The sequence below is a fragment of the Peromyscus eremicus genome, chromosome 5, assembly GCF_949786415.1.
Source record: "Peromyscus eremicus chromosome 5, PerEre_H2_v1, whole genome shotgun sequence".
Classification (NCBI taxonomy): domain Eukaryota; kingdom Metazoa; phylum Chordata; class Mammalia; order Rodentia; family Cricetidae; genus Peromyscus; species Peromyscus eremicus.
The window spans coordinates 7,369,055-7,440,464 of NC_081420.1; the positions used below are offsets into that span (position 1 = coordinate 7,369,055).

Consider the following 71,410-nt stretch of genomic DNA (forward strand, 5'->3'; position numbering starts at 1 on the left):
CTGGCAGATCAAGGACAGGAAGGGTCGTAGAGCAGAAAGAGGTTCCAGTCTGTGGCACGTGAAGAATGGGATGGGGTGGGAAGAAGCCTGCTCAAGGACTCTGCACAAGGACTCAGGCAAGCAGTGTGGTCGCAGCAGAGTGAGGGCAGAGGAGAGGGGTGCCTAGGACTGTGGGACATGCAGGCGACACCAGATCATGCAGCCAGTGGTGTCTGGATTGGCTTCCAAGACTAAAAGGAGGTCGTTCAAAGGTGAGTACAGAGAACTAGGGTTTCCGGTTCCCAAAGATGGGGGATTTTTCTTGCAGTCCGTGATATTTGTCCACCAGGGGGAGCACCTGGGATACAGGGCTGGGCCCTACCTTCCTGCCCGCCAATTCTCATTCCTAAACCGAGGCTTCTCCCAGCCTCTTTCAGCCCCAAAGACAGGACCAGAAGAGACAAGTCCGGGCAGGGGATTGGAGGTAGGGGACGGGGAAATGACAATTCTTCCTGTAACTGCTAACAAAGCCCACAGTGTGTCTGGCTGCCTGGGCTGAGTGATTTCAGACGCCTCCATTAGCAAATACTGTTAATAGTGCTGTCTTCCTGTCCTCTTGGGAGAGCAATTATAAAGCCTCCTGAATGCTGGAAATCCCTGGTCACCTTCCATCAGTTCATCCCATCCTGGGTTTAAGACCTGCCGATATATTCTGACTGTCTTCCCTGAGCTCTGCATTCTTATTTTGAAGACTGGCTGTGTGATTTTTTTGTTTCTTAACTTGCTTAATCCAATGGTTGATAATATAATTTGGACAGTGTTGAGACCTGCTAAGGTCTACACTGGTCACTTCTCTGCATAAATTCTCTTTGATCCTATACTGAACAGTTGTTGCCAGTTCCGTATACCTGGGGACACTGCGAAGACAGAGATACTGGGAAAATCTCAGCAGGGACAAAAAGCTTTGGTGTTTTTTTTGTCTTAGTCAATGTTCTATTGCTGTAAAGAGAGACCATGACCATGGCAACTTTTATAAAAGAAAGCATTTAACTGGGGCTTCCTTACTGTCAGATGTTTAGTTCATTATCATCACGGAGAGAAGCATGGCAGCACGCAGGCAGACATGGTGCTGGAGAGGTAGCTGAGAGTTCTACATCCAGATCCACAGGCAGCAGGAAGAGAAAGAGACACCGGACCTGGCTTGAGCATTTGAGACCCCAAAGGCTACTCCCCCCACCCTGTGACACACTTCCTCCAACAAGGCCACACCACCTAAGAGTGCCACTCCCTGATGAGCAAGGATTCAAATATATGAGCCTATGGGTCATTGCTATACAAACCACCGCAGTATTGGTTATTAATTTTGCTCCAAGGACTCCAGGAGGGCCTTGGAACCTTAAACAGCCTCCACTCAGTTTTATTTTTTCATTTTTTTTCTGCGCACCTGTGTGTGTGTGTGTGTGTGTGTGTGTGTGTGTGTGTGTGTGTGTGTGCATTTTGCTGGTGGCTATGTCAGAGGAGCAGCAGGTGGCAGTTGACTTCAGGAGATTAGCCCACCAGGACGCAAGGCACTGATGGGTGAATCCCATAGGCAGGGCCCCAAGGGCTCGGGCTCCAGAATGTCTCTCGCTAACTACTGCTGTGCCTCGTTTGCTGCTGCTGTTTTTCTCTGGCACCGTGAGAATGGGGGTGGGATTCCCCCCTGCCTTTAATGCAGTGTGATCATCTCTTGGAAATATCCCATTCTACTGGGCATTTTTACCTGTGGATTATTATGAAGATGAGTTCCTCTTAAGCTGTACTGTTTAATTGAAGCAATGATTTTATACAATAATAGTGTTAGCTTAAATAGAATTTTGATGATTAAGGATTTCTTTAAGATTTATTTATTTATTATGTATATAGTGTTCTGTGTTCTGTCTGCATGTGTCCTTGCAGGTCAGAAGAGGGCACCAGATCTCATTACGAATGGTTGTGAGCCACCATGTAGTTGCTGGGAATTGAACTCAGGACCTCCAGAAGAGCAGTCAGTGCTCTTAACCACTGAGCCATCTCTCCAGCCTGATTAAGGATTTCTAACAAATATAGTAAGGGATTATGATAGAGGTTAGTTTAGTGGAAAAATTAATACAGGTAAAGGTAGAATATAGTGTTGTCTCTGCCTCTGATAAAGCAGAGGTTCCAAAGGATAAAAAAATAAAACAAGGAAATATCACACAGCTACGACTTAAGGGTTTCTCTTGAGGAGCCATATAGATTGTGGCTTGGGTAATGACTGAGGAAAACAATTGAGTCCCAGAAGCTAAGATAGCTCAAGTTCTTTCTGATATTGGAAGCTGTGTTCACAGGTTTCAGTGTGCATCATAGCCAAAACGAAGCTTTAAATAATGACTTAAGGTTAGGCTAAGATGTCTTTGTTAATGGCTTTGAGGAAGAAAAATTTGAGGAACAATTTAAAGTTTAGAAAGGCACACTTTTAATAGTTGAGTGAGGGACATAAACAATGGCAGCCTGGCTTTTGCTGGCTGACGTACCTTTCTTGCTAGAATGGGTTGGTGATCAAGGGTGATGATTAATTCCTTATGTGCATTTCTGCCCTCAGCTTCCTGAGGACATAAAAAACTGTTGATGAATGAGTATGCACCCTGAGGATTTAAAGTAGAGCTGACTGATTCTTTTATATATATAAAAGTTTAGATTTGTGATTCTTTTAAGATTTTTTTATTATAAGATTACTTTTTGAGATAAATAATAAAATGATTGATCTTTTCTTTGTAATTACAAAATACAGCCTGCCAGTAAAAGAATTGGCCGAGAAAAATACCTTGATTGTTTACACTTTGTTAATCTATAACAGATTGCTTGGACATGAATGTATGTGGGTTCTTGGGGATAATTTGTTTTTCACCTGTAATACATAAAATGTATTATCATGTAAGGGATATGGAAAACATGATGTTTTTCATCTGTATTCATTGTAATCATTCACTTGAAAAATAGAATGTAACCACACTGTGATTTTTAACTGCTTGAAAGATTTTGATGGGATATGTAAGTTGTAAGGAAAAAAATTAAGAATGTATAGAATGAGTACATCTGGATAGAGGTAAGAATAGAAATAAAGATGCAAGAGAGATCAAAGAAGGATCCTGAAGGGGTGTGTGTGTGTGTGTGTGCGTGTGTGTGTGTGTGTGCGTGTGTAAACACATGTCGGTCATAGCTCTTGTGTGGAGGCCAGAAGGCAGCCTCAGGTGCAGGCTTTGCTTTTCACCTTGTTTGAGCCCGACTGTCTTTTGTTGTTGTTCACAGCTGTGCAGCACACCAGGCTAGCTGACTGCCATGTTCGCAGCTGTGTGGCACACCAGGCTAGTTGGCTGCCATGTTTGCAGCTGTGTGGCACATGTGTGGCACACCAGGCTAGCTGACTGCCATGTTTGCAGCTGTGTGGCACATGTGTGGCACACCAGGCTAGCTGACTGCCATGTTTGCAGCTGTGTGGCACATGTGTGGCACACCAGGCTAGCTGACTGCCATGTTTGCAGCTGTGTGGCACATGTGTGGCACACCAGGCTAGCTGACTGCCATGTGTGCAGATGTGTGGCACATGTGTGGCACACCAGGCTAGCTGGCTGCCATGTTTGCAGGTGTGTGGCACACCAGGCCAGCTGACTGCCATGTGTGCAGCTGTGTGGCACATGTGTGGCACACCAGGCTAGCTGGCTGCCATGTGTGCAGGTGTGTGGCACATGTGTGGCACACCAGGCTAGCTGGCTGCCATGTTTCGGTGCTTCCTTCTTGTGGAGACATGCTGCAGGTCACACCATCATGCCCCTGATGTGAGTTCTGGAGATTCGAACTCAGGTCTTTGTGCTTAGAGGGCAGGTTCTTCCCCCACTGAACTGTCCCCCCACCTGCCACCCAGCGTTTTATTTGTATGAAGGACCATGTGACAATCCCTGGCAGTGAGACCTCCTTCCAGTGCAGCCACCCAGGATTTTTTATAGGTCTTGAAAAGAACTAAGTCCCTTCCTCCCCGTCCTGTGTCTGTGCTGACCACATGTGGGGTGCTGAGTACCCCCCATCCTTACTTGTTTAAGTCACTTCCTCCCTGTTCTGTGTCTGTGCTGACCTGTGGGGTCTTGAGTAGCCCCGCCCCCATCCTTACTTGTCTCCTGTCTAGTGCTCTGATGCTCTCCAGAGCTCCATGAGCTGTCTTCACTTGTGTAGGGTGGACATGTCACTTAAGAGCAGGGACTTTCTACCCTCAAGGTAGCTACATCATCTAGGACTTACTAGGCCAGATTAAGTATTTGCTAAGAAAAATGAGTTAATGCACATAGACACATTCATGTGTTTCTTCTATTAAATTCTTGTCTAGCAGATCCTGCCTGTCCCTAGGATCTTAGATCTGGGTGAGAAAGGCCAGGTTGATGGGGGCGGGGAGTCTTCCTCAGCCCAGCAGGTCCCTGGAATCCCAGTGAGGTGGTGCAGAGTGAGGCATGAGGGTGCAGGGCAGGGAGGCCCTCTTAAGGCAGTGCCAATTCCTCTACACCCTCAATCCCAGTTACCCTTGCTGACAAGCCTTGATGAGGTGCCAATGGAATCCCACTTGTCAGTTCATGCCGTCCAGTCTGTTTCACAGCACAGTCACGTATGTTCGCCCTGGTTGTGTGTCTTTTCTCTGCCTGTTCCCAGCTGCACCACACCTAGAACCACCGATCTAATTCAGAGAGAAGAGCACCCCCAGCCCAGGCCTAGGCACCCCCAGCCCAGCCCTTGCACCCCAGTCCAGACCTTGGACTTTGTAAAGGAAAGAGACTAAACTCCATGAGACACTTGAACTAGATAGTGATGCTGCCTGTGGTGGTTTGAAAGACAATGGCCCCCAAAGGGGAGGGGCACTGTTAAAAGGTGCAGCCTTGTTGGAGGAAGTGTGTCACTGTGGGGGTGGGCTTTGAGGTTTCTTTTGTTCAGACTTCCCTCAGTGTGACAGCCAGTCGACTTCCTGTTGCCTGCAAGATGTAGCACTCTCAGCTATTTCTTCAGCACCACGTCTGCCTGCTGCCACCATGATGATAATAGATTGGACCTCTGAAACTGTAAGTAAGCCACCCCAGTTAAATGTTTTCCTTATAAGAGTTGTCATGGTCATAGTGTCTCTTTACAGCAATAAAAACCCTAAGACACCGCTGTTGCTGGACTGAGTAGGCAGGAGACTTCAGCTTGATATCATGCTCAAACCTTATTTTCCAATTATTCTTGATGAACACACAGTACCAAACACAGACCAAAGCAGACAAGGAATCCTAACTGCCTTGTGGAGGAGGACTCCTACACCCAGGGACCTCCTAAAAGCCAAGCTGACAATCAAGATTAATCATTACAGCCCCTCTTCCCACAAAATGAAACGCAACCCCTCCCCCTGCCTCCTAATCCATGTCTCCTCCTGGCAACAATCCAATTCTTGGGTCCCCTTATGGCTAGGCATTGCATTCCATTCTCCTCTCAACCCACTTTCTTTTCAAGATTTATTTTTTTATATATACAAGTGCTCTATCTGCATGTATACCTGCACACCAGAAGAGGGCATCAAATCCCACTATTGATGGTTGTAATCCACCATGTGGTTGTTGGGAATTGAACTCAGGACCTCTGGAAGAGCAGGCAGTGCTCTTAACCACTAACCCAACTATCCAGCCCCTCAACCTACTTTCTTATTTATTTATTTTTTATTTTTGGTTTTTCAAGACAGGGTTTCTCTGTGTAGCTTTGCGCCTTTCCTGGAACTCACTTGGTAGTCCAGGCTGGCCTCGAACTCACAGAGATCCACCTGCCTCTGCCTCCCGAGTGCTGGGATTAAAGGCGTGCGCCACCACCGCCCGGCTCAACCTACTTTCTTAAATGGCTTTTTTTTTTTCTCCACACATCAACAGCCCACATCAAGGCCTCAGGCCAAATCCAACTTTTCCTTTCCTTTGAACACCTTAACAGCATCAGTCATGGTTTCTCCTCTAAATTTCCCCAAAGCATTTTCAAACATAAATCTCTAGCTCAGAGAGATGGCTCACGGGTTAAGAGGACTCATCGCTCTTGTAGAGGACTTCAGTTCCATTCCCAGCAGTGTCCAGAGGAGGCTCCCAACTGCCTATACCTCTAGCTCCAGGGGATCCAACACTCTCTTCTGGCTTCCACGGGGCCTGCACTCAAGTGAGCTTTCTCTCATACAGACATACACAAACACATGTCATTAAAAACAACCCCTCTAGCCCGGGTTTTTCTGGCCTTTAGATTCTAGCAGCCAATACTCTACTTGATGTGTTCCAGTGACGCTTCAAATCGGAGAAACCAGAACTCTCAAGTCCCTCCTGCCCACACGACCTGGTCTTCCTTGGGTTCCCATCTCAGGAAGTGACAGCATGGCCCACTTGGATGCTTATGTCAGAAATTTAGACCCGATCTGTGGTTCTCCTCTTCCATCGCCCCCACACCAGTCAATATACTAATAAACCCCATTGGCTCTATTTCTGTAATGTGTCCACTGAACTCTGGGCCACATGAACCCAGGCTCTGTCCCTCTCAGTGGGGCCACTGCCAGTGTGCAGCAGGCTCAGAATCGTTCCCTCCTCATTTTCTGCTACAGAAAAGGCAAGAAATGGTTCAAAGCTCCTGGGGTCATATTAGGACACAGACACAACTGGCTTGGAGGGATCTGGGGAAATGAATTGACCTAATGTGAATCCCTAAATGCTCCCCACAAACACCCCAGGATGGCTGCAAACACTCTGCATCTCAATGCACACGCCTTGGTCAGGAAACTGCTAGATCAGGACAACTGAGGTGGTTCTCCCCGTGCTGGTACAGCTCCAACTGGTCACCTTCAGTGGCCATTGGTGGGTGACTCTTCATGTCCCCTCCATCCCAGACTTGAAACTGAAGCATAGAATCATTACTTCATTGTTCTATGAGAAAGTCACTCTTAACTCTTAGGGACCTGTGAGCAGGACATCGCCCTGCTGCGTATGGACTCCTCATGCTGGTGTTCTGATTTGTGAAAGCTTCCGTGGCATCACTAGGCAGAGCAGTGGGACTTTAAACCTCATGTAACTTCTTGGATCACAGGAGGCAGGAAGCTGGAGGGCAGGGCTTGCACTTGGGAAACACAAGAGGCCACTTGCTCTTGCCTCCCCCACTATGGCCCAGGGCTCTTGTTTCCTCTTCAGCATTTTTCCACATCCCACTGTAACTGAGCACCCTGAATTCAGGGCAGAGCTCCAGCTCAGAGAGGCATAGATTTTTCTGGGGTCTGAATTTTAAAGATCTTTTGGGGGCAGGGTGGAGAGATGGCTCAGTAGTTAAGAACATTTGTTGCTTTGACAGAGGACCTGAGTTCTATTCCCAGCATTACACAGTGGCTCATAACCGTCTGTAACTCCAGCTCCAGGGACTCCAAAGCTTTCTTCTGACTTCTGTGGGCACCAGGCATGCATGTGGTACACATACATACATACATATGGGCAAAACACTTATGTACATAGAATAAAATAAAATATTTTCTAAAAGGAGAGCCTTTGGAAACTGTAAATCATCCTCCTCCCATGTCATAATTGATGACATTGAACAGGATGGGATACTGACCTATGACCTCTGGGTGGGTGTGGTTGGAGGGACGAGGTCTCTTGAATGCCCACCAATCTTGATATCTAGGCCGGAAAGTCAAAGCCATCTTCTCCATCCTTTCTTGTTCAGCTCCCCTGCACCGTGTGCCCAGTGACAAGAACTGCGCCTGCGGTGGGGCCAGTGAAAGAACAGCAGCCACTAAATAAAGAAGGAGAGATGCTATAACAAGTCGCCCCAGGTATAAAGCAGGACAGAAAAACAGAAAATGAAAGGAGGAGGGGGAGGTTCTCGCCACGGAGTCTAGTAGACGCCTCTTTGCTAGCTTAAAGTTAAGAATTTCAGCATAATTAACACTAATTGCTGTGAAGCCCGTCGACACAGGGACAGTACCATTTTTACAGAGTGATGTCAAATAAGAATTCTACAATTTCTACAATCACAAGGGACCCCACTGAAGGCTGGGGAGTGACCTTTGAGTTTGACCTGTTCCTTCTCCAGCTGTCCATTTGCAAAGGCCTTCCAAGACCCTCACAAACAAAACTATGAACTCTGCTCACAGTCAAACCACATCTGCACTCCCCTTCAAGCGGCTCTACTAATCCTCCCTTCAGTCCTGTGACCTGTGGTTTTTACCTTATCAGCAAACTATGAAATAGCAGTGATTGGTCAGCAAAGGAGGCTGACACATGAGGTCGACCAGGGATGAGGGTTATTATGATGCTAGGCTCTCAAGACCATTGCTGGGCCTCGAGGAGAAAGAAGCAAAACAACATTCAGAGATCTCAAAACATGATGGGGCCTCGAAGGAAACAGAGACTTCCCTTTAAGTGAAGGGGAGCTTCATTAAAAATGAGGGAGGATGAAAGAGAGGAGATAGGAGAGAGAGAGAAATGTGAAGAAGAAAGAGAGGCGAGAGAGAAGAGAGAGAGGAAAGAGAGAGAGAGAAGAGAAGGGAGAGGAAGAAATGAGAGAAAGAGAGATAAAAGGAAGGGGGTTGTTGTTGTTGGTGGTGGTGGTGGTGGTGGTGGTGGAGGTGGTGGTGTGTGTATGTGTGTGTGTGTGTGTGATGGGAAGGATGGCTGGGAGAGGCCAGAGAAGCCCCTTCAGTCTTCATTTCTGGCACCAAATCCCTGAGCAGTCTCCCCAAGGATTCCCTGACCACTCTTCTAAACTGAAGGAAGGGCTAACTTACAGTCTTTTAGGGGTGGGAGGATGTTTCACAGCATCCAATTTAGTGCAACATAGTGTATGTGACAGGCAGCATGGAAGAGCCAGTGCTGAGGGAGATCAGGGGCTAGGCCGTGATTCAGGGGATGGAATCAGACAGAGCCTCAGGGAGCTGTGGCCTGATCCAGGCTATGGGATCAGGCTTCAAGGTGCAGGCCCATAATCTAACACCTATCCAATGCACCTCAGGGATCAACTGTGACTTCATTGACTGAAAAATAAAAACTAAGTTCTTTAGAAGCTATTTAAACAATGTAAATTCCAATGTCACTAAAACCATGTATGGCTATTATTAGGACACTTATGCTCTCTAGGCACACCCATGTTCACATTTCTGTCTGTAATATTCCTTCCTTTTGTGCCCCCCTCTCCCTTACAGCACACATGTTTAAATCTGTTCAAAGCTTTTCTTAGGAAAAAGAAAGATTTATTTTATTTATATATGTGTGTGGGTGTGCACTTGTCTGTATGTGTGAATGCCGATAGAGGCCAGGAGGGGACAACAGACCCCTTGGAGTGGAGTTACAGGCATTTGTGAGCTGGGTGCTGGGATCCAAATTTTGGTCCTCTGACACAGCAGTATGCACTCCTAACTCTTAAGCCATCTCTCCAGACCCCAAAATATTTACTTCCTACTGCAGCTTGGCAGTGGTGGCACAGGACTTTAATCCCAGCACTTGGGAAGCAGAGGCAGGTGGATCTCTGAGTTCAAGTCCAGCCTAGTCTACAGGGTGGGTTCCAGGAGAGCCAGGGCTATGAAGAGAAACCTTGTCTCTAAAAAACCAAAAAAACAAAAGCAAAAACAAAAATTCCTACTCTGCTTTAGCTTCCTACTGACTTGTCTTGAAATTCATTCTTGTGGTGAAGTTAAAAAAAATCCTGGCACTGCAGAACTATAGTAATAAAAACTTCAAGTATTGGCATAAAAACAGACAGGTAGATCAATGGAATTGAAATAAAGACCCAGATGTAAATCCACACACCTATGGACACCAGATTTTTTACAAAGAAGCCAAAATTATACAATGGGGAAAAAAAAGCATCTTCAACAATGGTGCTGGTCTAACTAGATGTCAGAAAGAAGCCAAACATCTGAAACATGGCATTTCAGATGTTTAATAACCTGAGGCTATTCATGACAGCAAGACACATCTGCTCCTGGCAGCACCAATTTACCACCATAAAAGGATAATGGGCATCAAAGAACCTTCATATGGAGTTTGCTTTCATTGTGGTAAAGGTAGCCAGTTGGGCAAGAAACTATTCTTGCCTGGAATGCTGACAGTATATCATCCAAACTGGACATGCAGGATGCAAAGTAAAATGAACTACTGAACTTTGCCAAGACTAGGCAGGACAGTCCTTCAAAATTCCTGTTTTATAGAAGAGTCTGCCAGATGTTCTAAGCCTATAGGCTGAAGATGGATGCCCAATGTTGCAAAGAAATCTTGGATGACTGTCCAAGATTGTTGATTTTATAGTTTTTGAAGTTGCTTGCATTGCATTTCCTATTTACTCAGGTAATATTATATCCTTCTGGGGTCTTTGATGGAGTTGAAGACTAGATAGTTATAGTTTTCCTTAGTGATGATAGAAGGTAAATTAGGTACAAAACTTTGGACTCATCAAAATAGAATTAATAATGGAGTATTTTCTTTGATTTTGCCAAATACAAATGGACTGGATGTTGTAAATGTAATTCTTAATTGATAACTGTTCTTATTATATATAGTCTTACCATGTTAAAGTTAAAACCTTTCTTTATATTTAGACAAAAAGGGGGAAATGTAGAATATTTAACTATGTAAAGATGTGTTACATTTGTTTCACCTTGCCTGCCTAAGGCACCTGATTGGTCTAATAAAAAGCTGAATGGCCAATAGCTAGGCAGGACAGGGATAGGCAGGGCTGGTGGGCAGTGAGAATGAGTAGAAGGAAAAATCTAGGCTCAAGAGAGAAAAAGAGGAGAGAATGAGGGAGAAAGAGAAGGACATGCCCAGGGCTAGAAGCCAAGCAGCTACCAGCCAGCCAGACATGAAGACAGCAGGAAAGTAAGATATGAAAAAGTAAAGAAAGGTAAAAAGCCCCAAGGCAAAATGTAGATGAAGAGAAACATGTTAAGTTATAAGAGCTAGCAAGAAAATAGCATAAGATAAGGCTGAGCATTCGTAACTAATATTAAGTCTCATGTCATGATTTGGGAGCTGGTTGGAGGCTAAAAGAAAGCCTGGGACAAACATCCTTAGCCATCAGGAAAATGCCAATTAAAAACAACTCTGAGACTGCTGTAATAAAACACCGGACAAAAGCGATTGGGAAGGAAAGGGTTAATTTGGCTTATACTTCCAGGTCATAGTCCATGATTGAGGGAGTCAGGACAAGAACTCCAGGCAGGAATCTGGAGGCAGAAACCACGGAGAAATGCTGCTCATTGGCTCACTCACTAGCTCTACTTATAAAGCCAAGATGGTGCAGCACACAGTGGGCTGCACCCTTCCACATCAACCATCAGTCAAAACAACCTCTCATGGATGCGGCCAATCTGATAAAGGCAATAAAGGCAGTTCTTCATCTGAGGTTTCCTCTGCTCCAGCTCGTGTCAACTTGACAATAAAAACTAACCAGGACATCCATCTCCAGGATGCTGGTATATGGTTTAAAGTTACAATTTATTTATTTATCTATCTTTTTATCTATCTATCTATCTATCTATCTATCTATCTATCTATCTATCTATATTGTGTGTGTGTGTGTGTGTGTGTGTGTGTGTGTGTGTGTGTGTGTGTGTAACTTGCAGGATTGGTTCTCTCCTATCATCTGGGTTCCACGGATGAAACTCAAGGTTCGCAGACTTAGTAGCACATGTGTCTACTGGCTGAGACATCTCTGGCCCAATGCTCAGGTTTAGATACAGGGCAAGAGGCTCATAACTAAGCAGCAATCTTGTTCGAGGTGTGGTCCTGTCTATCACCGACCCACATTTAGTTCCAGTATCTCCTACAAGGTGATGTGATGTGTTATGTGTCTCTTTCTGGAAGACAAGCTCCTTTCTGGCTGGCGCCAGGCTTCAGTCTTTTTGTTTTTGACTTTTTTCTCCAACAACGTGAAAAGCCCTGGGATATTCCCAGTTTCTTGGGGCCCATCAATTCAAACTGAGGAACACAAGCGTCTCTTCAGAGTATCTTCCTGCTGGTTACCATGAGACAATTGTGAAGACATAATTTACTGTCAGGATAAACTGCTCCAGCTCCGGATCTTAGCACAGAGGCTGCCATCCGGCAGGCATTCTACACATTATGGGAAGAATTTGTGCATGCGCATTTAGAATGGCAAACTGGTCTCTTCCTTTCAGAGAGAAGCTTTCCTGTTTCCTCAAAGGGAAATCCCACAGCTTTCCAGAAATGAGTGTTTAGACTCTAGAAACTGATACATTAAATTGGGAGAAAATAAACAAATCAGATGTGTTTTTATCTCCCTGGCAGCTGTGGTGGAGCAGACATCTGGCCTGGCCTGAGCCTCAGCTCATTAAAGTCACAGAGTGAAGGGCTTCCTTCCAAGAATGTTGCTCTTTGAATATTTACATAATGATACCCACACAGTTGCCCCTGACCTTATCAGGAAGCAGAATTCACACTGGCTTTCAGACGCTCTGGCAGAGGGTAGTCTGCTTCCTGCCCTTGAGACTAGGCCCTGGGGCAACAAGACTGGAAAGGGCCAGGCATTCCCTCCCTACAGGCCTTGCTGCTATCCTACTCAGCAAATGCATTTCTCCAACCCTGGCACTGGTTCCCAGACTTCCTACAACTTTTAGTGGGTTTCCTGAAACTATGGGGAATGTCTGATCCAATAGGGCTGAGCTGGGGTCCTCAAAGTTCACCTCTGAGAAGTCCCTAGGTCAGTGGTTCTCAACCTTCCTGATGCTACGACCCTTTAATACAGTTCCTCATGTTGTGGTGAACACCCCCCCCACACACACACACACACAACCATAAAATTATTTCATTACTATATCATAATTGTAATTTTGCTACCGTTATGAATTGTAATGTAAATATCTGATTTGAGATCCCCAAAGGGGTCATGGCCCTCAAGTTGAGAACCACTACCCTAGGGAATGCTCTCAGTCCCACGACTTTACTTAAGGATGCCTAGGGTTGAACTTCTGAACCTGCTGAGGTTTGGGCCTTGACTGTGGCTCCTAGGACTGGTGGCATCAATGTCACCTGTTAAGTTGTGTGAGATGCAACAGTCTGCAGCTCCAGCCCCAAGTGATGGCATCAGAACCTTCATTTTCACGGCTTTTAAGAGGCTGGAGAGTGTGTCAAACATGCTGAGCTGAGTGTCATGTCATGAGAACAGGCAGTAGAAACTGGTGAGGTAGCTCTAAAGGCAGGGACCTCCATTCTTGTCCCTGGCTTGAAGCCAGAAAAGTATTTGGGGCTCTGGCTCCTTGTTCTCCTTCTTCTTTACACAGCTGCCTGGACGCTGCACATGAAGATTTGCCTGAAACTTCTGTCCATGGGCCTGGGTGGAGAGGCACACAGACCCCCAGATGTAGTCGGACTTTCTTTGGACTGCCAGCTCCCAAATAATGACAAGAGATTTCTTATTAATTATGAAAGCTTGGCCTTAGCTTAGGCTTGTTCCCAACTAGCTCTTAAAACTTAAATTAACCCGTTGATATTAATCTATGTTCTGCATGTGGCTTGTTACCTCTGCTCCATACTGTACGTCCAACTCCCTTCATGTCTTGCTGGCATATCCCTGCCTCTCTGATCCCTCCCTAGAATTCCTATCTCTGCTTGGAAGTCCTGGTTATCCTCTCCTGCCTGGCTATTGGCCATTCAGCTCTTTATTAAACCAATCAGAAGGTGCCTTGGCAGAGACACATCTTCACAATGTATCCACAACACCAAGAGGTTGGGCCAACTGGACTGACCAGGTCACCACCGTGCCCCTCCCCCCAATGCCTCAAGCTAGACAATCCTTACTAACTCCAGACACACTCTCACTCTACAGCCACAGCTCTCACCTCTGAACCTACAACACACTTTCTGTAAAGCTGGCAGCTCTAGTTTGCTTTTCTTTTCTTTTCTTTTTGGTTTTTCGAGACAAGGTTTCCCTGTGTAGCTTTGCATCTTTCCTGGATCTCGCTCTGTAGACCAGGCTGGCCTCGAACTCACAAAGATCCGCCTGCCTCTGCCTCCCAAGTGCTGGCATTAAAGGCGTGCGCCACCACCGCCCGGCTCTAGTTTGCTTTTCTGTTACTATGGTAAACACCATGACCAAAAGCAACTTGGAGAGGAAAGGGGTGACTTCAGCCTACACTTCTAGGCTATAGTCAGTTAGTGAGGGAAATCAGGGCAGGAACCCAAGGCAATAACCTGGAGACAGGAACTGAAGCAGAGACCCTGGAGGAACCCTGTTTATGGCTTACTGCCCCATGATTTGCTGTTGTTTGTTTTTCTTTTGAGGCCCGCCACCCAGCTTCCACATAAATCACACATGGAGGCTTATTATTACTTATGAATGCCCAGCCTTAGCTTGGCTTAGTTTCTAGCCAGCTTTTCTTAACTTAAATTATCCCATCTATCTCTTGCTTCTGGGCTTTTCACATTCTCTTACTTCTGTAAATCTTACTCTTACTCTGTGGCTTGGTGTAGCTGGGTGGCTGGCCCCTGCAGTCCTCCTCCTTCTCTGGCTACTTCTTTTTCTTTCCTTTCAGATTTCTCCTTCTATATGTTCTCTCTGCCTGCCAGCCCTGCCTATCCTTTCTCCTGCCTTGCTATTGGCCATTCAGCTCTTTATTAGACCATCAGGTGTTTTAGAAAGGCACAGCAACACAGCTTTACAGAGTTAAACAATTGCAATATAAACAAAAGTAACACACTTTAAAATAGTATTTTACAACAACGATTCACGTTCATTTTGCTTTCATACACAGCCCAGGCACATGTAACTAGGGATAGTACCACCCATAGTGGGCTGGACCCTCCCCTATCAATTTTTAGCTGAGACAACGTCTCATAGATGTGGCCACACGCAAAGTTATTGAGGCAACTCTTCAATTGAGATCCCTCTTCCAAGGTGGCTCTAGGTTGTGTCAACTTGACAGTAAAACTCAACAGCACATTTACCCCCTGTGAAATTCATTCTTCAACTTAATGAGAAAAAGGACCCTGAAGCCGCAGGCCTCCTGGGTCTTTGGTGACCACTGGTTCTCTAGGACTCAGTACCTGAGCTGCTACCCGGCTGAGGCAAGAAGGCTTTAGTTTCTCTTTAGGATCTCAGCATCCTCTCCTTATCTCCTGGTGTCAGCTATGCATACATTATGTCCAGAACATAAGAAATGGAGGCAGGAGGATCAAGTGGAGTTTAAGGCCAGCTTGGCCTACTTACAGGAAACACAAGACTCTAGTTTAGTCGTTGTTTGTTTTGTTTTGGTTTGGTTTGTGTTTGTTTTATTTTGTTTTCCTAATCTCTAGGCTTCTCCATACAAATGAGACAGGAGCATAATTTGACATGATGGAGCCTGGAAATCTGCACTTGTAACAAGGCCCCTATGGCAGCAGGATAACGAATCATCATTCTGCACAATAAACCACCAAGGGAGGATTGTACTGGTTGCTTCACAGAACACCTGTTTCTCATCTCACGCTCTGTAAAGTAGAAATTCTCCAAGAGAGAGCTGGTTGAATTCCGTACTTAAGGTCTGCCTCCCAGGCAGGGACCATGGTGTTGACAGAGTTCTTACTGGTTGCTGAGAGAATGAAGGGTTACTGCCAAGGGTCGTTAGCCTTGGTGGGAGAATCCAGTTCCTGTGGCTATAGATCAGAGGGGTCAGTGTCCTCAATGGCTGTCGGCCGAGGACTGCTCACTCCCACTCCAGGCTGCCTGTGTCCCTTCTTTTTTGGTCCCCCACTTATCCATATTCAAACCAGCAACTTTTCATGGAGTCTTGCAGTTCATTCTGATGTTCAACTCTGCCACCAACCGGAGACCCACTCAAAAACATCTATGTGTGGGTTGTGGGTTGTGATATCTATCCAGCCGGATGACACCCCCCCCCCCCCGATGCCATTAGGGGACATCACTAACAGCCAAAAGTCACCAAAGCTGCCTTTGAATTCTTTCTACCTGAATGGCTTTATTTTTATTGTGAGGTGTAATTGAGCACAATAATGAAGATGACAGCTGGGGACACAGCTTGGTGGCAGAGTGTTTGTTGTGCACAGGGCTGGAGTTGATTTCTAGCAATATGTTATGGATAGACACATTTTCCTCAAAACACAAATTCAGAAGAAGTTCTAAATTGCTGCCACTGGTAGAATGATAGATAATTTCACATTTTTACCTCAAAACCCCAATTTAGAAGGAGATCTACATGGCCACCACTGGTAGAACAATAAATAACTTCACTTTTTCTTTCAGCTTCCTATATTTTCTAACATTTTTACGAGAAGAAAGTGTAAATTTGGGGGAGAAAAGAGAAAAAATCCAACTTATCTTCAAAAAGAAAGAGCTCCAATGAGATCTAAGTCTATAAGATGTTAAAAAAAAAGTATGAAATTAACACCAATTTAAGTGGTGTGCTATAGATGTACTCACAGCTCTGCAGATCAAAGGGACAAAGAGACAGGCTGTTGAAAGGTAAGACAGCAGAGGACAGGGAGCCAGGGAGGACTTTACGGTTCAGGGAAAACAGTTCATAGATGAAATAAACTCCCTGAGACGCTGCACCTCCTACGGCAAAGAAATCAAACTCAGATGAAAGTCACCGCAAAGAGCAAACAGCGGGCATTTATTTTATGTATTTTCAAAAGTGAAAGTATCCCCCCTTCATATGATATATACTCATGTGTGTGCACACATTCGTATTTGAATATAGCACATTGGCCATGGTGCATGTGCTGAGGTCAAAGATCAGCCTCAGGGGTTCGTTCTCACCTTCTGTCTTGTGGAGACAGGCCTCCTGTGTGTTTTTCTTGTTGTTTGTTTTCCTGCTGTGTGTGCCAGGTTAACTAGCACACAAGCCTTTGCTGTCTTCACCCTCCATCTGCACATAGGAGCACTGGGGTGACAGACACCTGTGTGTCAGCTTTTGTGTGGGTTCTGGGGATTCAAACCCAGGTCCTCAGGATTGTATAGCAAATGCTTTACTCACCAAGCTATGGTTAAAAAAAAAAATCACTCAATATGGTCCATTTTCAGTATGAGAGGCATGTAGAGCTCAGCAATGAGTTACAGATGAGCAGGGGGCACTCTTGTCTTCCCTAGCTAGGGGCTCATGTTTGCTTGCCAGGACACTTCTTAGTTTATCTTAGGGTTGAAAAGTTACAGCCCATCAGCTACACGACTCAGGTCTTGTTTCAGATAAGGGGTGGGAGCCAGAGCCAGCAGGATGGAGAATTTGAGGGGTGGGGGCTAGGAGTGGGACTGTGCTAGACCAGAGGGAAGGATCACACCTCCCTGAAGAACTCAGTCAATGAGGAATTTGAGGGGCAGGAGAATGCAATTAGGAATATATAAAAACCTGTTATGCACCAAATCATGGTAACGGCCATTTTGGCCTCTTGTCCAGGCCGATGCCTGGCTTCTGTGGAAAGGAAAGCACATCTGTCTCACGTCTACTGCGTTGTGTCTCCAGCACTCTTCTTTTTTTTTTTTTTTTTTTTTTTGGTTTTTCGAGACAGGGTTTCTCTGTGTAGCTTTGCGCCTCTCCTGGAACTCACTTGGTAGCCCAGGCTGGCCTCGAACTCACGGAGATCCGCCTGGCTCTGCCTCCCGAGTGCTGGGATTAAAGGCGTGCGCCACCACTGCCCGGCTCCAGCACTCTTCTTATGAAGTGAAGATCACTGTTTTTCAAGCCATTTTCCCCTCCCCCGAAGTATCTTTCTGAAGTTAAACATCTGGTTTAGAAAGATGACAAATGGGATTTTACTTTAAATCATTCACTGGTATAAGTTCTGTGATCTCCATGAAAGGCAGTTGGCTATTGATAAATGTGCTCTCTGGTGGAAGGATATTCTTGAGTAAGTAATAGATAGCCACACTGGTAACATGATCTTACATCACTTAATGGCCCAGAACTTCCCATCAGCCTATGTTCTCCGTAGTCCTCAGTTTTCGGTCAAGGTCTTGCGTGTCACTGGGATCTGCGGGGGCCCCTCAGTTTTCCTCACTAAGATGGGTGTACCATGAACTCTGAGGATGAGGGTCCTTTTTCTTGCTGCGGGCAAAGAGGCCGGCTTGTGACTGTGTTTGTGCAGGCCTGCTGTGCACGGCCACTAAGCAGGAGCTTGCTCTCCGCTTGAGAAGCACGTGGTCTGCAGAATTCAGGCCAATGTAAAGCACATGTAAACGAGAATGGCGGCACACAGCGGCAACCTCAGCACCAAGGGTGTTTATCCAGCATCCTGTATCTCTGTCCGTCCCCACCAGGGCAGCAGCTGGCCGGAAACAGCAGGGCTTTGTCATCATCCTATACCCCGAGGGTCCTGAAAGCTCAAGGATGCTGCATGCACGCCGCTTCCTCAAACTTCAATTATTGACAGGTTGCTCTCAAGAAGCCATGGGGACCACAGGCACCACTGAATGGAGGGAGGAGGAGTTTCCCATCTGTTCATGCAAAACCTCATTTCAGACCAAATGAGGGCATTTAATCAGAAGTCTTCCCCCTCTGCTATTCCCAAATCTCATAACTTCCTGCAAATAAAACTGGGGGGGGGGGGGGTGGAGCGGGCAGGGAGGATTCTGGGAATGTATGAAAACCATCTCCTCCAAAGGGTTAGAAAGTCAAATGACCTGTCCAGGCCCCAGCAGTGTGGGTGTTAGAGTTACTTACAAGAGTGGGAGTGACTAGAAAACTGCGGTCTCACTGAGAAGTGAGCGGTGCCATTCCACCTCCAGCTAACTTTCCACCTCTTAGATACAGCAGCACCCCTCAAGAGCGTGTGCAGGGGGAGGTGGGGGCAGTGCTGAACCCCAGGTGATCCGTGAACTCTCCCTTCCTTCTACTAGGGAGTGTTAACAGGCTCATTACCATAGACCTGGGGGCAGCTCTGTTTATTTCTACTCCATGATGGTCATGGGGCCGTCATTTGCTCCATCGATGAGGAGCGCAGTTGTTCATGTCTGGCCTTCGGTCTCAGACCTCTTAGGCCCTAGTGTGGTGTGGGTGTGGGAGTAGAGTGAGTGTGGGTGTGGGGTGGGTATGTGCAGATGGGTGTAGGGGATTCCAGGGCCCTGTCCCCTCCTAATTCCGTCTTTGTATTGGCTTTCTGGAGTAAGTGACTTTCCATCCTTGCCAGGCATGAATGGTTGGTCCGAGTGGCCCCATTTGACTTCTGTGGGTGGGGCACTGGGCCCACCCTTCATTCCAGGGCTGTCTTTCCTGGCTTCGAAACAAATCTGAGCACAATGTTCCATGCAGCTCTTCAAGGGCCCAGTGTTGAATTACGGTCCCATCACAGAGGGGTTTCCCTCTGTCTTTCATGACATTGGTGTGCTGCTGGGGCTCCATGACTCTGACTGTTCCCCTATCCCAGTCCTCAGTGGTGTGGTAGCAAATTACAGTTAGGGAGGTGCAGCAGAGACCCGGCCTCCTGTCTGGGGAAGGGTGATCTCAGGAGAGTGGGCTCCCACTTGCCTGTGTGCCCCGCTTGCTCAGGGCTGACTGGCTCATGCTTCACTTGGCCCTGGTACAGTGGGCAGAGGGAGCAGAGAAGTCCAGAGTGTGGGCTTTGGAGCCAGGCCAGCTCCTACGCAGGGTGATGTGGCACACTGTTTCCTGCTTCGCATCCTCCAGTTTCGTAGCAGGGAGTGCAAACTCCCAGGGCAGCTCTCTGCTCACAGCACTGAGGAGGAAACAGCAGTGCTCACCGTTTGTTCGTTTGCGCAGTTCTGCTGCTCAGCGCTGTGGACCCTCTTTGGCCAACAGAAAGGCTGTCCTCCCAGTGGGCCAGTGAGGCCAGGTGTAGGCAGCCCCTGCCCATCAGGTGGTTCCTGGGCCCGGGATGCTGAGGACCTTTGCATTACCCTCTGTAACTCCAGAGGGTCCTGTGCTCCCAGAAGACAGCAGTAAGAGGCAGAATCCTCTTCCCCTTCCATCTCTATCCCCTCCCCTGATTAAGGCTGGGACTCAGGGAGGCCTGGGCCTTGGCTGGTAGATTTCTCAGCCTTAGGAGGCCAGCCTCCAGGTGGCAGCACATGTTTAAAGCTTAGCCTGAGCTTTATGAGAAGCAGCATGTGGGTGAAGGGCTGAAAGGTACCAAAGGGAGAGGATCTATCGTTGTGGCCACAGGGAGACAATGGGAGATCGGGAGAGGGGAATTCCTCATTGGAAGGGCTGGGGCAAGGATGTGGTTAAGGCAGAACGGAGAAAAGGTTGGGGAAGGGTTCAAACCCAGGTCGGCATTTGGCATTTTTAAGGAATCCTACCGGAGGTTTTATTTCAAATATTTTTTTAAAAGATCTATTGTACTATTTTATGTGTATAAATGTTTTTGCCTGATGTATGGCTATGTACCACATGTGTTCCTGGTGCCCATGGAGGTCAGAAGAGGGCATCAGATCCCCACGGAGGAGAATAACAGATGGTTGTGAGCCACCGTGTAGGAGCTGGAAACCACAGCTCCTTCTGTAAGAGCAGCCAGAGCTCTGAACTGATGAGCCATCTCTCCAGCGGAGTTCTACTTAAAATGTAATGGCTTTTAAGAGTTAGGAGAGCCATCCCTTAGGGTTCTGCTGGAGTCTTGGGTACTGTGTGTACTCAAAGTGAAACACAGCTGCAGGTCACCCAACAAGAGCAAGGTCGTCACAGTGCCAGGCCAGGGGACGGCCCAGGAGGCCGGAAGAGCTGTGGGGAAGCAGCGGGACTGTGCACACACAAGGCTGTGCCCCACCTCTACACGCTGTGTCCCCCAGCCCCTCACCCTGGATGCCACAGTTAGTCATCTGAGCTCCCCTCAGCACCTCCCACTTCTGGATACAGTGGTTGTTCGAGGCTATCCTTCCTCTCGCCCCACTCCCTCGGGTTCCCTCCTGTCACAGAGCTGAGGTGCTGAGCTTCAGTCTCTGCACTTGTCACCACTGGTGCCATTAACTGAGTGACCACTCTCTTTCCACCCACAGGGAAGCTTCATGACAACAAAGACATCTGTTACCTACACCTAAGACGGATGTGTGTGACCCTCTAAAGATATCTGTGCACATGAGGGAAAAGATTTATTTTTAATTGTGTGAATGTATGTGGGGGTATATACACGTAGGTGCATGTGTCCAAAGAGGACAGAAGAGGGCATTGGACCCCCAGGAGTTGGAGTTATGGGTGGTTGTGAGTTGTAGGACATGAGTGCTGGGAACCCAACTCAGGTTCTCTGCAAGAACAGCATGCACACCTACCACTGAGCCATCTATCCATCCCCTCTGGACAGTCAATTTTAATGGACTGATACAATGTCTATCTTTCTCTAGACTCAAAACTATGTAAGAGAAGAGCCTTCCTGCCTCAGCCATCACCCTAGTCCCAGAATTGACTGGTGTTATGCTTTAGCTACGCGCGCGCGCGCGCGCGCGCGCGTGTGTTTGTGTGTGTGTGTGTGTGTGTGTACACGCACGAAGTCGAGTGTGCTCCACCTGATCGAGTGAGCCACCATGGCAGAGCAGGGTGTTGATGGTCAGGGCTGTCTCATTCTCCAGGGGAGCAGGCGACCTTCAGGAAAGACCTGAGTGATGGATACAACGATCCTGAGCATCCCAGAAGGCATAACAGTAAGGACATGACACTGTGCAGTACTCTATAGACCATGTCTTACCTTACCCTCGTATCCACAAATATCTAACCCAGAAAGTAGGTCACCACCCCATTACATAGAAAGTCTATAAAGTTAAGTCACTACTACAGTCACATAATACGGACCCCAGAGTACTGAGCACAGTCTAGATGGCATAGGTTGAGGGAGCAGGAGGGAGATCTGAACATGGGTGGGCCCAGAAGGCAGAGCCTGGGAAAGATGCACTAGCTCTCTTGTCAGATACTGGTCTCTGGAGCCGGGAGATGGGCTCCAGCCCCATTGTAGCCTCCCTTCCTGGAGTACCCACCTGATCCCTTGACTGATGGGTCTGTGTTGGCAAGACCAAGTCATCAAAAGCCCAACACAAAGATGGCATCTCATCCCTGGAAGGAGGAAGGTTCAGAGAAATGAAGGGGTACAGTGCTGGGTGATGTGAAAACTGAGGACTCAGGACTGGGCAGAAACAAGTGCAGCCAAGGCTGGGGTTCACACCGCACAGCTGTGTGGGCATCCGAAGGCCAAGGCTGGGGTTCACACCGCACAGCTGTGTGGGCACCTGAGGGCCAAGGCTGGGGTTCACACCGCACAGCTGTGTGGGCACCCGAGGGCCAAGGCTGGGGTTCACACCGCACAGCTGTGTGGGCACCCGAGGGCCAAGGCTGGGGTTCACACCGCACAGCTGTGTGGGCACCCGAGGTCCAAGGCTGGGGTTCACACCGCACAGCTGTGTGGGCATCCGAAGGCCAAGGCTGGGGTTCACACCGCACAGCTGTGTGGGCACCTGAGGGCCAAGGCTGGGGTTCACACCGCACAGCTGTGTGGGCATCCGAAGGCCAAGGCTGGGGTTCACACCACACAGCTGTGTGGGCATCCGAGGGCCAAGGCTGGGGTACATACCCGCACAGCTGTGTGGGCACCCAAGGGCCAAGGCTGGGGTTCACACCGCACAGCTGTGTGGGCGCCTGAGGGCCAGTCGCTGGAACCGTACCAATAACCACCCTTGGAGTTCCTTGCTGACCTGGTCTTGGGGGGCTTCAGGTGGGTAGCAGCTTGCAGGCTCCAAGGAGCAGAACCCATCCCCGACACCAGCCAGCACACAGCCATAAATCTCTTTGGTTTTTATTATTACAAATACACCATGGCTCCATCGCACTCAGGAAATCTGTATTCTACATTTTCTATATACCCTTTCTTCTCTACCTGGGCAGGGCCATATAGAAGTGTCCAAGCCATGTGTGAATACAAGACACATCTGACAGAAACAGTTCAACTCATAGCTTATAGTGATGCCATTTCTCCAGCTGTACAAGAGCTTTACAGAAACATGCCAGGGCTTTCCAGAATGTGGAACTGCTTGATTCACATTTGTGAGCTCCAAAATGCTGCAGTTCCCTTTTTCAGGCCCTCTGCATAGTCAGAAAAGTCCATGCTTTGGAGAGGTCCTTTCTGGAGGTCAGAGCCAGGTAATCAGGTTGTTCAGTGGGTCAACAACCATGTTTAGAGGGATCAAAATCTAAAAAACAAAACAAAAACAAAAACCTGCCTCTCCTTTATCCCTTCCCTACCTGTCCAAGACTCAGATCTCAATACGGTGCAGCCCATGTATGTTGAAGTGTGATTTGGTTTCATAAACATTCAATGGTCTCTTTGGCAAACTGAGAGAAAGTGGCAGGGAGCTGCTGCCGTACACTCCTCCTTGGTCCTTCCTGCTAATGCTTCATCCTCTCCAGTAACCGCTGATAGACAGGAGCTGAAAATGGGAAGCATGAGAGCCAGTAAGACGCAGGTGTCCCACCGTCTGTCTGGTGTGCCACCATCTGTCTTTTTGAATTGGTGATACTAGGGGGTGATACTAGAGCCGCATGTATGCTTGGCAAATCTCTTAGCCCTGAGCGATAGCCATGCCCACTTTTCACTTTTACTTTTGAGTCAAGATCTCACTAGATTGATCAGATAGCTTTGAACTCATTCTGTAGCCTATCTAGACCTTAGGCTTGCAATCCTCCTGCCTCAGACTACCAAGTAGTTGGGATCATGTACCATCGGGCCCAGCTTCAGAATCTCATGGGCAGAAGCCGTGAGGCCCCCTCTGCCATGTTCTCCTGTTCAGGTACGTAGTGAGTGCCCTGGGGTTTGTGAACTTCCCGTCTTACTCAGTATTTGATGTTTTGGCTTTTCCTCATCTGTCGTCTCGGAATGACATCCTCAGTGTCGGAGCCTGCCAAGCCCTGCGCAATCTTCCCAGGCTCCCTGAGCCCAAAGCCATGTCCCCCCCGCCCCCCACGGGCTGTTGCCCCGCTATCTCCACGCCACAGGGAAGGAAACTAGATTGTCTGTCTGACCCCAGCTGACCTTGCTAGTCTGACCCCGAGGGCCAGGCTTCTTTTACTGCCCATGATAACAGACGGCAGATTGGCTCTGCTAGGGACTGGTGGGCTCACTAGCCCAGACGGGACAGCAAACCCAGACACTTACCAAGCCTCACGGACCTCTGGGCAGCCTGAAAGAACGAACAATCATGGGTCAGGCTTTCTTTTCATTTATTTTTTCTTTCCTTCCCCTCGGTCTCCGTCTTTCCCTCCCTACCCACCTCCCAACCTTCCTTCTTTCTTTCTTTTTTTTTCTTTTTTTTTTTTTTTTTTTGAGACAGGGTCTCACTATGTAGCCCTGGCTTGTCTGGAACTTGTGGCAGTCCTCCAGAGAGGGACAACCTTAGCTGTGTGTCGTGCCTGCCTAGGGTGTCAGGTTTCCTAGTACACATTGTCACTGAACCTGTGTAGGGAGGGGCTTTGCACTTGGCCATCTCAACTTAGAACAAATGCTGAGGTGGGGAAAAGGAAGAGGGACGCTGAGCCCATGGGCCCCAAAGACCCCCTCAGTTAGCTCAGGGGCCTTTGGTTGTACAAGCCCCCTTTCAAGTGTGGGCTTATGTAGAGGATAGACATTACTGGGGGACCCCAAGTGAGGCTTTTCCACTGAGACCGAAGCTTAGAGTTGGGGGTGGTGATCAGCTGGAGCATCTCCCAAGAGTAAGAGTTCAGAGCCCTTGTGGAGGAGATCTCTGTTCAAAAGTAGAGGGTCATGTTAGATAGAGCTCCAGCCTAGCCTCTGGGGTCAGGACTCAAGCCTGAAGCCTCTTCTCTTGAAACCAAAGCTTTAATAACCTACTAACGGGCTTCACCTGACTCAGAGGACCCCTCACCATGCTCTAAGCTGGCAGGGGACCCAGCAAGGAAACTCATGAAGAGAGAGATTCTGGGTGAGGCCTACAGGGCCGAGGCCAGGGAGGCCAGCTCCACACACACTACAGGAGCCACACACTCTGCAGAGGATGGGTAAGCTTTGGAAAACGGAAGACTAATTTGAAGGCCTGGCAGCCAGGCTGCTACAGCATGAACTCAGTCCCCACTAGCAAGGTGGATCCCACGGCTGCTTTCCTCAGCCCACAGCTTTCTGGTGGAAGAACACGTACCCTGGAAAATGCCGATGCCTGTCTGAAGATTTCAATGGCAGAGTCCGCCAGCTCATCTCCTCGTTCTTGTGGTCGGTTGGCTGGAGAGAAAGGAAAGCCCACTGTCTGCTACCTGCATTTCAGTGGACACACAGCCTGGCCCTGTCTGCCACCAACGTCCTTGTGCACACACAACCCGGCTCTCTCTGTAACCAATGTCTCCATGCACACACACATATCTGGACCTTGTCTGCTACCAGCACCCCTGTAAATATGCATGCTGGGAAATGTAAGAGTTGGGATAAGATAGCGGGCAACACAATAAGAAATACGCTCTCAAGTTCTTTAGTGTGTCATCTTGAAACCATAGCTCCTAATTCACTGTCCAGTCAGCCACAGGGAGGCCATACTCATGGGCACCATTAATTTAGGACCACAGATTAGGACCTCACCTGGCAGTTGCAGAACACTGTTGATGGCATAGACCACACCATTGGTGGCCATGATGTCAGTTTCGGCAACAGGTTCCTTATTGACACTCACCACATTGTTTTTCTAAGGGAAGAGACAACAGTTGTTAAATGTGGAGACGACTGGCTTCATCTGTTCAGCAGGCACCTGCTGACCACACACCCACACTGTGCATGGGTGGCGGGGCTTCTCTGGTGAGCAGTGGCCCTTCCCCACTGCAGACATCCACTGCCTTGTGTAAGCTCAGCGCAGTGCAATCGGCAGGATTCCTGCCCTCACCCAGTGGGGGTTAAGGAGGGAGACTGTCTCTTAACAGAAGTGGGAGCTGAGGTGCAAGAAAGGCAAAATATGTAGGTGGGAAGGTCGCCTCAGGGTGAATGCTTTCTTGGACAGCCCATGTGCCTGTGATAGACAGGATCTAACATATGAAACTCAATCCTGAGAGATCCTGAGTGACCTTGAGTTAAAGAGATCTCTCCCAGCCTCCCTCCCACGTCTTCCCATGCTCTCCAAGGATCTGGTGAGCAAGGGACACCAAAGATCCAGAGAAAGGGGCAGAGAGCCACCAGCTCCTATCCACAGGGCTGGCCTCTGCTGAGTGAGGCTGCTGCATTCCAAGGTAGAAACGCTTTCAACACAGCTCCAAAGCTGAGCGCCACCCTCAACACACAGCTAGAGATGGCTCCCAGAGGAGCGCCAGAATAGAAGGGCCTCTTAAAATGCCAGTCATGGAACAGCTCAGTGCGAGCCTGGCTTTGGGGACTGGAGCTGGGGACTGACTTCTCACGATGAGTAACTACTTCCCACTTTCTAAAGTTCACAATCCACATCAGATGCCCTATTGCCCCGAACATCTGGAAGTTCTTACATCTAACTATAATCTTCCTTGGCATCCCTCAGGAGTTCCTCTTTCCTCTCTATCTTTGGACAAACTACACTCAAAGGTTCAGTTAGTATCTTAAAAGTTGTGTGCCTGGTGAGGCGTGTTCTTGAGATGGCACAGTAGCACGCAGCCAACCTTCCCTTGACATACTCACTGAGCTAACTTCCAGCTTGTCCCCTTGGAGAGACTTCAGCCGCACCAGGGCTCCAATGCCTCCGCTAACCAGGATTTCATCACCAATGTGGTATTTCAGGATGTTGGTAAGTTCCTTGGCATTTGCTGTAAGATTGTGGAAGAAGGAGACACTGTTAAGCACAAGAGTGGTGACTGGTGAGGAGGTTAAGGGACAAGAGAAGATACCCATGGTTTCTCCTGAGGACAACCCACTGAACTAGCAGAAGTGTGTACTGAGTACCCACTGTGTGTACAGCTGATGGCCCACTCTCTGCCTAACGGTCAGCAGACAACTGTGTCTGTGGGCTGGCCCTGCAGCCAGCAGGCAGCTAAGTTAAGCAGGATTCTGTGGCAGCTGAGAAGGAGTTAATCCATACGCCTCTATGAGTATGACTCATGTTTCCATGAGCTAAATATTTGCCTGGAAAGCCAGGGACCTTTCCAGCATCGGCATCTGGGACACTTCACCACTGACGTGGCTCCTGCCGACTATAACACAGTAGTGAAATATTTACACATTATGCCCTCAAGTGCATTTTCTGCTGGAGAGAGCTATTTCCTGGAGGGAGAACTTGAAAGATTGAACAGCTGTGCTTCAGAGGAGCCATGGAGCCGATGAGGTCAGGGCTGAGACAGTTGATCCCTCCACAGCATCCTTCCTCCCCGGCACATCACAACATTGCTTCCAGCCCACATCAGTTTCTCTGCCAACTAGGGCAGGCATCCCATGCCTTGCCCAAGTTACATGAGAGGCAGCACCTAAATCTGCCAGCTATCCCCTGGTCTCTGATCCTCCCATAGACAGCCAATGGCTTTTTTCCCTAGGGCTTATGAGTGGCTATTCCCAGGACCAGAAAAGCCAGAAGAAAATTTAAAACATTTTAGAGAGTTCATTTGGTTATCAACACGTCTATATAGTGCTAGGGCATAGAGCCCCCTGTACCGAGGGACTCCCGGACATCTACATTGAAGCTGGTAAGAGTTCCCCTCCCACAAAAATATGGCCCAGAGGTGCAAAGTGAAGCCAGGGCCTCCTGTCTAGGTCCCAACACCAGGGCCAACCTTCTCCCCCTCAGGTGTCATTTACCCTACCCATAGGGCTTGGAGGCTGTTTGGGAAGCTTTCTCCACACCCCTCCTCCACTCTCACACAACTCCACATGAGGGAATTTGAGCAGGCACAGGCCTCCTGGGGAGTATTCCATTCTTATAGGGCTGAGAGGATGGGACGTTTATGTACAGACTGAACTTCTCCCCTCTTCTCAGGAACCTGCGTCAGCACCACAGACACAGGCATTTGCTTGGCAGTAAATAAAATTAAACAGGACACAAATTTAGTTCCTTGCTGACTGCAACCTGAGCCTTCAATTCTCCTGCAGGAAAGGAGGCATAAACAATGTTTGTTCTGAGGCTGGCTGAGTTGCTTCCTTTTCATCCATTTCGCACCCCGGCTCACCTTGCTGGGAGGGTGGGCATGCATCAGAGGTAAAGCCCATCACGCCATCCCATCTCACTGTCATCACCACTATTAATGGAACGTGTGACTTGTCCTGTGTGTCACATTCAATCTGCATCATAGTGAGCCAGGAACTGTTGCCTACCTCATTTGTCTAAAGGGGAAACTGAGGCTCAGAGAGGTTTAGCAGCTCACCAGCTCACTCACCTTCTTGGCCACCACCCTCAGCTGAGTTGCCCAGGGAAGGCTTTTTATCTCTGAAGACATTTAATGCAGGTCAGTGGTTTCATGATCACAGACCCCCAGTGGAAAGCATACCTCAGTGACTAATTTCTTTTTGCTTGGCACTGTGTCTAAGGAAACAGAGTGGCTTCACCTCTGCCCTCCTACAACCAGCTGAAAGTCAACTGGCCCAAGAGAGGGAAAGAAGGGAGGGGCACTCAGGTCCCCCCTTTGCCATGGCCCTACTATGAGGGAAATGGCTCTGGCTGTTTTCTGTGTCCTTTGTCCCGAGTCTCCCTGGCTCCTGTCCTCACCCCACCCCATTTTCCACTGTTGTTCCATTTGCTGTCCCCTTAATCCTGCTCACATGTCTACAATATGGCCTCACCACCAAGTCCCTTTGTAATGCATTACTTGTTTCCTGGGATGGCCTGGATGGACTGCTATTTCAGAGAAGCTGGAATATCTGCTTAAATTGCTCTTTACCCAAGAGTTTGTTCAGTTCATCTGCAGGCATGGCTTGGAAAGCTTCATTTGTGGGAGCAAAAACAGTGTAGACCCCTTCCCGGTTGAGGGTCTCCATCAGTCCTGCAGACTGGATAGCGGCCACCAGCATGCTGGAGACAAACAGAGAAAATTAGTTTGCTTTTCATGCCCTCTCCGAGCAGGAGTGGAGACTGCTGCACTTCACATGTCTTTACTGAGAGCCAGTGCTACACACAGGAGAGACGGCCAGAGGGAAGGAGAAAGGGGAGAACTGGCGTGGCTGACCCAGAGCCCGGCCGAGTCAGTGTCGGCTGAGTGTGTGATCGTGGGGAGCCTTGGGCAGGTGGCTGAAGTCAGTGCCTGGGAAACACTTGGCTTGATAGCACGCATTGGAGAACTAGCAAGTTGGAATCAGAGGGGTCGAGGTAAGAAAGCCAAGTGACACAGTGGCCTCAGCGGCCTATAAATAAAATGCAGAAAGAGGAAGGTGCGACAGGTCTGTAAAGCCTGGGCTCTTAGCTCACAGGGGACTTTCTGGTGTGAGTGACACCCTTGTGTAGTAATAAAAATGACCCCGTACAGTGGGCATGAGGATTACACTGCTGGCGGGAGTCCTGTCTGAGACCCTCACCCTCTCCACACCCCAGCCACGGATGATCACACCAGTGTGTCACTGGCATTAGGTCATCCCCTGGGAAGTAGGACAAAAGAGTTGAGGTCCAGCATGACCACTCGACAGCCCAGGGATGGTTACCTAAAACGATTATCCCCCTTCAGGACATCCATAACGGTCCCCATTGGGGGGGTCAGCATCCGGTCCATGGTGAACAGGGTCCCATAGCGTCCCCTCTTGTCATGGGCAGCAATGCAGCTGTTTTCAATGCAGAGGCTCTGCACAGAAAGGGGGAGAGAGAGGGAGGTGGTTGTCCTCTCTGGCAGGGGCCTCCAGTGGCATCACCCGCAGAACTGTTTCTCAAGGAAGGGTGGGCATAGCGGTTCTGATAAAATGACACAAGGACTCCATGACAAGATCAGTCTCACAAGACAAAGATCAACAGACGGACTAGAGGTAGTTCACTGTTGATTTAACCGGAGACGATTTCATGCCTGGTTCATTTCACCAGTCACTGGACATCTTTGGCTAAACAGTCCTGTTTGGTCCCAGACCAGGAGCAATCCGTGCTCTTTCCTGTCTGATATGGGATGGTCTTGGATCAAAGAGGGCTGAGCTTCATGGGGCTTCTCTTCACAGAGGCCTGGGAGGACCCAAAGTCTCCATGCTCTCCCCGTGTCTGTCCATCCTGCTGGGTCTCCGGTAGCCCCAGTGCTCAGCAATTCAGTTAGGTTGGAGCCTTACTCTCCAAGCCTGAAGGAAAGGAAGTGTCATCTAGCATCAGGGACTTCCCAGAAACTACTTCCCCTTTATTAGAAGCCAGTTCTTACATAAGCCCCTGGCTATTGAAGACTTAAAAAAAAAAAAAAAAAAAAAAAAGAAAGAAAAAACATTTTGTAGGGCTAAAGCCAAAGAAGGGGCGTGAGTTAGGACCTAGAACTTACGTTTCGATAAACAAAAACTCGCAGTTTTTTGCCACCCAGGGTGTCCAGTGTCTGTCCATGGTACAAATACTTGGAAGCCAGTTGCTCTTTGACCATATGGTTCAGAAGCAAAGTCTTCATTTGGGCATCAATGTGAGGGGCACCATCTGCAAGCGAAGGGGTGGACAGATCCGGAGAGTCAGGCTCCTGAGATGGAGTGGATGATGAGACACACAGAGCAGAAAGCCCATCCCCCTCCTGGTTTGGAAAGGGAGACAGAGAGGAAGGAAGGGTGGCTGCCAAAATTCCTTAATATTTGGCATCTATTATAGAAGAAAGTAACTGTAGATTTGAGGGTGTTTGTACTTTTGCCCTCAATGGGAGGAGAGGGTCTTTCTTGCCATCCCCATGGTGGTAGCTCAGCTGACCTCACACTGGGGTTGACCCTGCAAACAAAAAGCCGAAGCCTTCTCCATTCTTCCGGCAGATGCGAAATATTGAGTACTTAGGAAAAGATTCCCCGGTACATTTTTGGCAGTTCCAGATAAACAATGGGTAGTCCAAAGTTTCTGATAGAGTCACATCTGCTTTGGACTATGGTGGGCAGAAGGTTCCAAGGCTGTTGTTGTAAATCAGGGCAGTGCTGTAGGGATGGGACAGCTGTCCCAGAGACAACAGAATAGCAGAATGTGTTCCCCATGTTACCTTTGAACACAGAATTCAGCGGGGCCAGGAAGGTCAAGTGCTCTTTTCCAGAGATATGTGAGCTGAGGCCAGCTTGTCTGAGGAGGTCAATGGCTGTGGACACGTCAGATTCTGCAGCCAACTCAAGAAGTGTCTTGGCTACAAGAAGGAGAAATGGAGTTCAAAAGGTAACAGGGCCATGTGTACATGTCACGGTCCACCCTAGACGGGACGGACATTGGCAGGAACCACATCTTGTGAGTCACCAGTCCTCTGAACACAGTGGGGCTGAGCATGCTTGTGTCATCAGAAAACCTAACTTGCAGGGAGGTAAGGTAATAGTCTCTTGGTAGCAGGCAGCACAGTCCCAGGCCCCAGACTGGCTTGGCCCGGGCCTGTTTGACTGTGGGGAAGAGGCAGCGTGGCCTGTGTGGCCGCTTCTGAAGATACTCCCATAGGAAGAGACTGGCTTCCTTTCTGAATGGCAATCAGAAGTCCATCCAGCCTTCTTCCCTGAGCCAGTGGCCTTGGCTTCTCTAGGGAGAGAAAATGCCACGACATCAGCAAATGGGCCTTTGGGGCCCAGCCACAGGGTGCAGACCAGAAGGAGCTCTAGGATGGTGTCTCATTGCTTCCCCAGATGCCCTAAAGTGTTCCTGGTTGCCTCAGGACAGTGTCTGGTTCACATTTCCCATAGACCTTAGGTTCACGATAGGTACAGGGCTGTGTGCTGTACCAAGGGCAGGGAATGAACCAAAAGATTGCTGGATACCCCTGGCCCTGCCACCAGGGGTGTCTGAAGAGGGAGGAAGCTGGGTAGGACAGAGGCCCCTGAGGCTCACTTACCAGAATCTGGGATGAGCAGCTCATCAATGAAATGGATAACACCGTTGGTGGCCATGACGTCTTTGTTGGAGATGACAGCCTTCCCGTTGATGGTGAGCGTGTCTCCACTGCAGCCCACCTCCAGTGTGGTGCCCTCTAGGGTCTCCATGGACACTCCAGCGACAATGGCCTCGGCACACAAGGCTGACTTCAGGATGTGGTTGTTTAGCAGGTCTGTGGCAGAACAGGACACAGGTCTAGGGCCTGCCATGGCCTGTCTGTAGGGGCCGACTCCCAGCCTGCCTGTGGCTGAGGACTTTGCTGGGGTACCACAGGGACCACATCCTCATCTCCTGCCTACCACTGTCTAAAACCATTGGGACTCTGTGGTCAGACTGCCTGAGTTTGAATCCCCTGGCTGCTGATCCTGGGCCAGCCACTTAGCCTCCTTGAGTCCCTTGAGTCTCATCTTCCTTATGAGTAAACAGATGAGATTGGCATTGTCTCCTAGACATGAAATGCAAGCCTCTCTGTGACAATGAAACACCAACCATTAGCTCATGAGCACTGGGCTTCAGGGTGAATTCTCCTAACAGGCCAGGGAGAAGGGGAAATCTCCACCAGGCCCACCATGGGTCTTTTATGTCTTAGGCCTTTATAAGACATTAATTAGAATGAGGCAGGAAATGATGAAAACTGCCCCAAAGGAGAGCCGTGAGTCACTTGTATGTCTTGTTTTCTGGCTTATGTTCATCTTACCCAAGGTCTACTGGTGGCCGGGATCTGTTGTAGAGGATGGTGCAACCATTGCTCACTCAGATGTCTAGGTGCTACTTTGGAGGCATGTGTTGGGGCAGTCATAAGGTGAAGCCTCCATACTCATACCTCTAACAGACTCTCAGGGTCATTTAGGATCCCTGTGCAGAGCGAGCAGCAAGGACCAGTCAAGGACATGTCCTGCCCTCTCCCCAAGTCCACAGGTTCCCAGATGCTGCTCTCCAATGTCACCAAGGTCCTTTGTCTCAGCTTCACCACAGAGGGGAGTTTCAGTTTATCTTTGAGTGTGGGAACCTAAACTGCCCTGTCACAGTTAGGAGGAAGCTCTGAGGCTGACAGAGGCACCAGAATTCTGGAAACAGACTCTGAGAACCAGTACTGACCCAACTCAGTCAATAGAGAAGGGACAAATCTGTGCCAGGCCAAGCAGAGTGGTATGCTTGTAATCCCAGCACTCAGAAGTAAGACTGCCTTGAATTTGAGGCTAGCCTAGGCTACACAGTGAGCCCTGTCTTAAAACAACAACAAGACACCACAGGAATGAGGCCTTTGGGGGGATCATGCTTCTTAGAGAAGTAAACTGAAGTCCTGGGGTGGATTAGGGGCCACACGGGTGTGAGAAGAGCAGGACCAGAAGTCAGGCTTCCAACAAAATATGCCAGCCCAGGGCTGCTTCCTGCCTGTATGTCAAGCACCTAGAGACAAAACAGGGCACTGTTGATGTAGACCCCAACCCTCAGCCTTCAAGTCTGTAGCTATAGCAGCAGAGGGCGGGCCCCTGATTTGAGCAAACTGGTTGTTGCACAGAAGAAGCAGAAAAGCAAAAGGCCTCTATATCTGGGGTCTGTAATTGAGTTCCTATATCAATGACTATAAAAATGTGCTCTGTACAAAAGATTTTTTGATGCATGTGATAGTTTAGATGTTGAATGCCCCCCTCAAAGGCCTGTATGTTAAAGGTTTGGCCCCCAGGGTGGTACTATTGGGAGGTGGTGACAACTTTAAAAGGTAGGGCTAGTGTGAGGCCTTTAGGTCACTTAGTGCCCAACCTCCAAAGCCACAGGTTTGAAATCCATGGGGTCAAGTGATCATGAAATAACACGTCTAAGATTGTGAGCCAAAGGAAATCTTTGCTCTTTGTAATCTGGTTCTATCAGGCATGTGTGCAGAGATGCAGCCACACCTCTCCCGGAAGCTTCCTAGCCCTCGACGCTTTGCTCTTCCTCACTGCACTCACCAGACCATCTCAACAGCTTGTTTGAAGCCTTCTGCCTACCAGACTTTAACGTCCTTGAAGGCACACTTCGGGCTGTACTCACTGTGGAGCACCAGTTCTCAGGCCACAACAGGTATTTTAAAGGACAACACTCCTCTAGGCACAGCTCCCATCTGTGCTTTCTGAAGTGTCCCTGTTCTCCCGTGCCTGGCCCATCCTCCCATGTCTGGCCTGAAGAGTTTAAATGCACAGGGTGTCTGTAAAGCACTAGGCATCTTACATGATACACTGCCAAGGTAGGTGTTAATGAAGTCATGCCTAGTGACGTTTGGGAGGAAGAATGTGGACTTTACAGGGTCTAGAGGTTCACTGGGCAGCTTAGTGCTAGTGATCCTCCAGAAGTCCTAGAATTAAAGGGGGTCAGGTGAGGTAAGAATGGGACCACTCCTAAATCTACCTTCCACGCCTAACTTAGGAGCTGAAAGATGGAACCAGCAATGGAAATCAACTGACCATTACTGATTCCTAACTATTATAGGGCCATAAAGCCCCTGGCCAGACATAAAAAGACATAAAAGGTCACCAAGATAATTCCAGTTGAAGGATGCCACCGCCAGCCACCCACACCCGATTCCTCCAAGCAGTGTAAGCATCACCCATCCACCTGACAGTTTTGGCCACTCCAGTTTTGTTGCCTTTATTTAGCCAGGGTCAGCTGGGGACCCTCAGAACTGGCTCTGCTTGGCTTCCACAGAGACATGGCCACAGAGAAGAACACAAGCCAGGGTTGCTGTGGACATCCTGAAACTGTGGCATTAGCATAGGCCAGGGCTCCATTGGGCTGCTCCAAGGAAGCAGCAACATGAGCTGAGGCTGCTCACCTCTCAGGGCCTCTGGGTCACCCAGGATCCGGTTCAAGGTCTCAGCAGGGATCTTCTCAAAGGCCTCATTGGTTGGAGCTAAGAGTGTGTAATGACCATCACCCTCCAGCAGGGTATTGAGTCCTGACGCAGCCACAGCAGCCTGTGTGGGGAAGGGAGGAGAAGTGTTTCCTAGGCCTGCCTGGCAAGATGCACACATCCTGGCTATGCCTCCCTTGGGGACCCGAGACACTCAGAGAAGTCCCAAGTGACAGAGGAGCCTGGCTGAAGTTCTATGTCAACATGGACTCCACAAGCCCCGGCCTGTACTCCAGCCACATTGGCTATTTTTCAGGTGTTGATGGATTCGTTCCATTCACCTCTATGCCTTTATCCAGTAGTTCCCTCTGCCTCTCTTTCTCTTTCTTTGCTTCTTGGACTCCTATTCCTTCAAACCTTGACCAAAATGCCATTCCTCTTGGCACAGGTTCTCAGAAGACAGTGAGCCTGACTCTCATATCTCCCAGCTATAATCCTACAATTAGTAGTGATCCCTCGTGAGTGATTATGGGGGGTAAAGATCACATGACTCAGGGGTCCACAGCATCCAGAACAATGTCCTAACAGCCAGCGCTGCTTCTCACTGCTCTCCGATAGAGAACCTCAGGCCACAGGCTTCCCTACAGCAGCGGTGCTTCTGCATTGGGGCTGTGTAGCCTGGGCTGTTCTCATCTTTCAGCCTCTCCACTCAAAGCATTTCTTCCAAAGAAGCCTTCCCTGGCCATCCCTCCTGGGCTACACTGCCTGCCATTCATTTGCTGACTCTCCTTGGCCATCCCTCCTGGGCTACACTGCCTGCCATTCACTTGCTGACTCTCCCTGGCCATCCCTCTTGGGCTACACTGCCTGCCATTCACTTGCTGACTCTCCCTGGCTATCCCTCTTGGGCTACACTGCCCACCCACCATTCACTTGCTGAGTCTCCCCAAGCTCATCACACTGTCCTGCCTTGTTCACATCTCATCTGTCTTCCCAGAAAGAATAGTAGCCATTTGGCTCACTGTGTCCCCCGGCACCTAGGCCTGGGAGTGACAGGGTTTAAGAAGCATGTACTAGAAGGACACATGGGTATCAGGGGGGGCTGAAGGAATAAGAAAGAGGAAATCTGTTTTTTTTCTGTCAATCCCAACAGTAAGGGGAAGCTACTCAATAGGACTCTGTGCTGATAACGAAAGTTTGTGCTGTCAAATTTGGGGTAACAGTCCCTTGAAGACCCAGAAGAGGCAGGGAGAAGCTGTTAAAGAGCTAGACTCCCTGGGGCCTCCCTCAGCCAGCCAAGAGCTCTCCCCAAGTGCCAAGGCCCCTCTGCTGGTGTGTGTTTGTCTCTGCATTGGAGATCTCCAGGAGGGGCTGTCCCACTCCCACTGTGTACTCTGTGGTTAGGAAGTTCTCCTTGAATCAGGCAAAATCCCTGACATGGCAGCTCTGCCCACTTCCTCCTGTGTGGCCAGTGCCAACAGTAAACCGCTGGCCTTTCCAGTTGTTAGACATATGCCTTCAGCCAGAGCAGTCAGGGGCCAGCTCAGGAATCAAGACTACACTCTGAGTCACACCAGCGGCCTCTCTGCAAGGTCTATACTCCAGGAGACATGACTATGAGGCCCCAGGCTGGGGACATATGGTGTAGAAACATCACACCAGCTGATGAGCCATTGTAACAGTGTCCTGTGTGGGAAGGAGCATCAGGAAGGAGGGCCCTCATACTTCTGGACTTTACAGTTCAGCCCTAAGGCTCAGAGGACTCTGTCTACTACTGTAACAGACCGCTGGATTATCCAGAATAACCAAAGAAAGGAAATCTTTGCAACAGGGGCATTGCTTGGAGTGGGTCAAGCCCAGTACTCATTAGTATCTTCTTCAAGTAACCACATTTGGGACATCCTCGGGTCCTTCTGCAGAAGACACCCTGCCAGGCCCCTTTGGGAAAGCCAATTGTCCCCAGCATGGGCCTCTACTCAAAGTAGTCCCTTACCCGAAGGGTCTCAAAGGTGTCTTCAATCTCAATGATCTGCTGAATATTGTTGGTAATGGTGGAAATGACCTTATCAATGAGATGTACCACACCGTTGGTTGCATGGTGGTCAGCTTTCAGCAGCCGGGCACAGTTCACGGTTACAATCTGCCCAGAGAAGAAGCAAGGGTGAGTAACACAAGAGGCTCCAGGAAGGGCAAACTCCAGGAAGGGCAAACCGTGGGTCCACAGCTAGGAGCAGAGTGGGAGGGGGGAGGGTCTGTAGAGAAGACCCAGGAGGCAAGGGCTTGTCACAGTTTATCACACCACAGGACAGAACCCTAGAAAGAAACACCTCAGGTGGGCCAGGGGAGGGTTTGCTGTGGACAGAGGACAGTGCTGGTGCTGGGTAACTGGGCACACCCCTACCCCGTTGGGATAGTGATGGATCTGGATGTTGGAATTCTGGTACATGGAGGTGAGGGCCATGCCATGCTTCAGCTCATCGGTGAGGACCCGCCTGTCGACCATATGGTAGCGGAGGGCGTTGAGTAGTTCGATGTTGACGTTGCTTACCAGGGAATCCAGCACTTCCTAGAAAGAAAGGCCATGACAGTTAAAAGACAGCAGCCCTACTCAAGGGAGAGGCCCCGGCTCCAAGTGGACCCAGACCCCTCTTCTGCCAAGGGCCCCTCCTTTAGGAAGCATCAGTGGGCGGATGAGGCCACTGGAAGGCACCGGGGAGCCCCGCTTTAACTTTCCCTCAGGGGTTAAGGGATAGGGTGTCTGACACAGCAGGAGAACCCCACTGTGTGACCAGGTCTCAGGAGAAAGGTGGTTCCCAGGACTGCACCCCGAGCAGGAGGCTGCTCTCACCGCAGGCAAGGAAGCCCAGGCCTCATTGCTAGGGGCAAAGATGGTAAAGCTGCCGGGCCCCTCCATCTCAGGCCTCAGCTTTTCCGTGCGGTCTGTGTACAGCTGCGTGGTGGTCGATCCGACGACTCCCAGAGTCTCATAGAGGTTAGAGAGCGGGAGAGCTGCAGAGGCAGAGGGCAGAGGGATGGCTGTGAGCCCATCCTACATACACACCTACCCTGTTTCTTTGTCAGAAGGGACGGTGGGCACAGCTGCAGAGCAAAGGGAGGGGCAGGTGGGTGGAGAAAAGCCCAAATATGGTTTGTAGAACCACTCAGTGAGCCAAATGCCCCCTGTGTGGACCAGCCTAGTGGGGAGTTTCTAGTGGTTTTAAGCACAGCGGAGCAAAGCTTCTGCTCCTGTGTGTTTAGATAAAGCAGGTAGAAACAAGAGGGAAACTCCTAACTGGTCTTATAGACGTCCCTCGCTATTGGCACTTATTCCCCAACAGGTTTGCTAGTGTGAAAGCAGTGTAAACCTTCCGGGTCATTTGTGTATTTTTCAGGAACTGCCTGCAGTTGGAAACGGCCCTCTTAGATGGCAACTGGATGTCTGTTCACTTTCTAAGACAGACTCACTGTGTAGGCCCAGGCTGGCCCTCAGCTCACAGTGATCCTCCTGACTCAGCTTCCTGAGAGCTAGGATAGCAGATGTGTGCACATACACAGACTAGTGTTCATCCTTAAATAATCTGAGACTGTCACCCCAAAGTTAAGTCCCCCCATAGGCCAACGCCCTTATCCCTTTTGATTTCTCCAACTGCCCTCTGCCTTGCTTAGTAACACGATGGCGCTGGCCACCTAACTTCATCATCATGATCTTGACACTAAGTCAAATTGCTTTCTTTTTAAAATTTCTGTTCATATCTTAATTTAAAAACTATCTTGAATTTCAAAGCTAAAAAAAAATGCAAACCCTGCATAATTGCCTTGTGGCACTAAAGGTTCTGATATAATTCACAGGTATCACGCCATCTTTGGCTCACTGTGGCCATTTGTGGGGCCCTTTGTCGCCTATGGGTAAGTCCACCTAGTCTGCTGTGCTTCTCCTGCTGGTCCAGAGGCCAGAGACCTGTTATCCTGGCTGATCTCCAGCAGGGCTAGTGAGCACCTGAAGGGCTAACAGGTCACCCTTATTAGATGTTCGGAGGATCACTGCCGGCGACTGACGGCAAGGTCAGAGCCTGCAGCCACTGGGAAGAGGCTGGACAGAGTGGAGTGGGCTTTTCTCCACCTGCTTGGTGAGGGTCAGGAGTAGTGCGGGAGAGGTACTGTTTTCATCTCCCATCCTCTGCACCTCATGGCTCAGTGAGCACATGGGAGGGACAACTCAACCTTATGCCCCTGACTCTGCTATGATTCTGCTGCCTTTTGCAGGAAAATTCTTCCTCTTGCCCTTCCGTCCCATCCACCCACAGGCAGGGCCTGGCTCACTTACCTGCTGGACAGCCTTTCTCTCCTGGGACCTTCTCATATCCAGGACAGCACTCATAGCTGATGACTCTGAAAGACACATACAGGAGTATGTCCCTCAGCACATCACTCTTCCTCCCAGATGCCCTCAGGCCAGAAATGTCACAGGGACGACAGAAAACAGGCGGCAGGCACAGCACCCTTAGGACAGCGTGTGCTCTGTCATGATTGTCCTGATCAGGCCAGGAGCACCTCACTTCAGCCTTGTAAAATGTTTCTGATGGTTACCAGCACCAGCAGTCAACTGACTGGGAAACCAGGTGAAGGCAGCACACTCAATAACCCAATCAGAAACATAACTCACCCAGCAATGACCTCCAACAACCACACACAGGAAACCGGATGGATGGTGTTCTGGGGAAGGAGCTGGGGGGACTAGAGAGCCCTGTGTGGGTTCTAGCTCTGAACCTACCTCACCCCTATGGTCCCACCTCTTCTCTGGGTCTCAACACACATGTAAAATGCATGTGTGGAGGGTGGGAGGGCTGTGGTTTCTGTCTTTCTTCTACTATTCTAGAACTTGATTTAATAACCCAAAAGTCAGAGTATGGGTGATCATTGTGTTCTCTTGGTTTTTACCTTCAAATGAAAATAGAGTGCCTCTTCATGAAGGCACCTGTTTTGCTATTTATTTACATTAAAAAACTTATTAAAAACATGTTTACAGTTTCAAATTTAAAATATCTTAATGATTATTTATAAATTACTCCCCACCTACCCTCACCTTCAACCTCGCCATTGTCTTTCCAGAGGCCCCAATAGCGCCAATTTGCAAGATCCTCTGCATTTGGATGACACAAGACATGCAGGGCACTTAACAATCATTTCTTCAGAAAACTAAAGCCTGTCTGCTCTCTCTTTCCAAGGAGCCCATTGTGGGATGCTGGCTGCTGTCTGGACTTCACAAAACATGCTTCAGCCACCCCGATACTCTGAGGAAGCCACAAAGCTGAGAGAGTTTCAAATAACATCGCAGCTAAAGGAGCCTGAAGCCCTGTGCTCACGGCTGCCCACAGATGTGCAGCCCCCTCCCCCTCCCCCTCCCCCTCCCCCTCCCCCAAGGCCTGGAGCCAAATGCAAACAATCCAGTTTCCCCCTCTTTCTTGTATCTTAGAGATTTGCCAGTCTTGTTCGTTCAGGGATGACATCACCAGAAAGGAGGCAGGCAGGCGGGAAGAGATGTGGTGCTGGGGGCGGGGTGGGGTGTGGGGGTGGGGGATGGGGGGGGGTGGGGGGGTAGGGGGGTGGCGCCGGGGCTGAGGAGACTGCTGGCTCCTGTGAATTCATTTGGAATCAGTTCAGGAAAGACTCAGTTAAGTGAGGATGAAGCATGGTCATCTGCCACCCAGGGGAGGTTTCAGGTTCTCAGACAGCCAGGGAGCTACAGGTGTCACTTGGCTAGACAGACGCCACCCCCTAGACAGAGGAACAACAGGCTACACATTAGTCCGTGTCCTGCTCTCTCCACCCTCTGGCATCCTGCTCTGCAGCACACTTCCCATCTCTCCCTTCTCACCTTGAATCCCTGTACTTAAAGAACTAGACAGACATCAGGGCTGACACTGACCAACCCACAATGCTAGCTTCTGAATGTGTGTCATCTCTGCTGCTGAAGAACTTGCCAAGGCAGAGTGGTGTAGGAGAAGCCGTCCTGGATGAGGAGGCTCACCTTAGGATCCCTCCATGACTAGGGGGGTAACCTTGGGAACCCACTTCTCTCTGTGGCCTCTATTTTCTGAACCACAGAGTGCAGCATAATTAAAGCAGCTGCTCTACGATCCAGGGAGATCCCTAAGCTTTAAGCCTACAGCATCAGGATCCCGTGCCCTGACACACCCACGCACGCACGCACACAGGATCCCAGGCTTTCTCTGATAAATACCAAGGCTGGATGGCGAGACGGCTCAGCAGGCACATGCCGTCAACCCTGACAGCCTGAGTTCGATCCTCAGCCCTACATGGAGGAGAGAACGATGCTCCTGGGCTGTCCTCTGACCTCTGCTTGAGTACACACACACACACACACACACACACACACACACACACACACACACACACGTAAATAACTAGAATAAATAAATGCAGAAACAACACCAGGGTTCTATGACTGGAGTTGGGGAGGTGGAATCAGATAAAGCCATCGCCTCAATTCAGTTATTCTCCCAAAGTGCCGATGTGGAATTCCACAGAGTTAGAGAAGCATTTGGGAAAAACTGTCCTATCCACAAAGTGCTCTCTGGGCCCCCTTGGTGAACATGGCTGTTTCATGTTCCATGGCTTGGAGCGCCCACAGACTCTATTTACCAAATGTTAGCTTTCTGAGTTCTAGTCCCCCTCCCCCAAACCAAAGGACAGCTGAACAGCTTGGGTGGCCTCACCAGGATTTCAATGAGGATAAAAGAAAATAAAGTCCTCAAAGTGTATGTGTATGTGTGTACCTGTGTGTACATGTATGTACAAGAGGGATAGAGAATGACATGGGGGAGAAGTGGAAAGTTGAGAGGCTGATGAGGAAGGGACAACCCAAGCAGAACAGTCTCAGAAGGACAGACAACTTAGGATAGTCAGAAAGCAAACTGTGGGGTGGGATGGGCCAAGCGGTCCTTGAGAGCCTAGACACATGGGGGTACCCCTAGGCTCTCCCCCGTTTTAGCAAGGCTAGCTCTTTGACCACTGCTCTTGACCAAGTGCACATTTGGAGAGAGCAGACGGATTTGGTGAGGTATCCGGAGTGCTGAAGGCAAAGCCTTTCTGGTGGGCTCGCCGCCCCGACCCTCACAGGGCTGGACAGTGCCCTGCTTTCACATGGGCGTGGCTTCTGTGCCACAGTCCTCACAGCAGAGGTTCAGTCTCTAAGGCTGTGAATCCTTCTCCAGACAAAGGCTGTAACCAAGCACAGCCCTCTGTGAAGCCTTTTCCAATCCTCTTGCCCTGGAGACTCTCCTTCCTGGGCCCACGGCAGCCATTCTAGGTATCTCTCTGGGAGTATCGCTCTAGGCCATACTCTCATTTGAGGACATCAGCCTTCTGTGCTGAGAAGGCTCTGCAGTTGGCAGGTTCCATGCTCCCAGCTAGACAATATAAGCCCTTTTCAGAACCAGCCGGCTCAGGCCCAGGGTAGCAGGACAGCTGGGACTGCAGACAGAGAAAGCAGCTGACTGGCACATTCTTGACCGGGACCTTTTGAGCTGACAGTCTCCACAGTGAACTCTCCTACCCTCTCTGTGCCCTGCTCCATTCTACATAGGCTCCCTCTGGAGAATATACAGACTTTGTAAGAATAGAACTTAAGTCTGGTACCACCTCTCTAGACCCAGCAGAAATGGTCGGAAACTATGGATGCCTCTCCTTGCATGTCCCCAGTTCCTACATGTCCCTTCACAGGAAGGACCAGGCTACTAGTTTCTGCATCTTGTCTCATCAGCTAGATTCTGATTAAAGGCTGCCGTAATACACAAGATGGTGGCCTTTCCCATGCCTATCTAGGGTTTTCTCTTCGATTGGATAGGGGAGAGTCTCACTAATTTCTCCCCAAATTTATTTTCCACTGAGCTAATACAAGCTTAGAACATTCACTCCCCAAAATGTGCAGCATGGGTCTCCTGCTGTCCTAGCTGTAAGAGGCAGGAGACTGACCACACTCAGGGAGAAGACGGAGTAAGGAATGGAGACCGAGCAAAGTCTCCTGTGATAGGGAACACTCATGGTGTCACTCTGCCTGAGATGAACCGTAGAGCAAACACACACTCACAACATCTAGATATCAGCTTGCCCCATGGACTACCAGCCTGGAGCGGCTCATTTTCTGCATGCCATTCCTTGGACAGAGGCTAAGCTGATTCTTGAAGTTTCCAGTAGAAAATTGGGCTTTTCCTAACCGACTGTGCCCCAGTGAAGGCCTCTGCCACAGAAACTTTCAGAGCCTAGTGCGCTGCGAGGTTTATGGCATTCCCCATATGGATGGGAGTGCATTTGGGTGGCTGTTGGATGCTGACTGTGTCCCCAGATCTCACACTCATTGTCTGATGAGAAGTTCTGGTTCTCGGTCTCATGTCAGTCATCATAATGACCACGAGACTTGAAGAAAGCCACTGGGAGGTGACAGTGACTCTGGCCCAAAGGGCATCTCTGACTCCAAGAGGACTTGTTTCTAGGACCCTGGCTACAGATGTGGGGCTGTAAAAAGAGACGTAGGACAATCTACCTAGACCCTAGCCTGCTCCCTTGGATACCTGTGGCATTGCTGACCCTAGCTGCCAGGCTTGATTCTCCAGGGGATGGCACAAAGTGGCCAGACCTCCCCATTTCTCAGTGTATGACTCTCAGTAGGTTGTGTAGGCTTCTGGAGCCTCAGTATTCTCATCTGCGAATGGGCTCTTTTTGTTTTCTCTCTCTCTCTCTCTCTCTCTCTCTCTCTCTCTCTCTCTCTCTCTCTCTCTCTCTCAATAATCCCCCACTACTTGGTCAGAGAATGACTATGGGAACGGAATGGGCAAATATACAGGAACTACTTCAGTGCAGTGGTGTGTTCTGAGTGCTCAGTGTGGAGCTTCTAAAGCTGATGAAAATAAAAACGCCCTCACAGAACCGTTAAAATAGAAGCTCAGTTATAATCTAACATAACAAACACAACTTCATCGAAAGTAAAGCCCTCCATGAAGCCAGATGATCAAATCACATCCTGAGGGCTATAAACACATCAGCAAGGGTTGTTATTAGTTTCTGATACCTTGCTGTGACAAATTACCTAAAACTTAGTGGCTTAAAATCTTACAAACTTATTGTGTTACAATTCTGAAGGTTAGGGTCAGAAATCGGCCTCATGTGCCTAAAATCAAAGGCCATCTTCCTTTTAGAAGCTGCCAGGATACTCACTCCCCTCTCTGCCCTTCAGCTTCTGGAGGCTGCTGGATTGCTCAGCCTTTGGTGACATTGCTCTAGCTGTGGATTTCAGCACGCTCCTTTCTCTGAATCTAACTCTTTCACCTCGCTTTTACAAAGACCCCTATGATCCCATCAGATTCACCGAAGGGAGACACCCCAGTCATGTCTGTGAAGTCCCTTTTTCCATGTAAAGGAATGTATTTACAGGTTTCGATTAGGATGTGGGCATCTTTGGGGGATCATTTCCCCACACAGTACATGGGCTCATGAAAATTCTCAACAGAACAAAATTCCACACCAGCTAAGCAGACTACTAGTTTACAGAATGGTCTAAATCTAGAATTTTTAGAAAGCATTGCCTCATGGGGCATTTGGAGTATGCTCAGTCTCTGTTATCTTAGAGCAAGTTATGGATGGGGACAGGAAATACGCACAGGCATGGTCTGGGGACAGTGCGGCCTGCTTCTGACCACCTCTTTCCCTCTTGGAACCAGGTGAAGGGATATATGGGAGGGAGAAAAGGAGGGCTTCTTTGTGCCAGAATGACATCTACTAGAAGTAGACCTTCCAGCTGACAGGAAAGCGCCACCATGTCCCTCATGGCTTCAGGACATGTCCGATTTCTGCTAATGCTGAGGAACTACGTTATGTAGCTGAAGGACAGAGTAACACCAGGAGCTGGAGAAACAGGAATATCCTGTCAGTTCCTCTTGGCTCCAGAAAATGGCTTCTCACCTGTGAGCCATGCTGTCTGCCAGGGGGGCAATTTGAAGACTTTGGGATGGACTGCTGCCACCCCCAGCTGCTGGCTTCCACATTGGCCCTCTGTATTACTTCAGGATGCTGTAGCTCCAGCCATGGCTATGACATCCCTGTTATGTCAGCTTCAACCTGTCTGTTGAGCAGACCTCCATCCCCTGGCCTCAGATAAGAGGCTTCTGTCTAGACTCTCAGCGCCTAGAGCCACACATAAAACTTTTATGGTTCCCTATCCTTTTACGGTCGCCTGAAATCACAGAGCGGGTCCTGTCTGTCAGCCATAGGTCTATTGTCTGATCAGCTTTTGCATCACTCTGGGGCTCTAAGCTCTGAAGTAAAGGCTGAAGTGAGCTGCTAAGGAGTAGAATCCACTCAAGCCACCAAACAGGACTCCTTTGCTGACCGACCGAATCCTACAGTAAATCAGTGCGACAGCATTCGCTGCTTTGACACACAGCACCAAAGTCTCAGATTCTTCTCTCCTTGGAAATGCAGACAGCGACTGTTGGGAGACTCAGTGGCTTCACTGATGTGGCAGGGACCACGCTGAGTATGGCAGAGCCACCCCCTACCCTCTGGAAGACAGCACCCAGAGCCTCACAGGCACAGCAAGGGGTTCTGGGCTCCTTGTCTGTCACTAGGCCTGTTTCCATGTCTCTGTAGGCCTGTTTCCATGTCTCTGGTGACCTCACATGGCAAGATCTTTACCTCACACTTGGTGCTCATCATCTGTTTTCGGGACCAAAATTGCCTTCTGGTCTCAGAAGTACATATTTCTGCTGTAGTCTGCCGGACATCTGGCTGAGAAAATGCCAGTACCCGTGCTGGCTTGTCAAGACAGTCCTCTGTCCCAAGTGCCACACTTCTAGTTCCCACTCATCGTCAACTAAGCACTTCTAGGGACCTAGTCTCCCAGGATGGCATTAACTCCAGCCAGTACAGCCCCCACCTAGCACCTAATTGTGGCCATATCAGGTCAGAAAATAGCTCCCTAGAGACCTCCCTCCCATGCACACTGCTCTCCTGTGAAGCTCTTAGTCCTTGAGGACCACAGAAATGAGGTCCATTTCTACCTCTTCCCCTCTTTGTCTCCTGGGTCTCTTCCAAGGCAGCTCCATCTCCTGAGGCCAAGGCCGCATGTGATGTTCCATCTGGGATCATAAAGTTTTTTTTTTTTTTTATCAGCCCATGTTTTTCTCAGCTCACTTCCTCTTTTTTGAGGCTTCCCAAAGCCCCCGCCACATTCAGGAGTTGGATGTGAATATTTTTTCCTTTTAGCTTAGTGATCCAGGTCAAAGCCTGGATGGCCTTGGACCTTGACTGACCCCCACTACAAACACCATTCTTCCATCCACAACCCCATCCATCTTCCCCTTCCTGGAGCTGGTGGCCAGTGCCTGCCACCCCCACCTCCTACACTCACTGGAGTGAGAGGGCTGCCCCACTACCTCACTGTACTCTCAAAACCAAATCAGGTTAGAGGAGAGGACTCTACCCAGGACAGTCTGCCAGCACCCTCCTGTGGCTTGTGCCTCATCCTGGCACACAGAGAAGAGACATGGGTAGAAGTCAGTAAACCAATACAACTCACTGTCAACATCATGTGTCTGGGAACTCTCAAGGAATGCCATCAAGCCACCATGAATTCCTCAGTCAAATTCCATAACACAGGCTCATCTGACATAGCATGGCAAATGCCACCCTGTGGTCAGCTTGCTACAGGTGCCCTGTAAAACCCGAGGCTCTGACATGAAGATCTGCCGCTTGGCACCAGCATGCTGGCCGCCTTCTGAGAAGCAATTCTGACTTCACGTTTAATTAAGCAATTAAAGTTTGAGTAGATCATGTATGTATCTATCAGTACTGGAGGTAATTGGTTTTTAAAACTTGGGTGTCCTTCAAGGATGTTCCATATAGAATTTGCATAATCTCTTTTTGTTATAAACAGCACGAATTTCTGCTGAGCATCTGTTCACTGGATCTGAGAGGTGTCCCAGCTCACACCATGCTCAGAGACGGGGCTGTCCATCCGCCATGGACTGTTTAGAGGCTCCCAGAGAGCTGCTGGTCTCGCTCCTGCTCTATGAAACCAGGATCAACAACTGCTTAACATAATCTGAGCCACACACCGTGGTGTTCATTTCAACGAACATGTTAAGGGAACAACATTTTTCCTCCTCTCAGCTGGAGACAGTTGCTTGAAAGTGATAGCATAAGGAACACATTTTAAAAATCTCTCACACTGGGGCAAGTTCGAAATCTTCCAATTTTGCTGAAAAGAGGAAAGTCAGGCTCCCACAAGTAGCTCAAGCGGTTTTGTATGGCACATCCTCTCTTCTGCAAGAGAGAGTCAGTTCTGAGGTCTATTGATTGTCAATGCCAAAGCTGATTAGTTTTCCCCAGAGTTCTGTTAGAACATGCATTCAACTGCTTCCCCCAGGCAGCCAGGCAGTGAGGGCAAAGGCTACCTCCCTCCATGAAGAGAGGCACCCACATGAAGAGATGGCCTACTGTGACCATCACACTCTGTGGGTGCGCCCTTCCTTCTGTGTGTGTGAGCTCCATTTGCATATTCTGGGGTTTGTGGTTACGCCGTGCCAGGTACCATATCGTCCTCTTACGTATATTGCTCAGTTCAACCCTCCTTCTGCTGTGTCCATTTTGCACAGGAGGCAACTGAGGACACAAAAGACGAACCCTTCCCAAGTAAGTGGCAGAGCCTGAGTCTTAATCTGCTGCGCTGCTCCCTGGTGTTTGGACTTCTAGGCACACTGAGACTTTCTGAAGTGTTTACCTTGGCACTTGCTGAGCAAGGCTGACCTTTGGGGTAAGTTCACCAACAGCTTTTCATTTCCAGAGTCACATAGCTTCTCCTCTGAATAGTTGTATCATTTAGTGAAGACTGAGAGAAACACACACACACACACACACACACACACACACACACACAGAGTGTGGCCTCCTTGGCAGCTGAGTTACACACACACAATGTAGCCTCCTTGGTGGCTGGTGCTCTCTCTCTCTCTCTCTCTCTCTCTCTCTCTCTCTCTCTCTCTCTTCTCTCTCTCTCTCCCCCCCACACACACAGTGTAGCCTCCTTGGTGGCTGGCTCTCTCTCTCTCTCTCTCTCTCTCTCTCTCTCTCTCTCTCTCTCTCTCTCTCTCTCACACACACACACACACACACACACACACACACACACACACTGTAGCCTCCTTGGTGGCTGGCTCTCTCTCTCTCTCTCTCTCTCTCTCTCTCTCTCTCTCTCACACACACACACACACACAAACACACACACACACAGTGTAGCCTCCTTGGTGGCTCTCTCTCTCTCTCTCTCTCTCTCTCTCTCTCTCTCTCTCTCACACACACACACACACACACACACACACACACACACTGTAGCCTCCTTGGTGGCTCTCTCTCTCTCTCTCTCTCTCTCTCTCTCTCTCTCTCTCTCTCACACACACACACACACACACACACACACACATACACACACACACATTGTGGTCTCCTTGGTGGCTGGCGCTCTCTCTCTCTCTCTCTCTCTCTCTCTCTCACACACACACACACACATTGTGGTCTCCTTGGTGGCTGGCGCTCTCTCTCTCTCTCTCTCTTTCTCTCTCTCTCTCTCTCTCTCTCTCTCTCTCTCTCTCTCTCTCTCTCACACACACACACACACACACACACACACACACACACACACACTGTGGTCTCCTTGGCAGGTGGTGGTCTTGGGAGACTACAGATACTCACGTGGGTTTACCACAGATCTTCCTCTGGTACCACTGCTTGCAGTTGGTGAAGTATTTCTTGTTGGTTCCAATGACCTTCTGTACAGCGCATACATTGGGACTGGAATCAAAAGCAACAGTGTTAGTGAGATGGTCGCAAGCCAGCCCACACTGAGGTCCGTCCCATCATGTGAACCTCCTAGGGCTAGCAGCGCTGTCTAGAGAGAGGAGAGACAGCCGTTTCGGTGGTTTGGGGTAAACTCTGGCACGGTCTATGTACATCTTTCTTTTCCATAAAAGTCTTCTCCTCAAATAAATCCTTCAAGTCTGTCTTACGCACTAAGCATCCTTCTCTGGCACAGGCAAATATTAAGTGTAAAGCAACGTAAAGTCTAGGTTACCTGTTACAGACTGAGAAAACGAGCAAAATCCAAGCGACATTGCTGAGCTGTGCCAGCCTTCCTCTCTATCTGTACCTGCCCTGAGCACAGACTTGGCATTCCAGTGTGCATCACAGGTCCTGTTGTCAAGAGGCTTCCAGCACTTCTCAGCCAGCTCCATAAACAGACATGCTCTGCGTGTCTAGACCAGCTGCCTGGCTCCTGGGACAACACACTGGGAGTATCCACCCTGTAAACCAGGGTGCGTGGCCAGCTGCTGTCAGGACTGACAGGGAGTGCTCTCCCACTTAACCCTCCATTACCCATTGCTCAGAGCCACACACCCCTCATCCCCCAGGAAACTCCTGGACAACACTTTCCTTTCCAGACTCTAACCTGGGGTGCTGGCTTTATTTTGTGCTGGGTACCACACAAAATACTCTGTACTCTGTGACTGATACATCATGGATGTTACCTCTCTCCAACTACCCTCAAAAGAACCGTAAATGACCTGGTTACAGTCAGTAGGGGAATAGGCTCATTGGAAACAATGTATACCAATTTAGTTTTAAAAGATCTTCAATAACTGTGGAAAAACAAGCTCCCTGGGTTTCTGCTGAGAAGGCTTCTCTGTAGCCTTCTGGAGCCTTTGGTATTCTGGAGAATGCTATTTGAACATTTTCTTCTCCTGAGCAACCAGAGCGGTGTTCAGGCCAAGTGATGGTGGCGTCTTCTTTGGAGCTCCGGGGCAAGGGAGCTGCCATGTGTGATCACAAAGGCGAGGCTCTTTCTGAGCAGGCAGTAGCCATCTGACTAAACTGCAAGGCAGAAAAATCAAAGAAAACAGACTGAGGGTGTTCACAAGATTTCCATGTTCCCACAGCTTCAGGTGCGTTCAGATGCAGGCAGTTTCTTCAATAGCAACTCTCAACACCTTAAGAATGCAATGCGGAGGCAGGAGGATTGCTCTGAGTTCAAGGTGAGCCTGGGCTACACAGTGAGTTTGAGGGCAATCCGGACTCTGTTTCAATTAACTAATTAACTATAACTAACTAACCTACTAACTAACTGTGATCCACAGAGCACAGTATTTGCGGGGATCTGTGGCTATCATGTCATTATTTGGACAGTGTCCACAGCTGGATGATTGGATGGTTGTTTGCTCTGACCCCTTATTTCTCCTCCCCGTTTCTTCTCTGTATGAAGAGTACATTTTTGTTCTTGTTGTTCAATAGACAACAGTAAGTGAGCAGAGCAGCTGTGATATTAGAAAAGTGACAGTGAAAAGTCCAGCTTGACAGGTGACCACAGGTAAGGGCTGGGTCAGCCTACCTTAGTTGGGTCTCGTCGGTGCTTAGAGACTCTGTAGCCAGTGATCCACGTGTTTCACGGTCCTTGAATAACCCCTGAAGAGCTTCCACAGGCCACACTCCAGCCCCAGATCATCCTTCCCACTGTACAACCCCAGTTCTCTTGTCCAACTGAGCAGGAAATAATTACTGTGGATGAATTCCCTGCAGCTCACCATGGGCGGCCAGCCGCTCGTCAGTGAGTCTCTGTGGATTTGGCTCCAGCATTCCTCTCTTCTGCAGAGTGAATTTGCACTGCTCCTGCCCTGTGACAGGAGCAGAAGCTGGGGGTGGGGGATAAGCTGTGTCCACGGGAAATCTATACTGAAATGTAATCAAAACGAGCAGGCCATTTCCAGGCTTCTCTGCCCTAGGACCAGCAGCCCCGCTGTTCGACTTGCATCTGAAAACCAAGGGCTTCCAGAACTTCCGTCCAGTTTCTGTTGATGCTGTTCAAACGTGCAGCTGCGTTGTTCTCACTTCTTTCGCATTAGCATGCCCGATGCAACAGTAACACAGATGCAGCTGGGAGCCAACAGAGCACCCAGCAGCCCCCCCCCCTCCCACCAGCTTTCTGGACTGGCATCCCAAGCACAGGTTGCCTTCCCCCAGTGTTCTGGGGGCAGGATGTGGGGAGGTGAATGCATCCGGGGATAGGCAGCTGTGCACTGCTGCCCACCGGCTAGGCACACTGTTCTCTCTCCCCCTCGTGGGACACCCCGCACTTCTTTAAACTTCCCTTTTTTTTTTTTTTTCCAGCTCTCACTTTGAATAAAGGGCTGGAACTGGAACAAGGTTATCCATCTGCACAGGGGGCCACACCCATGTGTGCAAGGCCAGGCAGTCCCGTGGTTTTTTAGGGACAGTTAGATCAGAATAAATGCAACTATGCCCGAAATCATTGGCTGTGGTTTGTGTGCCTGGGCATCCGGATTTCCCTTGGGGAGGGGTGCGGATGTGGTCTTCTTATATTTATTTTGAGATAGGGTCTCCCTAAATTGCCCACCTCTTGCCCCAGCCTCAGGAGTACCTGGCCTTAAAATAATGCATCACCCTGCTCAGCACACATCATCTCTCGATCACTTAGCCTGTCACAAATTACTATAGGTTTTCCAACTCAGTGCAAGAAGCACAGGGGATACATCAGAGAAGCTGGTCTAAATCATTTCCTCATTTTGTATCTGGATGGGAAGCACACGCCACAGTGAGTGTGCGGGGGTCAGCAGACAACTCTTGGGAGGGAGGCTGGTTCTCTCATTCCTTGTGGATCGGCAGGCTTGGCAGCAAGTGCCTCCCTGGCCCACATCGGTTTTTAAATGCTCAAGTTTTCTGGACAATTGGTATTCTGGGCTCAGAAGGGAAGGAGGGTGGCTTCAGCAAGAGACCGTATGCGGTGTCTTTAGAGACTTCACCGTGGCTGTGGCGTTGCTGCTCTGGGTGACAATGCTGCAGCGTGTGTGTGATGTGGAGCTCTTCCTAGTGGTTAAGAGGAGGGAGGGACAGAACCCTCGAACCTGAAGGCATCATGCAAGAGAGGCAGCTGGGCCAAAGGTGAACCAGGCAGGGATGAAGCTCCAGTTGTCATTGCTTGGCTTTGAGGCTTCAAATCTGCGTTTTTCTGATCTGTCCCCTCAACCTTTCATGCACACAGCCTAAGTAGCAAGTGACCCCAGGACCTCTGCACTGCCTCCTTCCTTTCTGGAGGGTGTGAGGCTGTGGCTCGGTTCTGTAGAGTGGTCAGTCTTGCACCCGTGGCTTGCTTCCCCACAAACCCTGAGACCTGGGAGGCTGTAAGAGACCTGAAAGCCACATGCAGAAGAAGGGTGACTGCTCCCTAAAAGTACAGCCTTTACCCAAGTTCAGGACATGCCCAGTGTTGGGGGCTGCAGTTTTGTCTGGGCCTAAGAGCCAACCCTCACTAACTGCATGGCTTCTTTTTTTTAAAATCTGAGTACAGATCTGTGTAGTCTCTTGGAGAGGTGGGCACAGCCTGGGGGTGTGGGGCATCTGGACCACTCCTGAAGTCATTACTCCACTCTTTCCACAGAATTTTCCTGAGTAGAAACGATGTTGGTGCAGCCAGGTAGACTGAAGTGCCGGGCTATGTCTGAAGCAGGCATGGCCTGGTTGTGTGTAGAAGTACTGTGGAGACTGTGCCCGTGCCAGGCTCTTCATCAGGGCATACCCTTGGCCAAAGTGTGTCTCCTAAAGTCCACACATCTGCAGTGCCCCAGAGCATTGACAAAGTTGGCCATGGCTTTAAGACAGATTCCAATCCTGGCTCCAGTACATTCTGCATGACAGGCTGGTACATCTCAGGTCTTGGTTTCCCAATGTGTCTAGCACGTATAAAGGGTAGTGAATTTTCCTGCTCTTCTTTTACCAGGTGCCACACTGCTCTTGTGGCCAGAAAGCACTGTTTGGGGATGAGTGCCTGGGTGCAGAGCAATGCCAGGTGCATAGGAGCTGTGGGCATCTAGGGTCCTGCTACCTGGTGTGACCAGTCTCACACCTGGAATCACTGGACAGTGACCTGGCTGGCTTCCCCTCTGCAGAGGACACCTTCTCAGGGTGATGGCGATTCTGTGCTGAGAGTTGCCAAGGCCCCCTTCTACCTAGAGTTAGGAGAGGAGACTGAAAGTCCCCTAGGATGTCTCATGCACTTTGGTCTGAGTCTGTGGTCACTGGTCAGTGTCCCCAACCCTTTTGTCACAAAGCATTCCGCTAGGTCCCCGCATCTCATACTCCCACAGTCCCTCCCTCCACTCAGGGCTAGTCTCTCTGTGTTCTGGCTGCTTTTCCTTCGGGCTTTGTCCCCTGCAATTCTATGATGATGTCCCCAGCGGAGTGCATTGGCAGCTCAGAGACCTGTCCTTGCACCGCCCACCACGGAATCGCTGGGGCTTACCCGTGTTGGCGACCCCGGAGCCGACTGTGCTGCAGAACCTGCTGGTAGGGCGACTTGGCGGGGCCTGCCACGGTCGCGGTGGGGCCCAGAGCCAGTGCCAGAGTCAGGGTCAGCAACTGCACGAGGAGCGCCATGGAGTAGGAACACGCGCCGACCCACGACGAAAGCAGGCGCGGAGGCGGTAGCGAAGTGAGAGCGGCTAGGCAGTGCGCGTTGGTTTTAGTAGCGGGAGGGAGGGAGCGGCCGAGGGCGGGGAAGGGCGGCCGGCGGCGCCTCCCAGGCCAAGCCACTACTAAGCACCCGCGCCCTCCTGCACCGCCCAGCCTGCTCACACACCCTCCTCCCACTTCGCACAAAGTGCGGGTCCAAAGGAAGGCGCCCTCAAGTTTCACTCTTTTAAGTGTTCGTGCCTGGAGCCCAAAGATACCTCCCTACCAGACTGCAGGAAGACAGAGGGTCTGTGCCTCCCACAAGCTTTGACCTGTCAGACTGGTCTCTGCCATCCAGTACAGATGCACCAGCCATGCTGATATACTGTAGATGAGGAGCAAATATTCTTGTTGACAGAGAATAGAAAAGTGAAGAAGGGTGGGGCTCACACCTTGGCAATCAGGAATCCCTCACCTGGCTTCAGTAAAATGTGTGAATGCCAGATAGATGCTGCAAAGAGAGGAAAGAGCTAGGAACATGCCCTAGAGGAGCTCAAAGTATGCAAGCAGTCACATAGTAAGGAGGTGAGTACTCACCCTAGCACCATTAATCACCCTCCCTTTACCTGGTTCTACTAGCCCCAGGGATGAGCTCCCAGAGGTGGAGAGCATGGGCCTAGCCAAGAAGACACCATGGAGAGAGGCAGCTGGGGCCTTTTGGGTTTGGAGTCGGCACCTGCCTCAGGCAGAGTCTGATAGCATCTGTTTTTAGATCTGAAGGCTGACCAGGATTTAGCCAGGCAAAATGAGGATGGATTGAGAGGACCCAAGCTATCCAGTTGACTGAAGCATGCTAGGTAGAGTAGGGCAGAAGACAGGAGTATAGCAGGGCCCAGATCCAAACTAAGAATGCTGCCAGTGTTAGGGAAGCAAGCAAATGGCACGGCCAGTGTCATGAGCAGGCTTTGAGAAGACCAGATAAAATAAGGCAAGATGCGAGACAGAAGGGCCGGGTGAGCAGGAAGGGACCACGTAGGAACTTGAACTACTGTAGTAAAGGTGGGGATGGAGGGAGAAGTGATGGTATGTCTAGGAGATAGTAGTCTCAGGGGAACATATGAGCTACATGTGATGGCTAACTTTGGTTACCACCTGGCTTAGACTGACAAATGCCAGGGGCATCAGTGAAACCCAACTCTGAGTGTGTCTACAATGGTGTTTCCAAAGAAGATTAGCCAAAAGGGAAAAACCTGTCTTGAATAGGGATGGGATCATGCCACGAGCTGCGGGGCTGGGTTGAATAAAGAAGGGAAAGAGAAGGTAAGATGAGCATGAGCAGTCTCCATGCTCTGCCTCATGATCTGCAGAAATGTGAGCAAGCAGCCTCTACTTCCTGCCTTCCCAGTCACAATGGACGGCATCATCTGAACTGCATGCCATTTTAAACTGTTTCTTGTCAGGTCCCAGCAGTGAGAAAAGTTACTGATACACTATGTACTGGGGGACAAAGAAGAATAGAGGATGAGTAAGGTGTTTGAGATGCAGGCATCATGATGGCTGCTGCTGCTGTTTTTCATAGGAAGGGCATGGAGACAGGTATACTCTGCCAGGGAAAGATGAGTAGCTTGGGACCTGACGAGTTTGAGGTACACGTGATTCATCTCAGTGGAATGTCTACAGACAGCCTGATCCAGGGCTTGAGGGAGGGATAAAAGATGGAGATTCAGACCTGGAAGCCATTCTCCTGTGAGGGGACGCGGAGCAAGAGCTGATCAACGATTTGCTGGAGGGAGGTACCAGCAGAGAAGAGGCTGACAACCCAGTGGGTGGAGATGCATTGGGAGGAGGGAGGCCTTGATGGAGGAACTCTCAACAGAGAGAAATACTGCACACAAAGCCGGTCCAAACAGCCTCTGCTCTGCTAGAAAGCAAAACACAGCTCTGAATTTGACGACTATCTTGGTCTAGGATGCTGGAAGACACCCATAGAGCATAGGGATCCCAGAAAGCATCCCTCAGGCCAGGAAAACCAGCAGTGCTAACTTGGGAGAAGAGTCTGGGAGGCACGTTCCACCTTCCAGGCCAGCACCCCCATCTCTGGCGAGATGGAGGGGGTCTGAGCAAGGCTAGTGATCTCAGGCACCCTCACTCCCCTCTATAAAACTAACATTGGATGACTCGAGTTTTTCCATGAGCTCAGTGAGGAGATCACAGTAATGCTTCAGTTACTGTTTAGATATTTTTAAAAATTCCACCACGAGCTCCACACCACCCCTAACCATAAAAGGGAGTAATGTAAACATACCCCCCATGGTAGTAGCTGCTGCTTCAAAGACGGGTGATGTTGCTGTGTGGGGAGGTCCTCTAGCCCCATGACCTGGAGCTGCCAGGGCAAAACACAGTGCTTTCATTTAAGAACTTTTTTTTCTCTTTTCCATGTTAGAAAATCTAAACACAAGAAAATGAGGCTTGTTTGGAACAATAATTACTAGACTTTTTCCAGGTACTTTAGAAAAATGACCGCTTTTGTGTTCTGTGGCACATGCAAGATCACCAAAAGCTATTTGAAAACAACTTTGGGACACTCAACAATGAGCCTTCAGAAGCAGAAGACAAACCAGTGTTTCCAAAGAGCTTTTTGCACGGGATCCCGTGTCTATGGGTGAGAGGTGGGTATCAGGCCAACTCAGGCCTGGCTGTACTGCTCCCAACCCAAGTGCTTGGGCACCAAGAGAAATGGTCAAACCTTTTCCAGAGGACACTCAGCCTCTCTAGCCTGCCCCATATACAACCCGGAAGGGATAGTAAGACATGCTTTGCACAGGATTTCCAAGAGCATGTGTATCAGACCTGGGAACTGCCGTTTCTTGTGTCACACATAGTGTGACATCACGTAGGGAACATAGGCAAGAAACAGCCCATTTACTACAGTTAAGGGATGACCAGTGGGATTCGACTTTCCAGAGCTCTCCCTCAGCCTTACCACTCCTGGTGTGATGTACAAAAAGCAGCATCCACACCACTGGAGAATGTGCTAGAAATGCAGACTCTAAGGCTCTCTTCATACCTACAGAATCTGACTCCACATTTTGACAGGGGCCCTCTGTGATGTTCGCTAGAAGTCCCGGCCTATGGGGTCATGTTAGATAGGTAACCTTCAGGTGAGGGCAGAGTATGAGTCAAATGATTGACCCAAAAGTTTTCAAATAGCTTTTGGTGATCTTGCATATGAAACAACCGCATAGGAAATCTCAGCTCATGCTGAGGTCAGCTCCCACTGTGGATGACCGTCAAGGTGTGACCTCCAAGTAGTTATTGCTCTGGGTCTTGTTGAGAGTCAGTGTCCTCTACACACTGACAGGGAGAAGAAATTGGGCTCCAAGTCATCTTCTGTTCTCCCTCCCTGCTTCCAAGACCCTGAGGGGCTAGGACAGACCGGAGTTTGTGGCGGTAAGATCTTAAAACAAAGCCACAGCCTTGGACTTCCCAGCTGATGGGAACAGCAGCTGCCACAGCCCTGACACAGCAGTAGGGTCCCAGGTTTGCTCTGCTCAATGACTTGCTGTGTTCCTCACTCCTCCAAACACTGGCTTTCTTCAGGAGAGTTTGCCAAATGTTGGTTAGAACCCAAATTTGTTTTCCAGGGAAATTGACTTTCATAAAGAGAGCTTCATTGATTTGGCACAGCTCTAACCTCTGAGAAAAAGCCAGAGGCATTCCTGGGGCTGCTTTAATTGCTTAACCTCAAATCCTTTTGCAGAGTGATGCCCACAGATGCCGGTTTGCTGGCTTGGGGGACCAAGCTTACCCACACCATTCGGCTTCCCTGGGTGTGTTGTCCTTTTCTCCAAGGCAGGCAATGGCCCCAGAGAGCTGGATTGCACCAGGTGACCATGCATTCCAAAGTCCAGGAACCCACACAGCTCTCTGGGGTGACATATCTTTTGGTTACTCTTGCCAATGGCACCATTCAAGGTAGGAACCCCTGTGTGTGGGTTTGCCTCTCCCTTCCTGATCCCGTATGTACTCTGTGACCAAGACGAAAGTTCTTTCCAAATTTCTCCTCAAAGTTTCTGTTCCTCTCTAACACTTGAACACCTAGACTCCTCCTCTTATTGACCCACAGCCAGCTCCTTAACATTATCTCCTACCCTACCCCCTCACCCACGTTTACCAGCGTCCTGTCTATCCCAACCACCAAACACTGCTCTCCTAGACACTCCTGACAGCTACTATTTGTGGAAGAAGATCCAGACTGCTCTGTTCATTTTTTCTTTCAAAGTACAGAAAAAGAGGCACAGCTTTATTACAAAAAGCTGTATTATTACATTGTTACAAAAAAGTAATTACATTTTTACAAAATTATTACAAATAAGCTACGTTATTACAAAGTGTAGGGGAAAGACTAGCTGGGTGGAAAATCCACCCCTATCACCTACAGCTAAAGATCTCATGACTTACTTCCCTCCTCCTGTGCACCTGACACCCAAGTCCCCTTCGACATTATTCCTCTTGATTCCCCTCATCGGCTTGCCCACGTGCACCATTGTCAGCTCCTGCTGGCACACCTCCTTCTCTCCTCCCTCCCCCCCACACCTCCACAGCCCCAGCAGCTTCCCCATGCCCTTCTTTGTCTTGTGCATACATATTAGCACTTTTATAACCAACTTTACCGTTAAAAAGTTTTGCTCAGGCAAATGACTTAATTTTTCTGGGCTGGAGCATTTTCAGCTGGCTTCCCTTGCTGGGTTTTCCCACTTGACAGGGCCTCTCCTTTTGCGGGTGAAAGTCTGTCTTGACAGACAGCCTGTGTGTTTGCCCAGTGGTCTTTTTATACACCCCATAATAAGACAGCATGGAAACAACCTGATATTTATGGCCCATCAGTGGCCTGCCCTGCTGAGTTTTGAAAGGTCTTGTCTAGATCGTTTTTGGTGTGTTCTTGCTGTTTCCAGTGGAGAGGCCTGGACCAGAGGGACTTTGGTGGGATTGCTTAGGGAGCCACTCGCCAGCCTGTCTAGGGCTACACTGTCCTGCGCGGCCTCTGGCTCTGGCTACAACTCTGAAGGGCTCTAAGGAATGTTATTCCTGGCTTCCTCCCCTGACTGCCCACTGAAAACATCCCATACAAGCACGAAGGAGTGAGAGTCCCAGAGTATGACACACGCTCTGTATGTGTCCCTAAGTCACACACTGACTCTGGCTGGTCCTCCAAACCACGAGGAAGTATGTCTCTCCTTCCTCAGTTGCGGTGTTGTGCCAAAGGCAAAGGCAAAGGCAGACTGGAGCTCTGCAGCAGCCATTCTTATAACTGAGTCCCAAATCCTAAGAATGCTCTTCTCCAGGTGCCAGCCACTCCACCCCCAGAACACCCCAGACCTTCGAACCATGCCATAGAAGGGGATTTGTGGAGGAGAGGATGGTAAGAATCTGTCATTGCATTTTTGCCCAGCCATGAAAGGATAGAATTAAATCCCATACAGAGAGCCATATGAAAACCATTTTGGATTGTTCCCAACCCTCCATTAACCACACCCAGTAAAACACTAGGCCCAGTAAAGAAGACAGGATCCAAGGGCAGGTCTGTTGGTATATCTGCTAGCTGCACCCTACCCCTCAATTTCACAAATCTCCCCCAGCATCTTCCTCCTCCTGTTCCACTCATGGGGCTCCAGATGAGTCACTAGGACATGAATGAATACTGAGATGCACCCAAGCCACACGGTGTCTCATAGTGAAGGGCACAACATTTATAGTGATAAAGAGGACACAGATAACAGACTTGGATTATTGTCTCTGAACACAATGAAAGCAAGGGCCAGCCTCCATGGTCCTTCTAGGCTGTGTGGAGGAAAGACATCCAGAGAAAGATGGCAGGAAGAACCAGAAGAGGAACATCAGAAATGGACATGCATGTGCATGCACAGACTGCTGACCTGTCAGTGGATTACCAAAGGCATGCATTAAGCCATCCCATCCTTGAGAGAATCCTATGGGTTGGTACTGCTGTCTTCAGTACTCCACACAAAAAGAAGTCAAGGCTGAGAGAATCAAGGGAACTCACAAGAGTGTCCACAAAGCCAGCAAAGCAGAATCAACACATGAAGAGAGCATCCCCCATGTCCCAGCCTGCTGTACCCCAAAATACCGTACAAGCTTGCCATGTAGGGAGTGGAAGAATACCAGTGTGTGAAATCCTCGGTAGATGTGTGTTGTGTCCTGGTGTGAAGTCCTGTGTGGATATATGACAGGTGCCCATGTCAAGGGCTGTAGCATCAGGTCCATGGAAAATGGCAAAGTCCCTCCCGCCCCTCAAGGCTCAGAGGGATAGAAAAGCATGAATGTTGACAGTGTGTGCAGAAAATGTTTATCATTAACTTTCTCTCCCCAGATGTTCATGCCTAAAGACTGCTCCCCTATAGAGATGACTCCTACAGACATTAGTTAAACCTGCCTCTGAGTTCAGCTGTATGCCATAACCCCACCTACCTGTTCAATTGTGTATAATCAACACACTGCAATTCCAAGATATTGATTGCAGTTTCTCCATCAGAGAGTCCCATTCACCCAATTCCAACTTTCCTGTGTGTTTGTCTTTTCTTCATTCCCTCAATCCTCCAGTCAGGTCTATTCCTGGGGGAGTTGTTCAAAGATGTACCCTTCTCCATGTATGGTGGCTATGTAGCTTTGAAATCCTATCACCTTCTTTGCATTGAGTTCATTGAGCAAACCCTCCCAGCTTTCTAAAGCCGCTCTGGTGAGAGAGGCAGCTTTGGTAAGGAGATTGGTAGCCAAGTGAACTCTCCTCCAGAGTGAAATGGGCCCAGAGATACTGGGTCAAAGTTCAGAATTCACCTCAGAGTCAAGGTCCTCTGAATTAGTGTCCTCAGAGGCAAGTGGACCTCACACAGCAAGTTCCAGGCCAGCCAGGGCTACACAGTGAGACCCTGTCTCAAATAAACAACAGTTCTCAACAGCACATGGTTTCTACTCCCAGCACACAAGAACACTTCTTATCAATGGCTTAGCGAGTCTGTGTGGTCTGGCGCTTCCCAGGCTCATCAAGAGCAGATTCTAATCAGCTGGCTACTCTGCTGGTCCCCCACTGTGACTTTCTGCCCCCACCTCACAACCCTACTACAGGTGCTAACTCTGAAGAAGCATCTAGAATTTCAACAAAAAATAAAAATGTGACTGAGCAGGTTGGAGATGCAGCCTGGTGATGGAGGTCTTGCCTAGCCCTGGGTTTGATTCCTAGAAGTGAAACGAGGAAGCAGCTACTCACCTTGCAGGGCAAGGAGGGACTTCATCTTTAGGTCTGTACTATATCCCTGGCATCTGCATGGACACCTAGGTAATTTAGGACTAATATTTTACTCTCTGTATCTTGGGGCCTCTTGGAGGGTATGTCCCCCAGTCCTCACACCAGGGATTGTCTAGGCCCCAGGCAATAATTTATTGCCCTAGTTTAAAAGAGACTTTTAGTTTTTTAAAAATATTTATTTATTTATTTATTTATTTATTTATCCATTTATTTATTTATTTATTTATTTATTTATTTATTTATTTATTTATTTATTTATTTATTTATTTTATGTGTGTGCATGGCTGTTACAGGGTGCACGTCCAGGTTGGAGTCATTCCTCTCTTTCTACCATGCTGGTCCCAAGGATGGATGTCGGGTGGGACTCAGACCTCAGGCTTGGTGGTGAGTGTCTTTACTCCTAAGCAATCTCGCCAGCCCTCGGCTTCCTAAGTACACATTGGCAGGTGCCAGCCAGCCTCCATCATCCTGCTTAGACTGTCTAGATCCCTCTTTAGCTCTCTACACTTAAAGCACTAAGTAACCTCTGTCTGACTGGCCAGGCAGAGCTGTTTTCCCAGTGCAGCTCACTCTGGAGAAGGACTCACACCTGTGAAGCAGTCCCCATTACTTCAAAGCACCAAAAAATCGCATGAAATAAGAAGTGAAAGGTCCCACGTGAAGGGAGTGGCTCACACAGCCCCATGGATGTGCCACAATACTGTGCCAGGCACATTGAAAGAAAAAACTTGGAATACTTCATTTCATTACTGATCAAATATAAATTACGTGTATGAGAATTAGTTAAACTAATGGCATTGTCTAACACTTAGGACATCAAAGTCTTCAGACAACAAAAGAGTTAGTTACCTCATTTCTAATACAGCAGCCACATTAGGGGCTGAGCTGATCCTATTAGTCAGTCCTTTAAAAAAATGTCCTGACAGTTTTCAGAAGCCAGCACACTCCAGAAAGCAGGCCTTGATGGGGTCTTCTCATCTGCCTGAGCTAGCCTGTAGTGGGCTGCTTCCAGACAGGAGTGAGTCATGGCTGGCGGGAGGCACTCAGCCCATAGAGCCAGACGCATACACAGTGAAATCAGCGCCTAATACAAGGCTCTATGCAAAAGCAGCTCCTAAGGGAAGTACCAACCACATGCCACACCATACAGCTGGTGTGGGCAGGGAGGGGGGCAGGGGTCCCAGCATCTTCCCAGAAGAGGTGATTCATCATCCAGGCAAGAGGAAGCCATGTCAGCAAGGTAGACTGCAACTCCTCAGGCAGAAACTGGAGCCAGGACTGCTGGGCTGGCTTTCTGGTTCTTGTTAGTACTTGATAATTTGGGAGACTCAGGAGAGCCCAAAGAAGTCATGTTTATACGTACTTATTCTGACTGGCCAAAAAAACAATGCCACCCTGACTTTTTACATTAAACCGTCTTTTACTCTCTTCTCCATGGTATAGCATATGCTCAATACCCCGAGGCTTGATTCATTCAGTCTTCTCAAAATTAGATCTGATTTTTCTTTGGGCCACTTCTCCAAAAGCAAGAAGCCCTAAAGTAGGCCCCAAGGACTTGTGGATCCTGATGTCATCTGCAGGACCACCAACCAGCATCACGTGCTGGTGCTGTTCAGGCTCCTGCTGAACTTTCTGGTTGCTTGCAGTTTCAAGGAGGCAAGGAAGGATAGCAAGTGTGTGTCTTTGTGGCCTGCAAACACCCAACTCTCTCTGTGTGACCACATCCAATAAGTGCAAATTCTACTGAGCCCTTGGGACTACGAAGCAGAGTCAGCCAAGTTTGGGAAAGACACGGACCTCAAGGCTGGGCTCACAAAGCCTTGGCGTGGGGATTAAAGTACAGCATGATGTGCAGCTTCAAACAAGTGTTTATTTAGATACAAAGCCCACCAGAGCCCCCCTGAAATAATACGTTGTGCCACTGTGAGTTCTTTTTTCCTTTAGTCTCTGTACTTATACTGGAGACGCACTTCTCGCTCTAACCAGTGAATTAAATAGAGCTACAGAAAGGAAGACGGCAGGGTCATGAGACCCTGGCTTTCATGCTCTTCTTTCTTCCTAACTGATTCCAGATGTGCGGATTGGCACGGTGTCAGCTCTGAGACAATAACAAATGGCAGTCCTTTCCCAGCTAACAGCAAGTGGCTACTGGTCCCAGCAGCAGGGTCTATGTGTTTTTCTTTCAGAGGCCTCTCTTGGCTGGAGGCATTGGCCCATGTTGAATGTTTACCTGGCATGGACCTTAGAAAAGTTGGTAGCAAGCCACAAAGACCATACTGCAAGATGTCCCCTCCAAAAGAAGGCATGCTTCTAAGAAATCCTAAGCAAGGGTCACAGCGGGGGCTGGATTTCGGGTAGAAACCTTTTATTGGGGGAATGGCACCAGGGAAACCATTAGCTCAGGAGCCTGTCCTTGCTGCAGATGAAATGTTTGTCTGGTCTGTGGTCCAGGATGGAGGATGCAAGAGAGGATTATTCCCGATAGTGAATGTTTACAAAAGTCAACCACATGCATGAGACAGAATCAAGTGACTGGGGCCACCAACAGACATACGAAAGGATTCAGTAGGGACAGGCCTGCTTTCACGAAAGGGGTTCTCTAGAAGTGGCTGGATCAGCTTGGCTCAAGTGGCTGGTCTCCCTCTCTGAGGCAAGGTAAGCCTTGAGCACCTTGGTCTATGAACAAAACCCTTCACGTGTGGGTCAAAGTTTTGAGGCCAATTAGCTGAGTCCAGCTTCCCACATTGTGCTTCGGTTTTCCCCTGGACTTCAGAGTCTCCTCTGTGTTTTCACTCACTGGGCGACTTCTTTTGGCATAACCACAGGAAAATTAGCACTGAAGGTGGGCAACTGGAAAACACACAGCTTGATCTGCCTTAAGTGTGGCCTTCTTCAGCAGAGGGGTCAGGAGTTATACGGCTGCTGGGATGGCACCACCAACCCTGGGGAGCCAACCATGAGATTGGGATAGTTTGGCAGTGTGAGAATCAGCTTCATGCTCTTGGGAACATAAGAAGCTTTCCAGGAACATCCCACAAATCGAGGTTTCTGAAATATCTCAGAAGGTCTTCATTTTGGGTCTTAAAAAGAATATCCAGTCCCAGTTGGCTTTGCTTTGTTGGTGAACAGGGCTTATTTCCCTGAGTCTGTGAATTTTGTGGGCTTGAACAGAACACCATGAAGGGTGTGAGCTGGGGTGAGGGTGGGGGTTTGGCAAAGGTCACTTTGGGGCAGCAAGGCAAGCTGAGGCTGTCAGCTGAGTGACTGGATCTGACTTGCTAAGAACAAGCGAGTGTGAACAGACCATCATGCCCTCTCATCCCCACTGATGACTCTGCTTTTCTCTGGTCTGGGACAGCAGATGCAGGCTGAGACAAGTCACAGCATTACCATTCACCATTACTGGCCCAAAGCCCCAGCCGGGGGATCAGTGGGCATATACTCCCTTTGCCCAAGTGTTCCCAGGTAAATCCTGATTTTGGAGTCACATGTGAACATCAGAATATTGCTTCCTAGGGATTCATGCCTTAGGAGCCAGCAGGTGGGATTCTGGTAGCCCCTGTCTGGCTAGACTGGGTTTTATGAAGTGCTGCCCAGGCCCAGAGAAGACACAGCACAAGAGTTTCCAGGAGGCCTCCCTCCCTTCCTCTTAAGCTTAGTGACATTTACTGCCTGTTACCTGTGGTGTTGCATAATTGAGCAACTAGAACGGTAAACACAAAACTTTGAGGAGAGATTCTTTATGTTTGCCAAGTATATGCCATTGTCTAGGAGGGCAAGGAAATGGGTGACATCAAGTTCAAGACCAGTAAACATTTATCTCCACAGCTAATGTTAGGGAAATCTCAGTTCTCAGAATCCAGCATCCCTTCCACTTGCCTCCTACATTTTAGTTTAGACAATTTTTCTCTAGGACACTCTTGTTGGTGACCTTAACCTGGTAGGTACCTTCTCTGGGCTTCTTCCACTGGCCCTGTTGGTCCATGCCAACCAGTGGATTCCTATTCCCCTTACTGGATCACCAGTTTGGTGAGGGTAGGAGAAATGCCTGCCTCATTTATTACCCTATTCCCAGAATTCATCATCAGCCCATTATTTGTTTATGAAGCTCCTAGCATGATGGGCCTGAAAGGCCACTGTGGTCCTACTGTCTTCAGGGAAGCTTCTTGGAGGAGGCATGTCTTGAGATTTTCTTTGAGAAAGTTTGAAAAGGGAAGACAATGGGAAACATGGAGCCTAGCTGCATCATATTCCCACTCACCATGAGATTTCCATGGGAACAAATGTGAGAACCATTGCTCTTAGCAAAGGGGGTGGGGGTGCTCACTTAAATGGACCCTCCTCCCATGCCAGGAAGGTTTCCAAGATGCCAACTATGTTACTGATTCTTACTATTCATCAGAGTGGGCTGCAAGCCAGGCCGCTTCTTGGGATATCTCATCTGATCTTTCCAACAACCTTGCTGAAAAGAGACACTTGTCTTCATTTTTACAGATGAGGGCTGAGTCTTAGGAAGGGTGGGGCTTGGCCAGCATAGCACAAGGACTGAGCCAAGAGTCTTAGCTGGAGCTGTTTGCCTCAAAGTCAGTGATCTTCAAATATATTGCTTATAAACCTCCTCAAAGAATTGACCTTATTGTACATTTAAAAACTTATATAAAGATTTATATTATATAAACAATTGCCTAAAATGCTAGAGCATTATATTGAATATGTACAAACTTTACTTTTTGTCAAAATATTGGAAGTGTAAATTTAGTTAATATAATTTATGAAAAAAAACTGCCCTATTTCAACTGCATCTACTCTCTGTCTTGGGCAAATTATTAATCTCTTATACATGAATATTCTCTGTAATTGGAAATAATGGAATGAATAATAGAACAGGCTGTTGGAAAAATTGGATGAGCTACATGTGCAAGGCTTCGTTCGCGTAAGAGCTGGTTCACCAGCTGGATATATGTGGGCCACTACTGAGTGATCTCACCCTGACACCAGCCCTTGCTGTCACACCGGCCCCAACTTCTTTGGGTAAAAGAAGCATGACTTCCATTTAATTCAAATGAGCATGTTACTACCCGCCTTCCTGACAACTGTCTCATTTAAAGAGTCTAATTCTGGGGAGAAAGACAAGTCTGTTTTGCCAGAGACCGCCTGGACTGCACCAGGTGCACACTTAACCTGCTTCTGCTGCGGATCCTGGAGCCTGTGCTGTCTCCCTGCCTTTGCCTGGGGCTCTGGCACAGTGCCCGGCACGGTGGTTACAGGGAAGTCTTACTTTGCTAAGGTGAGGAGGAAAATGGGGAAGAAGTGCCAGTGGAGAGGAGGGGTGCTCTTAGCATGCACTCCAAGGACCTGGAAATGGATTCTGGTAAGGTCTGCGTACATCCTTGGGAGCTATTTTAGAATCTCTATTTGTCCATAAGTACTGAAAGTACAGGGGACTGAAGCAGTCCTCTCTCAGCTGAGGCCAGCATCCCAAGATCCGCCCAGTGAAGGAGGTCAAAGGTCTTCTTGTTCTGTCCTCCCAGGAGCAGTTAGATTGCAGCCTGCAGGCCGTAGACCTGCATCATCACTATCACAAAAAAAAACGGTCCATGGCCTGGAATGCTAGCATCCCTTGTACATTCTCAAGAAGACCCACCCTCTGAATCGAAATCTTTCCTAAGCCTGCACTGCTTGACTCTGGCTTCATTTCGGAGTCACTGATCACAGGGAGTTCTTAGACACCCGGCACCTCGGCCATACCCCAGACCAACTAAACTAGAATCGTTAAGAACCAAGCTGACACACAGTTGTGTGTGGTGGTATTGTGTTCCCCAAAATATTGTGCACCCTAATAAACTTATCTGGGGTCAGAGAACAGAATAGCCACTGGATACAGAGGATAGAAAATGGTGGCACTCACACCTTTAATCCTAGCCTTCTGGAGGCACGGATGTCTGTGAGTTCAAGGCCACACTGGAAACAGCCAGGCATGGTGACTCACGCCTTTAATCCCAGGAAGCGATGGCAGAAAGGTATATAAGGCGTGAGGACCAGGAACTAGGCTGGTTAAGCTTTTAGGTTTTCGAGAAGCAGTTCAGCTGAGATCCATTCGGATGAGGACTCAGAGGCTTCCAGTCTGAAGAAACAGGATCAGCTGAGGAACTGACAAGGTGAGGCGGCTGTGGTTTGTTCTGCTTCTCTGATCTTCCAGCGTTCACCCCAATACCTGGCTCTGGGTTTGTTTTAATTAATAAGTCCCTTTAAGATCCGTGCTACAGTTGTGCACACTCGTTGGATGGAGTGTGATAGTTCAGGACATGCACACAAAGTGTGGTTTCAGATGAGGGATGAGGCTGGCCAGCTTATACACAAGGTAGAATGGTGTGAATATAAACCTCCATCCCCAAAGGCTCACACATGGAGCAGCTGGCCCCAGCTGGTTGTGGAACTTAGGAGGTGGGGTCCAGCTGGAGGAAGTAGGTCCCTAGAGACATGATTTACAGTTGTACCTGACTCTCTCTCTCTGCATCCTGTCTGCCTTGAGGTGAGTGACCTCTGCCATGTGTTCCCATCACTGCCACTTGATGTTCTGCCTTATTGTGGGCTCAGACTCACAAGTCAAGGGCTCTGGACTGAGACCTCTGAAAACAGGAGCCCAAATAAATCCTCTCTTCCTTGTTGCTTGTACCGGGTCTGTTGTTTTAAACTAAGTCTCTGTCATTCTATTTACCAATAAGGACTTGGGAGTCAGATGTTGGGGTGAAAACCTGCTAGCTTGGACAGGCCAAGCTGACCTTCCTTTTTGGCCAGAGACCCACCAAGAATGCATCTCTCCAGCCATCCCAACCAAAAAGACCAAGCAACTCCAAGCCCCTCCCTACTCCTTCCTGTGCGTCTATCTGTATTCCTAGCTCCTCCGTATTCTCTATGGCTAACTCCTATCAACTAGTTGCTGGCTCCGCCCCCAATCCAAGGTTGAGTTTATTAACATAGGTCATTCTGTCTCAACAAATCTGACTAGTACAGTTGGTAACATGAAAGAACATCTCTGCTAGCTAGCAAGCTAACCTGCTGTGCCATACAGTATTAGGAGTCACCTCTCCTACCCACCTCCATCTCTGGACCTATTAGCCATCCTTCCAGCTTCTGGTAACTACAGTTCTACTCGATATTCCTGTGAGATCCATATTTCAGCCCTGATATATAACTGACAACATGCGGTATTTGTCCTTGGGTGGGAACTGTCCAGTTTTGTTTTATTTTGAAGTTCTCAGGTGATTCCAATGTGCAGCCTCAGCTGAGAACCACATCCTCACCTAGGCAGCCACACCCCCATGCATCTGCTCTATCTCAATGACTCTGAGCCTCTAGCCCTTTCTCAGCCATAGCATAGCTTCTCTCTTCTCCCTAGACTTCCCCTTCCCCCCCCCTCTCCTCCAACTTTCCAACCCAGCTGAATGACTCACCCTTCTCCAAACATGCCTCCATTTCCCACAACCCCACCCTTGATCCTCATCCTCCCCATCTTATGCTCACTTTTGATGACCCTCCACGGGATTTCGCAGCACACCATCTGACTTTTTTCGTCATGGCCCTTATGCTTTTTCCTTTCTTCCCCCCTGTGGGAGTCTGTGGGAATCCAGTTCTGACCTGCTCCCACCTTTTGAAGGGTTCTTGGTGGGAGGAGAGAGGAATGAGGAAATTAAGTAGAAAGACAGACCTAGACGAGGAGGAGAAAGACAAAAGACAGAGACACAGGATAGATTCAGGAGGGCCCTGGGTCAATACCCAGCTGCCTAGGTTTATTCAAAAGAACTTTTTAAACAATGCTGAGGGGAGAGGCAAAAGACTTCCCCCTTGCAGGATCAAAGCACACTGTACAGCCAAGTGCAGACCCTTTGAAGCACCTGGTAACCATGCCTGTGGTCAAATCATCCCATTATGCAGCCCTGCTGGGTAAAGCAAGCTCCAAATCTCTGGCCCACATCCCACCACACCATTTTCCCACTAGGCTGAGGGCTGTGAGGACAGAGTGAAGGCCCCACACTTGGCTGTGCACACAGCAGCTGCCATGGACACCCCTTGCCCTGTACCTCATCCAGGTGGAGGACAGGCCTAGCATGACTGGGAAACCTGGGAAGGCAGGTACGGAGTGGCCAGCCCACTTTGCAGCACACTCACTGGTTTTACTAAAAGCTGTTACAGTAGTGTTTGTCTGCATGCTGCAGGCCCTGGGTTCAATTCACAGTATTAATGGGGGGAAACAGCTCTTTTAAAATTACTGTTCTAAAGGGAGTAGGCGAACCTGACATTAAACAAATTGCCCTCATTTCTGCAACATAAAAGTTTCTGTCATATATATCAGTTAACACAGAATTTTAAAATGAGCCTCTCCCTTCTAAATAATAGCTTTACCCTTTGGTGGGACAAGATGGGTTCATTACCACAAGTGGCAGGAACTGACCACCAGACTTCAAAGGAAACATCCTCCAAACCTCCAGTCACCGCCTGCAGCTTGCTCTGGCAGCCTGTCTCTGGCTTCAAGACAAATTCATGATAAAAGCTCTTTTAGTGTAGAGACTTGCTTCTGGGCTTGGAGTCTGCCTCTGCTTTCCTTCACAGTATGGAAGCCGTCTCACAGTTTGCCTGTAAAAAAACAAAAAAACAAAACAAAAACAGGCAGCGTGCAGATATTTAACATGAGAAGCAGCACACAGGGAGGGGACTCGCCTGACCGTCATTGGCATCCATATTCCTTCAATAGTTTCCACTCCTAACCCTGCCATGCCAGGCCACATTGCAGACAGGGTCAGGATGTGGATCTGCACAAACCACATTCAAGACATAATTCTCCAAGATCAGATTTGGGACTTTGGGGTTGTAGGCAAATGGTAGGATTCAATCATTAATTAGCTTCTCATCCGCAAATCTTAGGCACAGGATGAGTGTTAGAATGTGCTTTCCTGTGGACACAGCAGCCAATGAGAGCGGATCTCTAACTCAGAAGTGCTTGGCCTCTGCTCCCCTCCTGGGTGTGCAGTGTGTGGCCAGAACTCCACAGCCCAGGTTAGAACAGGACTGGCTCATCTAAGTGATTAGACACCCCCCACCCCCCCACCCCACACCAAGTGTTAGGCCTGGAACAGGCTTCAGAAGCTGCTGGGAGGCAGCCCAAGAGGATCTTGAGGAACACACAACCATGTGTCACACTGGGCTGATGACTAGCACTCTGAAGCTTGCTCCCGGGAGCTCTGTGCAACTGGCCTCAGGCCGAGCCAGGCGACCTATAGACTGTCTAATTTTGGCCTTAACTTTAGTCTGTATTTTCACAGAAGCTTCCAGTGATCTGGGCAGGTCAGACTCCATTCAAACCTAAATCTCCCACAGGGACTTCAGCCCAAAGGAGAAAAGAAAACAGGGCTTTCTGAGCTAAGCAGAGAAACCTGTTTGAATATGCCTATACATTCACCTCTCCAGAGATGAGGCAATAGTGAAGAATCTCATTAAGAATGGTGCTCATTCAAAAATAAATCTCTAAGAGAATTACACCTGGAAGTTAACTAAGAACTCAGAAGTTTTTGTTTTGAGTTTAAAATTTCTGTTGAGGCAGGCTAAGGGGATGGCTCAGCCAGTATGGTGCCCAGTGTACAAGCACGAGGCTCTGAGCTCAAGTCCCCAGCATCCAGGTAAAATGCTGAGTGTGGCAAAACATGCCTGTAACCCCAACTCTGGTGGTGGTCGGGGAGTCAGAGACAGGAGGAACCCTGTAACTTGCTGGCTAGCTAGTCTATCCAATCAGTGAGGTGAGTTCAGTGAGAGGTCTTATGCCAAAAAATAAGATGGAGAGTAATAGAGAAAGACACTTGGCAATGACCTCTGGCCAAGGTCTAGATGCACAAGCACATAGATGTGCACACAAATGACCATGTGCACACGAATTTCTGATGAGAGCTGCAGTTTTGACATTTGTCCAGAAAAGCATGAATTAGACACACGAAGAAGAGGAAACAGCTTACCAAATATCAGCATTAATTCCTGAGATTCCATCCAATTGCACAACATTCTACTTCCTCTTCCTCAATGAACATGAGCAAGCAATTGTCTGAAACAAAACTACAGCAAAGACTAACATACCCTTAAAATGTAAGTGTGTGCTCTCACGAGCAGAGAAAGGCATACAGCATTACAGACAGAGCTGAGAGAGTGCTCCTGTCCCGGATTTCATTAGAGGAAGCCACTTCTCAAGTCCCTTTCTGTATTCAAGCCCACAGGTTGATAACAATGAGTAGTTTGCTTTTAAGCCTTTGACTAGAAAACACCCAGAATAAATCACTCCTCTACGGGTCTTGGAAGGATGGCCGCCAAGCCCACGATCCTCTTTCCTCCATTAACTGTACAATGTTTCTAATGCACACACATGAACACTTAGACATTCAGATAAGCCTCCCATTAGCTATTGGTATGCATTGCTTTTCAATCTCCCACAAAAACAGATTTAAAAGATTTATCAGATAAGAACTATTTCAAAGCTTAGAGCAAGTCCTCTTTTTGTACTCTGAACTACCTTATTAGAAGGATTTGTCAAGTGCTTTGGGCAGTGTTCTCAAACTCCCAAGCATATTTGTTGGGAGTATGAAGTCCTGGTAGCTTTGCTTTTATAGTTCAGGAGAGTTTCCTGGGTGGGGGGAGAAAAATGGAGTATCCTAAGTTGTTGGTGATTGTGGATCAGAAAATAATTTATCAAAGTAAAGAAAATACAGCCGAAACCACTGCTTGCTAACTTTAAGTAAAAGGAGCCAATGTCTTGTATGGGCTGTGTCAGCTGAGGTGTGAGGGTGGGCTTCCTCGTCAATGAATCAACTGTGGGGTGAATG

General features: G+C 48.9%; 1 protein-coding gene across 1 annotated transcript; it reads right to left on the bottom strand.

Annotated features, from left to right (window-relative positions):
- Positions 1-22,720: 22,720 nt before the first annotated feature.
- On the bottom strand, positions 22,721-53,249 carry Tgfbi (transforming growth factor beta induced). The gene is made up of 17 exons (XM_059262242.1): positions 53,076-53,249; positions 48,461-48,559; positions 39,021-39,085; positions 37,545-37,705; positions 37,098-37,262; positions 36,690-36,836; positions 34,679-34,820; positions 31,826-32,038; positions 31,001-31,138; positions 30,317-30,462; positions 29,514-29,650; positions 28,760-28,890; positions 26,577-26,701; positions 25,521-25,623; positions 25,090-25,169; positions 24,093-24,117; positions 22,721-23,367 (listed from the first exon to the last, which is right to left on the bottom strand). The coding sequence occupies exons 1-17, from the start codon at positions 53,207-53,209 to the stop codon at positions 23,327-23,329; spliced, it is 2,052 nt and encodes a 683-aa protein (XP_059118225.1). The 5' UTR covers positions 53,210-53,249; the 3' UTR covers positions 22,721-23,326.
- Between the last annotated feature and the right edge of the window lie 18,161 nt (positions 53,250-71,410).

Excerpts from the sequence above, each read along its gene's own strand:
- Tgfbi (XM_059262242.1), bottom strand. The coding sequence starts at position 53,209 with ATGGCGCTCCTCGTGCAGTTGCTGACCCTGACTCTGGCACTGGCTCTG. Across the intron at positions 48,560-53,075 it reads CTCCGGGGTCGCCAACACGG|TCCCAATGTATGCGCTGTAC; the intron begins GTAAGCCCCAGC and ends TTTTGATTCCAG. Across the intron at positions 34,821-36,689 it reads ACACCTTTGAGACCCTTCGG|GCTGCTGTGGCTGCGTCAGG; the intron begins GTAAGGGACTAC and ends TTCCCCACACAG.